The sequence below is a fragment of the Purpureocillium lilacinum genome (assembly GCF_023168085.1).
Source record: "Purpureocillium lilacinum CBS 284.36 DNA, scaffold_3, whole genome shotgun sequence".
Taxonomy (NCBI): Eukaryota; Fungi; Ascomycota; class Sordariomycetes; order Hypocreales; family Ophiocordycipitaceae; genus Purpureocillium; species Purpureocillium lilacinum.
The window spans coordinates 1,555,673-1,613,772 of NW_027072113.1; the positions used below are offsets into that span (position 1 = coordinate 1,555,673).

General features: G+C 52.5%; 6 protein-coding genes across 6 annotated transcripts; 4 read left to right on the forward strand and 2 right to left on the reverse strand.

Annotated features, from left to right (window-relative positions):
* Window positions 1–12,355: 12,355 nt before the first annotated feature.
* Window positions 12,356–13,859, forward strand: PLICBS_004137 (uncharacterized protein; the record flags this gene model as incomplete). The annotated part of the gene is made up of 3 exons (XM_065600438.1): window positions 12,356–12,472; window positions 12,527–13,678; window positions 13,824–13,859. 3 exons carry the CDS (start codon window positions 12,356–12,358, stop codon window positions 13,857–13,859), a joined length of 1,305 nt encoding a protein of 434 aa, XP_065456510.1.
* Window positions 13,860–36,918: 23,059 nt separating this feature from the next.
* PLICBS_004138 (uncharacterized protein) lies at window positions 36,919–37,490 on the reverse strand (the record flags this gene model as incomplete). The annotated part of the gene is made up of 2 exons (XM_065600439.1): window positions 36,919–36,936; window positions 36,996–37,490. 2 exons carry the CDS (start codon window positions 37,488–37,490, stop codon window positions 36,919–36,921), a joined length of 513 nt encoding a protein of 170 aa, XP_065456511.1.
* Window positions 37,491–38,642: 1,152 nt separating this feature from the next.
* Window positions 38,643–39,026, reverse strand: PLICBS_004139 (uncharacterized protein; the record flags this gene model as incomplete). The annotated part of the gene is made up of 1 exon (XM_018328232.2): window positions 38,643–39,026. One exon carries the CDS (start codon window positions 39,024–39,026, stop codon window positions 38,643–38,645), a length of 384 nt encoding a protein of 127 aa, XP_018173171.2.
* Window positions 39,027–41,340: 2,314 nt separating this feature from the next.
* On the forward strand, window positions 41,341–41,568 carry PLICBS_004140 (uncharacterized protein; the record flags this gene model as incomplete). Its single annotated transcript, XM_065600440.1, has 1 exon — window positions 41,341–41,568. One exon carries the CDS (start codon window positions 41,341–41,343, stop codon window positions 41,566–41,568), a length of 228 nt encoding a protein of 75 aa, XP_065456512.1.
* Window positions 41,569–42,500: 932 nt separating this feature from the next.
* Window positions 42,501–42,953, forward strand: PLICBS_004141 (uncharacterized protein; the record flags this gene model as incomplete). Its single annotated transcript, XM_018328459.2, has 2 exons — window positions 42,501–42,764; window positions 42,813–42,953. 2 exons carry the CDS (start codon window positions 42,501–42,503, stop codon window positions 42,951–42,953), a joined length of 405 nt encoding a protein of 134 aa, XP_018172949.2.
* Window positions 42,954–51,567: 8,614 nt separating this feature from the next.
* PLICBS_004142 (uncharacterized protein) lies at window positions 51,568–52,624 on the forward strand (the record flags this gene model as incomplete). The annotated part of the gene is made up of 3 exons (XM_065600441.1): window positions 51,568–51,898; window positions 51,949–52,269; window positions 52,319–52,624. Coding segments are annotated over 3 exons (958 nt in total), but the record flags the coding sequence as incomplete, so codon positions are not given.
* Between the last annotated feature and the right edge of the window lie 5,476 nt (window positions 52,625–58,100).

Genomic DNA, 58,100 nt, shown 5'->3' on the forward strand with positions numbered 1-58,100 from the left:
TCTGTGCGGCTGACGTTTCGTCCGTTGCGAGCCGCCTTCATTCGGTGTCCCCAGTCCTCCAGCAGTTTCGCCAGAACCTGAACGTGGGGATCCCCGTCACAAATTTGCCAGACGGAGGACAAGCAAGAGAGCATCACAAAAGGGCTCGTAATGTGGGTATGAGCTAGAAAAAACGGCGAGGCATATAGCCAGAATTGAAGCTCTGCAACGCCGTTTAGTACAATCTACAGTCACCCGCACATCATACAAAAATGGCACTTCCTGCAGTCCTGTGCCGACGCTGTTCATCTTGCTCTGAAATAAACCGCACAGCAGCACCATGGCCGGTCGACAGTATAGCGTGCCGCCGTGGTTGCAGACAGGCAGTGGGAGATTTTCGGGTTTCACGCGAAGTCTGACAAGCCGGCCTCCACTCCCACCTCTTGACACCCATGCCACGCCGATGCCCTCAGTAATAACATCAAAGACTAACAACTTATTGGACTGGGCGGAAGATATGAAGAATTTCCGTATTCTTCGCGACAAGAGACCGCGGGTTTTCTTCCAGCAGTGTTGGATCAAAGAGTTTCCGGCCTTGAACACTCGATTTATCAGGAGAAAACTCCTGCATGATGAATACTCCCAGGGCGGCCCGCGTTATCTCGAAATGCTGCAAGAGACTCTAGACAACTATGGCACTGCAGCTCTTTCACTTACAATATATGACTCCTTAGAAACCTGTCGAAAGGAAGGCTTAATTTGGCTTCAAGACAATAAGCCTGATGTTTGGCGGGACGTGATGCAGAATATGGCAACGCTTTCAAAAAGGCGAAACACAGACGACCCTGAGGGGATGTTCCCGGCCGTGGCTACACCGGAGTTTCTAGCAAGCATCGACTCCGATGATCAACTGTGTCACTATTGCAAGGCGAGCTTTGACGAAGGTACGACTATGTATCGTAACTATTGCTCTCGTCATTTCACTTGCTCAAGCTGCCTGAGTAAATATCCAACCCAAGCAGGGCTTTGTAACAGCTGCAGCCCGTTTGCAGGGTACAATAGCTACGGTCGTTATGAATCTTTTGAAGATGTCTGGTATGGTAGAGTCTGTAATTGAGATGGTGACTCTGCAATGTTGAGTTCAAGAGTTGTATCCAGAAAGCGTTTCACGATGTGCTTGGTACAGTGTTCAAATTCTTGGATAGTGGCAGGAGTTCAGATTGTAGCGTGTACTGTATTATAATTAGTGATTGTAATCGCAACCACAGACCTTGTAACATGTCGAATGATAATTACTGTTCATTCTGCCAGGTCGAATTCCACCGAGGTCGCGACCTGCACAACTGCATTGGTACGGTGCGGGGTGGGATCGTAAAAGTGCACGCCAGGCGAATACCGGAAGAGGAGCAGCACTTTTGGACGCTTCCGGTTTCCGCATGCCCTTCGGCCTCGATCCGGCCACCGATGGCTGGTTCCAGAGATAATAGTCCCAAATTCGCTGCACCAACACCCAACTCCTTTTTATAAGTCTACCCGTACAGTATAGTCAGATTTACTGCTGCTTCCTCGGGTACAATCTGTGCCGGCAAGCTAACGCTACAAGGATGCATGCCGTGTTCTCATTCACTGGGTTGGTACATGTACTGCTCTGCTTATGCGGTATGTCAAGTGTTGCAAGAGCGAGCAGTGCGGATCCAATTCATTACAGCTTGGGGAGCCAAAGCAGTGGTACCGCCATTTATTACACTCCATTAGTCAATCAATCAAAGACTTTAGAAGAAATCTGCGATCAGACCGCAGCAAGATATTACATATTGCTGCGTATGGGAGAAGACAAGACGCAACTTCCAGCTATGTCTAGGAATATAACCAGGTGCCAAGAGATGGGCAAGAAGGTCCTGCTAGAGATTTTTGCAACAGGACAACCGTCAGACGAGGAAGCGACGCAAGCAGCGCAGGGGATGTGGTCTGCATTTGGACCCCCCGGTACACTCAGCTACTCTCAGCGACCGTACGGTAATGCGACAATTGATGGCTTTCACATCGGACGGCTACCCATCAAGGACCCCTTTGACCCCCCGGTGAGCTATTACCGCAGTCTTCGCAAGTTAATGCAGAAGGATACCTCGAAAAGCTATTCAATAACGCAGTTGTGGTACTGCGACAAGCCCGTATCCGATGACGTTTTGAGTGAGGTGGATAAAGTTTTTGTGAGCGTGCCTCACGTTGGATCAGAAACGTCTTACGAATGCCTACGGAAACTATCGTCCAAGTTAGGCAGCGGCAAGAGACTTTATGTCAATATGAGTTGGGTGCCTAGTACTTCTATTACCAGGGTCGTGTGCGGCCTCAGATCGTTGGCTTTACCGAATTTCGGCGGTGCCTGGTTTAGGTGGGGGGCCGGAAATACATCTCTGCCCGCATTCCAGGACCGAGTTCGACGTATCGGATCGGAACTAGCCACAGCATAGCGAATGGTAATGCTCTTAGCTTCGCGAGCATGGACTGCCACAAATCATGGGGTTGGCAGCGCCATTCAAGAACGTAGAGAACCAAGCATGACGCCATCTGCTTCATTGACAGACATCCGCTAAACTAGCCAAGTCGAAGCATGGTATTCAGCTACTGCTATCGCTGTGCGAATGGAATGTTCTAGCGATTCGCGTGCCAGTTGAGAAATATTGAACTTTGAACTTTGAACTTTGAACTTTGATCGCAGCATTGGATGGCCCCTGTCCGCCCATTGTACTGTATTGTATCTGTCTTAAAGTCCAAGCACAGCATGTGCAGTAATGCGATGCTACAGTAGATCCCTGTATTCCTGCCGCGACGTTTGGTAACACAAAAGGAAGCGACCTTCGTAATCTTTTGCAGCCAATGCTCATTGCCCCATGATAGCATCTCTCAGACTCTGAGGCTAAGTGCGGGTCCTTGCGCTGCTCTTAGCCTTTAACCCAGCATTGCGAAACATGGGATGGGGAACGAAACACGATAATTTCGTCATGCATCAGCCCAATGTTGAACTGGTAGCAGATCGTATTCTGTCACATCTCGCCACCATGCTAGCTACATCGGAGGATTTGAATGCTGTGTTGGCTTGTCCGCGGCATACCAAGCATTGATGGTTGGTGGATGAATGCGATTTTAAATAGACTGCGGAGGGTTTCCGTGCGTATGTCTATCTCTCATTAGATTCACTTCCGTGTACATGACAAACTCCGTCACCAAAGTACGTAGCTGTCAAGTTTTGTTGGGAGACAAAGTGTCCAACGTCTGGCAAACTGCCCGAGTTCAAGTTTGCATGTAGCATGCTTGTATACAGTAGTAGACTCGACTTTCAACTGGATCGAGATGCGCCTTGCTCAGTACCACATAGTTTTGAAAGGGAAGATCGGCTCAGCTTCAGTCACTCTCCCAGAAAGTCACATAAGCCATTCTACTTATTGTACAGTAGTTTACCCAGGGTCCGCATTTTGCCCGTCACCACTGCTAAGATTATCCACTTTTGGAGGATATATTGCAGCTCGTCCTATGGTGCCAAATAATGGCGTAGTGTAATGTAAAGGTTGATACGCCAGACACCAACGTACGATCTCCTCCTGCCGTATTCTTGCGTCGGAAAAACCGCAAAGATAGTGTGCTGTACATTAAAGCCTCAATACTTATATCTGCTGCAGGGCACCCTGTATACAGATATCAAGCCTTTACGAGCAAGCTGTATCTACGGCTGATCCAGCATTGGTAAATGATGCGACACGCAGTATTGAGCAGTCTTTTGGCAGGCGCTTTCGCCATGCCAAATGCATTTACCCCTGGTGACCCTCCTCCGAGCGTGCCACTTGCCCCATTTCAGTGGGACCTTGGCGCGCAGGAAGCCAGCATTATTTGCAGTACACCAGGGAATACGAACATTTCAGTTTTTGGTTCAGTCACCGCATATGGACTTGAGCAGGCAGAGAAATATCTAGAAAACCTCGGAAGCCAGCCACGAATGAATGCTGGGCCAGCGTCTTGCAGCCGCGTGAGCTGCTCTCACTGGACTGCTGTGTTCTTATGCAACGATGTGAGTCTCGAATTCTGTTTCGTTCTGCCTGCTTTGGGCTGATTCAGATATTAGGCCAAGTCTTCCAAGACATTAGAGTCGTGGGCTGTGGTAGCCAATGCATTGAAAGCTATCCGTGACAGATGTGGCATCTTTCCTCTCACGGATTGGCCCTTGGGTGGACAGATTTTCTACAAGGCGGGGTGGAACGTGATTCTACGTGAGTCTGACTGCTGAACTAGATAGCTGTATGTTGCTGTGCCATCATCAGCACTTGCGACCCAGGCTGCCTGAGCACAGATTTCGGAGTTGTAGGTAGCTGTTACTCTGCCAGCACAGCATGTAGCGACGAACAGGATAGCAAATGAATAAGAATAACCTGCTTCCAAGTAGAACCGTGCGTGAAGGCGTGCGGGCGTTTAGCCGAGGTCTTTTTGATCATTCCGGATTCGTCAGGGCTCTCTCCAGTGGCTCCAGCCGACGAATTAAGTCGTTTCCTGGTACAACTTTGGCGGCCAGTTACAGTGATCCATAGAGAGGATCCAGCCACGTCGGTCTGAAAAATCAGCCCAAGCACAAATCATATCAAGTGCTGCTCGTGAATGCCCCTTTACAATACAGTACAGTACGCATCGGCGAGGAAGAGATTATCAGAAGGGCCAAATATCAGTGGCCGCAGCGCCCCACTACTATTCTTGACTCTCGCAAATAGCTCTGGAATCCAACATCACAATCCAGGACGCCGCTGACTCCATTGCACACCCAAGCGATAGGTTCCCCTAGAGGAATCTGTCGTTTGCCAAATATAAATCTTAGTCCTTTTTTCTCTGCCAGCGTCGCCTCTGCGAGTACCGAGCCCCAGGTTGGCTGCTCGGGGACTTTGTGTTCTCTTTCCATGTTCGTCTTCCCAGGCTCTCGAAAACAATCTTGACGAGACAGCCGCCGTGGGGTAACCGGTGGCTTGTTTGTGTTTTCCTCTAGGCTCTGGCTAAGGGAACTTGTCATAGACGGTAGTTGATGATGCATTTTTTCTTCCTCGCAACTGGAGTTAGTAGTCGCAGTGTTCATGATTGCATCGCGCCGCAAGCTGCCTCGCTGTATTCGCGCGTCAGGTAAAGCTGCAGAGCGCAGTGTTATGGTAATAGCAATGTAATAGCTATTAGAAAGCAGGAGTACGAACCAAAGTGCCATTTCCTCGGCCCAAGCGGGATGCTTGTTGGTCGCCGGAGAAGTTGTCCATCTCCGAGAGACTGCAATCGCCAGCTACTACAGTACGCATTTGGTAGGACGATCGCTAAAGTGATTAAAGCCACTGTAGGTGCTGGTGTTTTCAATGAAGGCTTGTTCGCGTTCATCCGCGTGCATGCTCCGGTGGATGGAGGTCCTTCGTCGATTGATTTCTTGACTTTTGTCGCTGTCCCACAACAACGCTGTGGTACTTACAGCCAGATTCTGATGTTTCAGAGCCCGCAGCCACGTCATTGAACCTCACCCATTGTCAATGTTGACGGAATTGGCTGCGTAGCTAGAAGGAGCCTTTCGGCCGGTTTTACCAGGGTAGTGGCCAATCTTGCCGCCTCACAGAGCATGCTACTCCATATCGCCTCCTGCCTTCGGTCATGCAGTACCGGCGCCAGAATTGCGACCACTGGACATGCACAGAAGGAGCAGACACAAGAAGATGCGCACAGCACACAAGTACGCCCGATGCAGGCTCCGAGACTGAAACTCAACGACTTTGAGTGAAGAATTCCCAGGACAGCTCACGATGGAGGCACGTCCATGTATGTGATGTAGAAGCGTGGAGTGAGCAGCTGCGTATACTGTACAGCATAGTGGCGAGTGGGGGCAAATGCAGGCCATTTTCATGTTGAGCTACCCTTTACAAGAACATCGTCCTGCACAGGTCCCGTAGCTGCCATTCTTATACTTCCACATCCAGCATTTAGAGTCTGATGACTTAGTGTACCATCCTACAGTAGCTAAATACATGATCTGCCAATTGGGCGCAATATTTGGTCAACATGAAGTTGGTGACTTGCAATTGAGTTAAGCTAGTTAAGCTAAGCCGGACCACAATCTCTGCGAGGCGACAACCTGCGTCAAGTCTACTTTGAGTAAAGATCAGAGACGCCGAGCTCAAATCTTTTACCCATTCGAATTTTGAATGCGACAAGTCGCAGATAGATGCCATACATGCGACCACACTCTCGCGCACAGCTCTGCAGCTCGCAGCGGAAAAGGATGGAGCGACAATCATGGAGTGGGTCGATACCCGACTCAAAGCCGAACATCCGAGGCAAAGCTGGTCATATGTGGGAGGACATACCCCAGTACCTGACGAGATTCTACAAATAGCAGAGCTGGCGAAGACATTGCTACGTTTCTACCATCTGCCAGGGTAAGAACCAGGAGGCGCTGTCTAAGCGACGGAGCACCAGTGCAGGCAAAACGGCGTATGCAGTAACGCTATGTGGTCCAGTGCATTGGTGTATTGAGTTGCAATCCGAGTGATACTTGAATGATAGTCAAGTAATCTCCACGACGACTCTAGTAGTCTCCAGCAGCTTTCCTTGCTGTTGTTGATCCAATTTTACGTGAGTGTGACAGCCCTTGGAGTCTAATATTGTCCCTTCTCCATTCTCCAAAACCACATTTGACACACCATCGCCGCACGAGGCTTCAATTGAAAGGCTTCCAAGACAGGCTTTCAGACATTTCGCCGGCCAGACTTCTCTGCCGGGCGGACCACCCCGCCATCGTCTCTCGTCGGAGTCCCATGTCAGTGAAGGGTTTTGTCCAGACCTGAGGTTGACAGTAATGCTCAGGGCGGTGAGATTGACGGTTCTTGGGATATTATCCCCGCCCACTGCCGGAGCCGATGGTGCCCGTGGTCGCCCTTGCGTGCCTCGTGCCGTGAGAGGATACCTGCTGGGCTGTGAGCCACTGGAAGAAGCTGCCTGGCCGCCGCTCCACTCAGAAGCTCTCAGGATTCCTGGCTTTGCAGAGAAACTTATGTGGCGCTGGGGCAAGGCTGGGACCTGCCCATCTCTCGTTTCAGTTGGATTCGAAGCTTTTGTGGAAGGTTCAGGTGTGCAGTGGTCACTGCTATCCCCCCAGTCCAAGCTAGAAACTGAGGAATCGTCCTTATCCATTCTTCTTCAATGCTGTTTGGTTGATGCCCTATGACATGGACACGACCACGCGCGGTCTATATATCTGTAACACAGTACATAGTTGGCACCTAGGTCCTTCTTTAAGAGACTGAATCAGCACAGAAACGTAAATAGACGCCACAAAGCGACATCCAGCCATACAGGACCACAATCCGGCTCGGCGTAGAGAGCCCGTGAAAGACGTAACGGCATCTAGGTTCCTGGTGCACTTGCCCAATTAGGGCTCTTAGTTCAATTCTAATAGACCAAAGATGCCGCGGAGCCAAAGTGCTCTCAACAAAACGAGGTGACACCCGCCCATTTAAACATCTATTAAACTAGACGCGCCTATTCTTTTGCCCTGTTTACAACTCTGTGGCGCCTGATTCTGCAACCAACTCAGCTGTAGACATGATATACTCCTGGAAGAAAACAAAGCAGCAAATTGAACATTATGCCTTGTATTTGACTATTGCAGTTTCTCTGGTGTCGATCTCTGCAAGTACAGCGTTTCACTTCCTGGCGCGGGAGTCGTTGCAGGAATTCGTGGCGGCTATTGTTGCTGTGATATGTACCTCATCACTGACTCGATTTGGAACACGGGGCATCGTTACCCGAATGCAAGAAAACGATTATGAATTCGCAGCCGGGCTATTCAGCGGCGTTTTCGGGTACAGTTGATTATTTCCCCCCATAGATCCAGTACTGAAGTGTTGCTAGAAATATTGCAGAGATTTGCTTCGTGATCACAGCTGTGGTAGATGGTAAACATCTGATTGCTAAAACGGCATTGACTGGTTCTATCGTGTCCAGCTGCCTTATGACATTTGGCACCTGTCTAGTGTGCGGGGGAATTTTTCATAAGCAACAGTTTTACCCACTCGTCATAGCCCGACTGAATGCGCAGCTGCTCGTTGTGAGCTTGGTGAGCGTGACTCTCCCGACCGCGTTTCAGCTATTTTCCAAAGGTAGCTCTCTCTGGAGCCAGTACAACAGGACACAATTCTAACGACACGTAGAAAGTAGTACGGGGTTGATTGCGGTGTCGCGTGGCTCGGCAGTGGTCCTCTTAGTTGAGTTCTTTTGCTACCTCTGGTTTTTCTATCACACCCACGTGGACATTGCCTCAGATACGCCGAGCATACAGTCGGCTCTGGTAGCGTCCGGATTGTCAGCAACGCATGCTGTCCCGGAGCTGACGAACTTACTCAACGAATCCAAAGGAGCATGCTCACTACGGGCTCTTCGTGAGGGAGCCCTCGAATTCCACCCGGGCATAGGCAACACCCGCCGTCCTTGGTATATGGATGCTCTAGTTCTAATATGTGCGGTTGTTGGCATGGTGTTCGCGTCAATCTTCTTGCTAGAGGGTGTTCATGCTCCTACACACACGCTGCATCTCTCTGAGAGTTTCGTCGGACTCATAGTAATGCCCTTAGTGTTGGCGTCAGTTGAGTATCTTTCGCATGCACTGCGGTGTCGCCGGGAGGGTATAGCCTGGATAGTCGATGCGGCGTTCGGTTCCAGTATTCGGATATCACTCTTCGTGTTCCCCGTCGCTATTATAGTTGGTTGGGCTACTGGTGAGGTTATGGACATGATCTTCGATGGCTTCCAGGTGACTATCATTGGACTAGCCATATTTATGGTCAACCACGTGATTCACAATGAATTCGCGCATTGGTGGGTTAAGACCTTGCTTTTATTGCGCTTGTCAGCTGACCGGAATAACAGGCTCGAAGGAAGCATGTTCGTTGCGTCGTTCCTGTTGTTCGCCATTGCTTCAGCGTACTACCCAAATGAAGCATAGCTCGATGTGCCCATATCATGGCACCTTGAGTTTGAGTTGCCAAATGATCTTGTAGTAGCCGCTATCTCATGGAGTTGTATGCTAAGAGCCTCAGAGCCGTGTTTCTCCGGGTACAGCACCAGGGAGGGTGATGAAGACAGGTTCTGCTATTGTAGCATATTTTGAATGATCAATTAGAGTGGGAATAGAGCGGGTAATAATCGACCTCAGGAATAGCCCCAAAAATGTCTGGTCTGCACCATACTAAAACGTACAATAATGGGGCTCTCTATATCGCAGAAATTCCTCATGCTTGTCGTTCCCATTCCTCCAGTTAAGATGAAGCAGACTCGGCGGCGGCGTGCTTCAACCGCTTCGATTCCAAACAGCATTTGCGCATGCAGGTACTGTTGCTACTTCATGTTTGGCAACATGGCAGTTAATTTTCCTGCTGCATTTGGCTTAGCGAACTCAATGTCCCCTGGTCGGGGCAGCCGCCCCAGTTCGCTTCCTCTCATTGTAGCTTTATGCCGTTTTAGGACCTTGTGTGCGGCGCCACTGGCCTTAACCGTTGTGAAGACCCGTCTCCAGTAGCGTGGCTCGAACGTTGAAGCTTATAATCCACCTTGAGCACATTGTTTCGCGCTGATAGAAGGCACTGAAGCGCATCTGTGCTTTTTTTCGTCATTCACAAGAGGACGTCACAAATTATGCCTCCCCTGGTCGTACAGCATTACGACGTCGCGCTGCACGCGGGCGAGGCCAAGTTTGAGCTGCCTTTTAGGCTGGCGACGGCACAACCAGTCGGTGGACCGATTGAGGCTGTTATGATGGGATTGCTCATGGATCTTGTGCTCCTTGTCGCAGTATTCATTGTCATTGTGGCATATGTGGTCAGCTAGAAATGCTCTCCGCTACCGTACAACGTGCTGGCCAACAAGCTGTGTTACATCGCTGACTAGAGCGACTTGCAATACTAGCCAGAGCACTCACTTGATGAGGCGTTCAGTGATGTTAGAATCTTCATGAATGAGAATCGTTGTGGTGCTCGTGCTGTGAGGAACTTCAGGCCCAACGCCTATTACAGTGCACAAGCCAATGTGACAGGACGCGTCGAGACCTTCCACGCCAAGAGACCTTCATGGCAGCCACATGGCCGACGTGAAAGCTACGTGGACACTGCAGCTGTTGCCGGCAAAAGGTAATCCAGAAGCGGGCCCGTGGAAAAACCACATCGTGGACTTGCCACCGAGGTAGGCTCTATTTACCGTGAATCCCATCCTTGACACGATCGCAAAACTCGAGTCCAATCCTGATGCGATACGATGATGAGGTAGGCGCACGAGAGTAAGAAGCAAGGAGCTTCTCAAAAAGGGCTGCCGCGTGATGCGCCGATGGCAACATGAGAGCTAGATCACTCCGCATCGCTTCTTCTGCTTCCCGTATCCGCTCCAGTGCTTCCCTTGCGTCCGATAACCGAACACCTGCCCGACCCCAAGTGTTCGGATCCACTATTATTGGATTGAGCAGGCGCTGAATGTCGAGACGAACTCGAGCGGCGCCGCTAGCTTCCTCGAGAGAGTCTGTGTGCAAGACAGAGTGCAGAAGATGTCGATAAAAGGACATGTCGACTGTTGGTGGGATGTCGCTCTGTCCGACGAGGCAAAGAGCAATGTAGAGAAGCAGAACCTCAGATTCTCCCTTGTTTTGCTGGAACACGGGAGAGGAGCGGTAGAACCTTCCAGCGGTTCGAATGTGATCAAGACCAGCGGTAGAATCGCAGGAGCCCTTTGGATCGTAAAGAATGACGGGGTATCCATGTTGAACCCGCCCAAGAATCCAATGGTCGTTGCTGACTTTCACGGGCACCAGTCTCGTGACATTTTCGCCCAAGGATTCATACGTAATCGTGGAGCCGGGCTGTGCAGCCTCAAAGCCTGCCGCGAAGTCGCAGATGCATTCGAGAGCCTGAAATACGAAATCGGGGCCTAATAGGTGCCCAAGCACTAGGCTCTCCAACCATGACTCGAGCGCCTCGTCCACATCATCGGTGAAAGGTCTCGCGCGCCTTGGTCGTTTGGCGTATGGCTGCGGCGGAAGGCTTGACGAATGGCTTTCTTGATTGCTCATACTCTCCTCAGAAGTGGGTGAGCCTGGCATCATGATCACTGACGGACATGGGGAAGCTGATGCCACGCGCCGTTTCCTCTGGTGGCCCGGATCGTGATGTTGGGTGACGATGCTTACCCGCTGGCGGAGGCATTTAGCAATGGATGCAACTTGAGTTCTCTTGCGGCGTCTTACGCTGTGTTGACGGGTGGGTGACGCTCTACTGGCTGACTCTGGGGGCATGGAAACGGATTTGGCGCCATACTCCGCATGACCGGTGGATGTTGGGTTGGTAGGTGCGGATGATGCCTGCAGGAAGTCACGGGGCACGGAACGCGTTGCTGGCTTCCCAGGACTGGTCCGTGAAGACGTGCCGGCTGTTTCACCCTTCGCCATGTCAGCCATAAGGCCCGCCGGGAGTGCCGAGTCCTACCTGGAGGTCCTTCAATGCCGCTACGAAGTCGACAGGCGTCAGCCTGCCTTTGGCAGAGCCTCGGCTGTAACCAGACACCCGTCGGATGTGCGCGTTTTGCAAGGCTTCCTGGACTGCTGACCAGGGGAAGAGTTGGAGCGCTCGCATTGCCGGCCGCTTCTTGGTATGGTCCGCAACTTTGCCCTTATCGAAGTAGTCCTTGACGTGCCTTGTCTCAAGGTCCCAAAGAGGAGTACTCGGGGAGCAGCAGTCCCAGGTGCATATTCCCGCACTCTCCTCCAACATTTGCTTGAAGACATCCTGCCGTAGTTCGCCACTGTCAAACAAACGCGTCACCACCGTGTTGAAGTCCATTTGCTTCTCCTTCGCGAGTCGGGATCGCACATGGTCGACGTAGTCCAGAATACTATCCCGAGGGCCAGCAAAGGTTCGACATCGCGGGAGGCCATCGCTCGTCAAGTTAAGCGTTTCGCATATGTCTGGCGCGGAACGGCTCATTGGTACGGATTGTCGAAGGCGAATGATGCCGAAGTTTGGCTGAGAGCTGTCGTCGCGAAACCCGAACTTGCCAGGGTGGTGAGATTACGAGGGGACCAAGCTCGACCCTGATTGGTCCGCGACATAAACAAAGGCTGGATCACAGAGGGGAAGAACGAAATGCGCGCAGCACCCTAAGTCAGCACTTCTGCCATGTTTGCTCGTCTCTATCAGGCCTTGCAGCGAAAGAGCACCGAAACGCAGCGTGCCACACATCGGCGGAACCACGCGCACAGTGACTTGTGCGATCCAGTGACGGTTTGTTCCGCGACTCTTGTTCGCTGCGATGGCCCTACTGACAGCTCTAGACCATGGCGCACACAACGTGCACGATCGGCGTGGATCTCGGCACCACATACTCCTGCGTTTTTGCGAACGGCAAGCCGGTTCCGATAGAATATGGCGATGTACAACGATCTGCTGTGCGAGTATCGCGGACCAACTGGACGTTAGTGTCAGCTTCTGACATTGCTGACGCCAAGAGGCCACATTTGACCCTCTGGAAGAGAATCCTCGGACGCGGCAGCGAGGACGGTCGGCTGGCACGAGACATCGAGTCTATCCCCGCCGCAGAATTGAGCGAACACGGCGCACGTTATAAGGTTCATGACCAGTACGTCGAGGCGGAAGAGGTTGCAGCGTTCATACTTGGTCGAATCAAGGCTGCAGTATGCAACATGTATCGCGGCCAGCCGCTGGAACGAGTGGTTATTGCTGTACCCGCGCATTTCACGCAACGCCAACGGCAGGCGACACTGGATTCCGCTGAAGTTGGTGGATTCGACCCGGCCATCGTCCAGCTCGTTGAAGAACCAATTGCCGGTGCGGTCGACTTTGTCGAACTCGACATGCAAGAACACCAGAAGATTCGCAGACTTGTGGTTCTCGACATTGGTGGTGGTACCACTGATGCCAGCCTGCTGTCCTTTGAGGCCTTGGGCGAGAAACACGCGTACGGCGTCCTAGCAACGTCGGGAGACAATCAGTTGGGCGGCAGTGATTTCGACAAGGCGCTAGTGGACTTGGTGCTTTCCAAAGCGGGAGTCAACCCGGAGAAGGTCGATCTCCGGAGATTGATGCTCGAATGTGAGAGCAAGAAACGAGCCTTGTCAAATGCGGATCGTGTTGTGGTCGAGCTCCCATCTCTGCAGGACACTGACGATCTTGATCCCGTGGAGATCACTCGGTCCATGTTCGAAGAGTCATCGAAGCCACTTCATGACTCCATACGACGTATACTGGAGGATTTGGTTGATCAACGCCAGGATGCGAAGAATCCTGACGTCATTCTTCTCATCGGAGGGGCCTGCGCAATGCCTTCAGTACGAGATATATGCAAGAGTATTTTTGGAGATGCCTCCATCAGGACCAACGAGCCCGAGAGGAGCATTGCCAGAGGTGCCGGTCGCATTGCCTCCGATCCGAATATTCAGATCAACCCCGTCCTTCCGAGATCTGTCGGCGTTGAAGTGTACAATACGGATGGAAGACTTGTCATGGAGCGCATAGTCCAACGCAACTCCCCCCTTCCGATCCGCTGTGCACATTCGCTGAGCACTTTTGAAGAGAACCAAGCTGGTGTCAAGTTCAAGCTCATGGAAGGAGAGATGGATGACGGCAGTTTAAATATAGAGGTCGGATGCTTCGAGATAACTGGTATACGTGCTTGTCCACGAGGGACGCCGATCGAGGTTCAGATGGAGATCATGGCCCCTGGAAGCATCACCATGACGGCCAAGATACGACGGAAGAAGGGAAAGCTAACTGTTAAGCCAACAGCGCGGGTCGAGCGCCATCATCTCGACGAGTGGATAAGACGTACGCGACAGCGGCTCGGGCTGGCACCTAAGGAAGCAGCAACCGACCGACAGGAAAACGGCCACGCAAACACACGTGCCACAGAATCTGTGCAGGCATCAACATTCGACACAGACAGGCGGGCCGAAGATACCCTGTCGGAACCGGACTTATCATCACCACATCATAGTGCTGCGATGTCGCAAGGCGGCGAAATTGGCAGTGTGGTACAGAACCCAACGGAAGATGGTGCGGCCGTTGAGGAGGCTACAAGCGAGACTCGCGCCGCTGCAGCGAACACGGAAGTGGTCGGTGGCAAAGGATCAGAAGGTGAAGATCCGGAGACTGATCATACAACGAAAGATGGTGACAACACCCGAGACAACAAAGGCCATGAGAATGTTGAACCAGTCGACAGAGGTGAAGTTGCTGAAATTGGCGAGACAGCTCTGGAAGGAGAGGCAGTAAGACAAGTGGCTACGAGCGACGAAGGGCCTGGAGTAGGCAAAAGGGTCACGACTCAGGATGGGGTACAAGATGGCGAACTGGCTGAAGAGACCGAGCCTGCAGCCGAGGAAGATTCCCAAGCTGCTCAGAGTGCGGCAAGTGGTGGTCCTGGGGGTGCGACTCGCCGAAAAGCTGCAGGGGACGAGCGAGCCGAAAGTGGCGAGTCGACGGGTGGTCAATTAGGTCCAAGTGGAAGCAAACATGGCAAAAGGCCGTTGGCAAGGAGCCCAGGGGATGAGCGGATACGCAAGAAGTTTAAGCTCCCGGTTGGAACGCCCGCGACTGGTAAGAAGCGGCGATAGCTTCAGACAGTAGCAACAATGTCAGGTAACCTGTGACCTGCACACCTATCGATCAAAGGCGCATCGCACTGAGGTGTCTTGTCCAACCTTACAGATGCATTTCGGAACGTGTGCATGGAGCGAGACTATTCCTTACACGTAACAGAGACACTGCACTCGCGATCCTCGCCATGTCCTCAAATTATTGACCTTTGATAAGATTTGTGACGAAACCTCAGTCCGAAATACTGTGCTGCATGCAATCGAATTTGCCAGAACGGAATGAAAGGTCCTACACATAGAGAACTGCGCACTGAGTAATGTCATCAGTCGGAGTTTGCAACCCACCAACCGTTACTACTATGAACCTCGCCGATTCGCGAAATTTGCGCTGAACATTTGCAAGCCGTGCCTCGACATTTCGCACCTCCGTGACACCCCGAAGCAATAAATTTTCGCTGCACACTTTGTCTTATTAAGAAACGTCGACCGAAGGGAACTTTGCTCCAAGGGAACTTTGATCCCAGAACTTTGATCTGAGCGAACTTTGATCCAAGTTAGGAGAGCTACGGGTCACACGGGGTAATTTCCAATGCACCTCATGGCACAACGATGCCAGCTGGAGACCTTCAAGGAAGCATGCTTGTGACGATCTCTCTGAAATTACTACTGTAACTGGCGGCACTAAGTGAATATCGAATTGCAATAATGAATGTGCTGTGCATCTGGAAACTAGGACCAGGGGTGCGCCAATTTGCCGCAAAGGCCACCACTATGCGCACGAGTAATTCGTAAATCTTGCCGCCTTGGTCTAGATATTTGCCTTGCATGGTCTTGGCGCTTGCGTAGCAATAATTTAAGGTTGCCCAGGACTGTGTATATGCCTGGATCGTTATCCCCCATTGTTTTGCTCCAGAGATCCAGGGCTTTTCGATACAGGCTCTCTGCCTCATCATGCTTTCCTCGGGTTTCCAACACGACTGCAAGGTTATTCATGCTCTGCAGTGTTTCTGGGTCTTCCTCACCAAATGCGGCAGTCCTGCGTCGCAACGTCTCCACGTGCACTTCTTCGGCGTCGTCGACCTTCCCTTGGGCATTGAGTAAGCAACCGAGATTATTTCTCACAGTTAATGTCCGACGATCATTTTCCCCAGCCATCCTTTCCACCATCTCGAGTGCATTCCGGTAGATGACTTCGGCGTCGGTATATTGCCCTTTGTTGTCAAGCACACAGCCAAGATTGTTCAGACTGATCAACGTCGGCCCAGTCATGCCGAAAATTTTCTGACGTCGGCTCAGGGTGGTTCGGTGCATGATCTCAGCCCTATTCAAGTGGCCCAGGTTATCCAGAGTGCAGGCATAGTTGTTCATGACATCCAGCGTCTCAGGGTCTTCCTTGCCCATAAGCTTCTCCATGCCTAGAAGGACGGCCTCATACACCTGCGCTGCCTCCTGCTGCTTCCCGCTGCTGTCCAACAAATATGCAAGGCTGTGCAAAATGGTAAGCGTAAGATGGGCATCTGCGCCGACAATCCTGGTTGCTAATTCGGCAGCCTCTCGGTAAACTTGTTCTGCCGCAGACCATAGCTTTTCGCGGTCCAACGAAATTGCGTATTTGTATAACTCGCTTACCGCCTCCGGTTGTTGCTTCCTTATCGCGTCGTCTCTGAGTGAGACAAAGTCTTGCACCCAACTTCCCGCATGGGACCGAGACTTAGAGTCACTCATTGGGGGCGCACGTGGAACCGCTCCCTGAATGTGAGCGGTGTAGTACAATGAGCGATAGGGAGTGGCCCTGGATCACAAGAATGATGTATTTTATAGTGTACTGCACAGTACCTGTGTGAACGCTATGCCACAGGATGGAACTGTAGAGCACAATGCAGAAAAGTGCCGTCGGGCGGGCTCGGAGCCAAGACGGTACTGAAGCCGTCTGCAAGACTTATCGACTGACCTTGTGTGGATGAGCCTGATACATGAAGTCAGAATTTGGCTTTCAGCATAGTACGTGTTCAGTCAAAGGTGGCGCTGCAGTACTGCGCTATATAAAAGGGTACCAGCCAATCTCCAGCCAATCTGAACATTGCCCGCGAAGTCCCTTGGACGACTCAAAATGAGTAGATTTGGGAAAACCGAAGTTGTAGCCGTGCTTCATGTCATTCTGGCTGTTGTCATCCTTGTTATATCATCCAAAATGCTTGCCAAATCTCAAACCAGGGAAGGAATATTCAAGCTTTCGGTATGATCGCCGCCACGCCCCTAACTTGTCAGCGACTTACAGAGCATGTCAAAAGCTCGACACGAAACAGATTCCACGGGATATACCCGATCCCATAAAAAGCGTCGGAGCACAAGTGACGAAGGCCGGCGCCACGCTAGCGGCGGAAGCGAGCGGTGTCAAATCTGCTGGAGCAGATCTGGCAAGTTCTGCTGTCGCCGCCGGTGCTACCTTGATCAGCAAACTAGGCCCGAAAGGCGCCGCAGCTGGTACGAAAGAGGCGTGCGGGAACTTCAGCGGTACCTGGGAGTGCATATCCTTTCCAATGATGATGGCGGTCATCCCATTCACTATGGTTTTCGCCACACTGTCGGCTGGATTTTGCATTCTGTCTGTAAAGGTGGCTGCAGTTCCCTTCGTTGTTCCTCTGTTCAGTGTTGTGTCCTGGATGGCGTCTGCAATTTGTATGTCTATTGCCTTGGCTATTTTCATTGTTGCCTGGAGACTGCAAGATCGACTCCAAGAACATCTGCCCACGACCTTTAGCACTGGTTTCGCGCTGAAAGGAGCCATCACAAACTTCGTAGTCGCCACTTGTCAATTTCTAATCTCTTGCGTTGGTCCTTGAAGAAATGGTCTAGATAGTTTACAAAGTAATATGCCGAGATCAAAACTGCCTTGTCCTCGCTTGAGCGTTTGTGGAGCCAAAAAGTGTGTCAAGGCAAAGGTTGCTGTTCACTGCTGTCGATAGCCGACGATGTGCCATTCGACACGACGCGCCGCAATTCCACCACATCCACGTAGGCTTATCGTAGATCTTCTTTCCGTCCGTTCTCTCGCAATCTGGGATCAAAAGACTGCGTTCAGATAAAACCTAATAAGACGGATGCGATTCTATTGCACAGTCATCAAACACCTGGGGAGTGAATAATGGATAATTGCTGCACAGTTGCCGCAAGAACCTGGGACCCTGATCACGATCGGTGGGGACTGTAAATACTGAAGACCTAGGTCACGGTTTTCCTGGGTGACACTTCCACTAATACTACAGAAATGGTTATGCTTCGCTCCCGAAGACTTGGTACAGACATCCTGGGTGCAGTGGTAACCACCAGCGTGTCCAATCCTGGGTGTCTCGCTTTCCCGACTACATACGAGGTCCTGGGCTCCAGCCACAACACCTAGGCTTCGTCAAAGCATGTTGACACTGGAGCCAGTCATTGACCCAGGTCCACGACACCTAGGTTTCGACAGAGCATGAATTGACACATGTGCCCAGGACAATGCATATGCCCAGGATCTTTGACCCAGGTCCACCACACCTAGGTTTCGGGAGAGCATGAAGTTGATTCCGGAGCCCAGGACAATGCATATGCCCAGCATTCTTGACCCAGGTTCACCACACCTAGGTTTCGGCAGAGCATGAATTGACACATGTGCCCAGGATCTTTCACCCAGGTCCACCACACCTAGGTTTCGGAGCCCAGGACAATGCATATCCGAGGACCTTTGACCCAGGTCCACCACACCTAGGTTTCGGCAGAGCATGAACTTGACACTGGACCCCAGGACAATGCATGTGCCCAGGATTCTTGACCCAGGTCCACCACACCTAGGTTTCGGCAGAGCATGAACTTAACACTGGACCCCAGGACAATGCATGTGCCCAGGATTCTTGACCCAGGTTCACCACACCTAGGTTTCGGCAGAGCATGAAGTTGACACTGGAGCCAAGGACAAAGCATTTGCCCAGGATCGTTGAACCCAGGTCCACAACACTGGAGCGCAGGACTATTGCGGAAATCCAGGATCGGGGCCCCCAGGGTCTGGCAAAGCGCAGACTGCCAGTTGAGCCCAGGACCGTCGCGGGCACCCAGGATCATGGGCACTGGGCTCCAGTAACTTCACGCTATGCCGAATTAAGTACCGCAGTCCTGGGCTCGACCGACAGCTTGTGGGCGTCATGATCCTGGGTATTAGTTGGTGTTCTGGAATCAGTGACAGCTTTGCTGCTTTTTGCCCAGGTACACGATTCTGGGTGTATGGTCCGTTACTTTGTCGGTGAAGGGCCCCGCCGGTACCCAGGACCTAAAAGCACTACCAATTCGGTGCTGACAAGGCTGAGTTTTAGACGGCCAAAGCCCAGGACCAGCATTAGCCAGCGACTAGAAAGGAGGCTGGACTACATATTGTACTGTGTACTGTACTGTACTGTACTGTACTGTAACGCAAGGCGAGACAAGTCTACACAATGCCCCGCTGTAGCATCACTTTACATCTGTGTAACGTGCATATATGTCCTGGTTTTGAGATGCTTCCTCCAGTAGGCTCCTGGATATTTTGTATTAATCTGTAATTACTTCCCCACTACATTGGCGGCGTTCAACAACCGTAGATGCCATGGCACCGTATCCTGTCCATTTCGCGCATCGGCCGCAATAGAAGAGGTTATGGCCTATTTGTACATACCCAGGCCAGGATATATCGTCCGTTGACATCAGCTTGGCCCAGGCGCCGCATCGTAAACACCTAATCCACCTCAAGATCGCCATGCCTTTCATTTGGTTTACCGATGAGAGTCTGTCGCAATGAACTGATCTTCTGAGGATCTATGCCGGGTTGATCTTGCCAGAGGTGCACTTAGAAGGTGTGGTACGGTGGAACCTGTGTGCAGAAAATGTCAGCTTGCAAAGATACGGTACGGTACGGTGTCATCTGCCGCCACGGATCGTCGGATACTTCCACATCCAACAGGAAAAGCCAAAAGTTGACTATTAGCTGAAGTCTGCAGTCCACCCTGGCCAGGCGACGCATCGATGCAGCCTGACAACGATGGTGGCATCGATAGCTTAAGAAAACACTGTAAAACTCGCTACATGACGAGTTCGCGTTTGGCATTTTGCATACCGACGATACTATCTGCATTCGGCATTCTGTACAGTCCTCAAAGTATACGGCGGTGCATATTTACTCAACACCAGCTTCAACATCTTGCATCTGTGCCATGGAGCGAAAGAAGCCCTGGAAGAATGGCCTCTTGGAATGTGCTTCTTGCAGCATCTGCCTTTTGGGATGCTGTGGTCCCTGCGTCCGTATGCTGTGCTATGATCTCATCGATCGTGTAGTTGCTAATAATGGCCTTGTTCTAGTGCATGGGAAGACAATAGGTCTTATGGAAGCTTCCAGCACACGCACAGGTTTTGCTTGGTGCGAGTGTATGATGTTCCTTGGGGCGCAATGCCTCGGTGCAGCATGGCTGTATGTCAGTTCTTCAGACCTAATACGGACGACTCGCTAAGTTTCAAGGTACAACACGCTCAAGCGCCGTACGATCCGGAAGGAATATCGTATCGAAGGTGGCGCGTGCGGTGACTGCTGTGCGAGCTTCTGGTGTCCATGCTGCGCACTCATTCAGCAGCACCGAGAAGTCTTGAGCCACAATATCGTTATGGAGGAGTACCATGCACCAACTCCGATGGGCATGGAGACTCAGGCAGCAAAGCCGTAGCATGGTCGTACTGGTATGCCTGCCGCACAAGCGTACACTACCTTGGACACGGCAAAAGTGGTCTACACCGACTTCTGTACCTATGGTGACGGACCTCGTTCGCCTTTACCCAGGTGTCGTACCGTTCTGTCTCCGTTTCTCCTACAGAGGCGGCTTGTGGCAGTAGATATCTGTCCTAAGACCTACACCATGTCCTGTAGTGCCAAAATTTCGAGTGACAGCAATCCAATAGCACCGCGTGATAGGCGAATATTAGTTTCGACAGCCGTCGACGATCACTACGATCCAACACGTTCAGATGAGGGGAGAACATTTGACGACCATTGCCGAAAGCCTTGACAGGCGCAGTCCTGGTGTTACCAATTTCACTAGAAGAGTGCACAATGATGTAGTTCGCGGTATGGCTCATGTGGACCACTCGTTCGCCCTACGTCGGCTGCGCGGTACCCATAACGAACGACATTGTAGATTTCGACGAGCGAGCGTGGCTAGCTGAAGAGCGAGCCCAGGTCCCTTTGCGCTTGTCATAGCGTGCGAGATACTTCGATATTGCGGGACGCGCGAGGCTGGAGCACCACGTGATTCTCGTCAGTCTTACAGTACCGTATCCCCTACGTGTGTCCAGCCGACCGGCCAGGCTGGCAGGGAAGTGGATTTAGCTGCGCACTTTGCGCGTCGAAAGTGGCCAAAGGCACAATGGAGTCGTGCGTTCAGGGAAGAGGGTGTGCTGGTTCGTAGAAGTGGGTGTGGCCATGGCACGAGAGGGTGGTGCCGAAAAATGGATGTGAACAAGGGTCGATGAGGTGGTGTTGTCATGAGAGGGTGCCGTCTTGAGAGGGTGCCGCCAGGGGTGGAAAGAGGGTGTCGTCTTGAGAGGGTGTTAACAAGGGGGGAAAGAGGGTGTCGTCGTGACAGGAGTGTTAACAGGGATGAAAAGATGGTGTCGTCTTGGAAGGGTGTCAACAGGGACGAAAAGAGGGTGCCATCTTGAGAAGGTGCTAACAGGGATGAGAAGAGGGTGCCGTCTTGAGAGGGTGCCGCCAGGGAATGAAAAGAGGGTGCCGTCTTGGGAGGGTGGACTCCGTCTTGAGAAGGTGTTGACAGGGATAAAAAGAGGGTGTCATCGTGACGGGGTGCTGCCAGGGGGTCAGAAGCGGGTGCCGCCTTGAGAGGGTGTCAGCAGGGGTGAGGGCCTTCCCAGGGGATGGGAAGGGTGCCTGGCGGCAGGTGCGACAAAACGGCGCAGCAGAAGGTGGTGTCGTCAGAAACGTGCATCGCAAGAGGGCAGAGGGTGTCGCCAGACTGGAGGTTGTCCCCGAAAAGATGGTGTCCTACAGAATAGGAGGAGACCTCGATCCCTGACAGGACAATCCGGAAAGGGCTCCAAGTCTCCGACACTTGCTACCCCAGTTCCCCCCGACCGTCTGAAGGGTTTAATCATTCAGACCCAAATCACAGGCTACTGACAGAAGCCATGAGATGACGACATCCCAGCGCAAGTGAATCCTGCATCAACTAAAGAACGTTTTTCACCCGGGCCGACTACCAACTGCTGATGCCAACAATCCATACGTTAACGGCTTCACTACATCTGCGGCCACGTACGATGGCAATTGTGGAAATCTAAATCCAATACATTACATTCTGAGTCCCTGTTTCAAGTAGGTGAGGCATCAGGTGAAAACAAAGCATTCCCGCTCATTTTAAGTCTACTCGGCCTGACTCTAGAAACGCGGATAACTTGAACGCGACCTGCCTGCCTCGGTCATTTCCATTACCTACTTGTCGCTGGGACTCTCCTCAAATCCCGTGCTCACTGCCCCCGGTCCTCCGTTCACGTACGTCTCCATGTCCTCGAACGCTTTAGCGTCCAGAATGTAGTCAAAGAACTCCTCCATCTGCTTGTCGAAACCGTCATCGAGACCTTGACCTAGGTCAGTTTCGACTGAGAGAACAGCTGGTTCGTAGCTTTGTGGCCTTACAAGAATGGGCATCTACTCTTGCGTCGGCTTCGTTCAACTCACCCGTAGTACTCTTGTCAGTGTCGTGCGTCATAATGGCTCTGTTCGATGACCTCAAAGTTGCCGTGCCCCGCGGGTGACGATACATGTACACAAGTCTAGGTGCTGGTGCGGACAAGATTGACGGAGGGGTTGCGTTATATACGCAGCACATAAATGCCGCTGTACCCATTTCCAGACCACGACTTAATTCGGCCTCAGAAGCTGTTTCCAGGGACAAGCCTCCGACAAACTTCGATGCCTATCTTTCCGCCCCACTTTTCGTCCTCTAGCTGGAGAAACTGGGAACAATTCCCATCACGAACACCCCAACAAAGAAGGAGATTGTCCTAGGGCATCCGGCGGCATACGACAAATGTCCAAAATCAACAACTCGCAGGAAGCCGTACCTTTCGGTGATAGAACTTGTTCCGCAAGACGCGCCCACTACCACACAAGACCGAATTTGTCGGTCGTGACGCTATATGTGACGGAATGAAAGCCTCGCATGCGCAACTCCTCCAAGGTCCGATGTAAACTGACGGATCTGGAGTATTCTCGGCGTGTTTTTCGTCCTGCAAAGGGAGCAAAGCGTATTTCTATCGCAAGATGTCGGTCACAGAGCCAGCTGTTGGGGGCAGTTCATGTCCTACCAGACGTTCCAGAGCATACCAGATGCCAACATCCTTGGCCTTGCGCTTCGCAAAGGTCTTCGGATATGGCACACAGCCACGGGTTAGTGCATCCAGACGTTTGAGGGCCATGACGACTCGGTCATGTCGGTGGCGAGGAATTCGTGCAAAGGCGTTGGTTGATGGAGGGGGACGTTTCCGTTGACACACGGGAGGTAGCACACGCTGACGCGACCACCGTGGTTCAGATCGGCCATGACAGTGTACGTTACCGCCCAGTCGTCCGGCAGTCGTCCGGCGCTTGTTGCAGAGCAAATTGCGGCCGGGGGTTTAAAGTGTTTGTAGGGGTCGTGGACCAGAGATGAGATGAGCGCAGGCCGCAGCAACGAGTCTTGTCCGCCAGGATACTGAAGTTGAACTTCAAAGGTCAAATCCGGTGCTATTCCATCGGTTGCGCGAAGCTAGCAAGTTTGAGCGTTTCGTCCGAGTCCAAGGAGCTAGCATACGATTCTTTATGGGGGCATCGGCGTGCGCAGCATACAGCACGTCGACGTGGAGGTGTAGTTGATTCGCGAGTTGAAGGCAAGGTTGCGGCAACCCCTCTCTGGGTAGCCTTTGAAAGCCATCGTTACTCGGTGGCTCAATTGTGACCGATTGCGGATGGTGCTCTCCCTCGCTAGGTATGAATCGTCAGTAGGCTTCAAGTAAATGCTATACATTGAAAGACATGGCGAGTGGCAAGCTTAACACTTCAATCGCAGCTTGGCCGGCATTCTATGTGCAATGCTGCGCCGGGGTTTCAAGAATCGATGAACGGCCCAATTGACGGCGCTTTGTTCAGAATGTGGCGGTATCGGACCAGATCGCGGTACCTTGATGCAGGACGATGCGAACAGCGAATGTTGGTGGTAGATGCTGTCGTGGCTGGCCAATTACTTATTGTTGAACGTTGCTTCTTCGCAGACTGAGGTGAAGTACAGTGCAGGTGCGCAACGGGAGAGGTAAGAGAACAACTGGACACAGAGGGTCTGGGGCGTCGGTCCTAGACCCTTCGCGGCCGTTTCTACCTAATTCTCATGTGACGCGAGTTTCGGCTCCTCGACACACTGCAGCGCCTTCCACGATGGAGGATGGACGGCCAAGTTGCGGATTGACTCTCCCGCCGACTCCAGGACCTCCCCCAGAATGAGCCATTGTCGGCGCTCAGACGAGGCTGTCAGCGTTGCAGGCAAGCGTGGACAGGGGTGTCTAGTACGATGGTGTGGAGAAAAGGGGGGTGAATGTTGATGGTGTGAAGCAAAGAAGCTGGTGGTGAGCTGAATGACAGGGGACATAGACCCTTGTCGACACCCCTGTACTACCCTGGTCTTACCCCTTGTCCTGGGCGTGCGACAAGTCACCGTTGCGGCGATCCAGAAACGGCTGCAATCTGCCCCCATTCGCGTCCCGTGCTTCACACCACACGTCCTGTGAGCTTCACACCACACGCCCTGCAAGCGTTCATGCTTCACACCACTCGTCCTGGAAGCCGATTTTACTTCACACCACGCTTCCTGCAAGCCGACTTTGCTTCACACCACACGTCCAGCGAGCTTCACACCACACATCCTCGAAGCCGATTTTGCTTTACCACCACTGTCCTGCAAGCCGATTTTGCTTCACACCACTCGTCCTGCGGGCCTTCATGCTTCACACCACTCGTCCTGGAAGCCGATTTTGCTTCACACCACGCTTCCTGCAAGCCGACTTTGCTTCACACCACACGTCCAGCGAGCTTCACACCACACATCCTCGAAGCCGATTTTGCTTTACCACCACTGTCCTGCAAGCCGATTTTGCTTCACACCACTCGTCCTGCGGGCCTACATGCTTGACACTACACGTCCTGGGAGCTTCACACCACTTGTCCTGCAAGCTTGCATGCTTCACACCACTGGTCCTGCGAGCTTCACACCACACGTCCCGCAAGCCTGCGCAGGGGATGAGAAGAGGGTGTCGTTCAAACCGATACCTCGATACATGCGAGAGTGATCCGTGAATGGCTCCAGTGCTCCGTAGCTGCTGCCTAATTCCCTGATACGTCTCGAAGCGTTTCGTTGCTCCAGCTTCGGATCACACGCAGGCCTCTACGAGCCTTCGGCCCATCAGGTTCGTTCTACCATGCAGGAGGCTTTTCGTAGCCGTGACATTCCTTCCACCGATAGGGGTGAGATCTGGTATGAATGAAGCAATTGTCACGTCACTGGGTACAAATTGAAGTGCCCAGGTGAGTGGTAGCCAGGATTGTATGAAGCTATCGCGACTGCCTTGCGGAGGACATAAGTGAACTTCACGAGTGTTGTGATGATCTCGAATAGTGTGGACCCCTTCACCACCACCTTTTTTGCTCACGTCGCCCTGGCTCAGTCATTTCCCCATGCGGTTCACCAAGTGCTCTCACTTCATTGACCAGCTTTGTAACGGTCTCAACTGAGTGTGTTGACAACTAGCTGAGCGACTGCAACGAGTATCCTAAAGCTAAGGAAAAAGGAAAGAAAGAAAGAAGAGAAGAGAAAGTTGCAGAAAGGAACACGAGCTTTTGAGCGGAGCTCCGGAGCTGGTGTGGATCCCGGTCGAGAGCGGAGCCGAGACCCACACGGGCCCAGCCCGTTACAATACCCCCCTCCTCCTCCCGTTTTGAGGGGGTTGCCTCGATCCAACTTTCCCATGAACCGCTTCATACTGAGCCAAGGCTGTCGTGTCTGCGACAAACTTCACCGGTTCCCACGTTGGTTCTACCCAACCAACCCATTTGACAAGCACCTTCCACTGCCGTCCCACCTTCTTCCGTCCACGAACCTCCTCTACCTCCCACAACTCGCCGTCATCCGTGAGGATCGCCGGTGGTCGATAGTCGTCCGATGTCTGCGACGGAAGCGGATCGTCCGCTGCTAATCGTAAGAGAGACACGTGGAAAACGTTGTGGACTCCAGGCGGCGTGTCAAGTCGACATGCGTGCGACCCAACTGTCTCCAGGACTGTATACTTGCCCGAAAGCCAATCCAGCTTCTTGGATGGTCGATTGGACCGAATATTGCGCAGTCGAAGCCATACTTTGTCTCCTGGCTTGAACTGGTCTGAAGGTTGCCGTCGGGTGTTGGTATTCTCCTCTTGTCGTTCCTGTGCCGAAGCCATGGCAGCTTGCGCCCATTCCGTTGCCTCTTGGAGCTGTTGCACGATGCCTTCTGCTCTGGCCACGGGCGACTTGCCGTCCATCCGCAGCTTCTCTTTAACTTGGATGGGCTCGATGTGGTAGCCGTGCGTGAGAAAGAACGGGCTCTGTCCCGTGGAGGTTGCCGTGCGATTGTTGATGGCCATGGCGGCCGCCGGTAACAGCTCGTCCCAATCGTCCTGCGCATACGTCGCGAAGATGCGAATGTATCGTTCGACCTCTTGATTAGCCCTCTCCGTGGCGCCATCTGTCTCGGGATGCCAGGCCGTCGACAGTCTCTGCTTGATGTGCAATAGCTCACATAGTCTCTTCCACATCCTGCTGGTGAACTGCGTTCCTCGGTCGGTGACAACTGCCCCAGGGATACCATGGTGCTGAACCACGTTTCGCACCAAAGCTTTGGCCGTCGTCTCTGCCGTAATATCTTTGAGCGACTCGAAAATAACGCTCTTGGACAAGCGATCTGTGACGACCATCAAGTTGGTGGACCCGTTTGACCTCGTCGGCGGCAGGCCTGTCACAAAGTCGATTGACAACTCCGACCAGATCCGCTCAGGGATGGGCAGCGGCTTCAGAAGTCCGCGCCGCTTTTCCCTCCAGATGTTACTCCGCCCGCACACGTCGCAGTTCCTCACAAATCGGCGGGCATCTGCATCTAAGCCTGGCCAGTAGAACCGTCTACTCAACAGGGACTTGAGCATGTCCCGTCCCGGATGTCCCGCGAGTGCCGAATCGTGCGTTTCCTGCATCAGTCGGGTGCGTAAGGGCTCATAATTAGGCACCCAAATCCGTTCTCGCCAACAAAGTCGCTGGCCGTCGTCGATGGAGCACTCTGACAGCATAACAGGCAGACCCCACTGCGATGGTAGTCGTCTCTCGCCCTGCTGTACCGCCTTCCGGATGAGCCAATACCGGTTGTGCTGCCTCAGGCCATCATTCCATAATCTTTGCAGCTCCTCGTCTATGAAAGGGTTCTCGACTGACTCATCTTGCTCGGCCGGCGCGTCACCAGGCTGGTCAGTGTCTCCCTTGGTGACATAACCGCTTTTGACTCTCGTCACCAGACCACCTCCCTTGATTGGCTCGAGCAATTGTACGCGCCGTCCTCGGAGGCGCTCATCTTCGGCGCTCTGTGGCATGTCCTGTTCCCGTCGCGATAGTGCATCCGGCACCACGGCTTCCTTACCCGGTCGGTGCTTGATCGTCAAGTTGTATCGCGATAGTGTCTCAGCCCACCGTGCTTGCCGCTCACTCAGCGGTTGCTTCTTCGTGAAATATTGTAGGTTGAGATGGTCCGTCATGATGGTGAACGACGCGACGCTCCTTAGCTCGGCGTCCCAATGCTCCAGGCAGCGAATGATCGCCAACAGTTCTTTGTCGTGGATTGGGTAATTGCATTCCGCCGGCGCGTTCTTCTTCGAAAAGAAGGCGACGGGTCGCATGATGCCGTCATCACCCCGTTGCGAGAGTGCGCCTCCGGTGACATAACCAGACGAATCTGTCTCGACAACTGTTTCCCTGTCCGGATCCCATTGCGCAAGGACCGGTGCGCTGATGAAGCGCAATTTTAGCTCCTCAAATGCTGTCTGACACTCCTGGGACCAGGCAAACGTAGCATCCTTCTTCGTAAGCGCCGTCAACGGTGACGCGATATTTGAGAATTTCGGGATGAACTGCCGGTAGTAATTTGCAAAGCCCAGAAAGCTTCTGACTCCCTTCACGGAGCGTGGCGGCTGCCACTGTTGGATTGCTTGCACCTTCTCCGGATCCACGCGGATGCCCTTTCCGGCTTCTACAATGAAGCCCAAATACTTCACGCTCGTCGCTTCAAACTCGCATTTGTCGATGTCGATCTGCAGTCCCGCATCCTTGAGTCGCGCAAGGACTAGTTTGACTTTCTTCCGATGATCAGCGAGTGAGCCGCTCGAGTAGATCAGGATGTCATCAATGTAGGCCGAGCAGAACTCATCGAGAAACTCCCGTAGCGTGTGGTTGATGTAGCGCTGAAAAGTCGCGGGTGCCCCAGTCAGCCCAAATGGCGTGACCAGCCATTCGTAAAGCCCGTATCGCGTGCGGAAAGCTGTCTTCCACTCGTCTCCCTTCTCGATGCGTACTTTGTGGAACGCAGCAATGACGTCCAGCTTCGTCAGCCATTTCGCCTTCGACAGCGACCGCAAGGTCTCCTCAATCAACGGTAGCGGGTAACGATCTTTCTTGGTGATTGCGTTCAACCCGCGGTAGTCCACGCAAAAACGCAACCCTCCGCCCGGCTTGCGCACAAAGAGCACGGGCGCGGATGCCGGCGAACTGCTCGCGCGAATGAATCCCTTGTCGAGTAACTCGGTGAGCGTCCTGCGTAGGACAATCAGCTCTTCTCGTGACATGCCGTATAACGGTCCCCATGGCGGCTCTTTCTCTTTGCCGTTTGCATCCCTCTCTAAAATAATCTTATGATCTGAGCCGGGTCGATGCGGTGGCAAGCGGTCTGCCTGACCTCGGTCAAACACCGACAAATAGTCGTGATAGTGCGTCGGCAGCTTCTCTCTGGCGTCGGTCTTCTTCTTCGGCGCCAGTGCCTTCTCAATGTCCGCTAAACTTGCCGAGAAAACGCGCAGCCCGCGCTGGTCCTGTTTCTCCTTCCTCGCTCGTCGGACAAGCCCTGCGAAGGTCGCTGCTGGCTGTCCGGACAGTTCGTATCGCTCGTAGCGGTTGGGGTCTCTTTCTTTGACCCAATGATCCTGTGAGCCGATGTGCAGTAAGCCCTTCGAGGGGTAAAGGGCAACGTCCTCCTTGTTCATCCAGGTTCGCCCAAGCATGACTTCATCAGTCTGGTCGGGGATAATGTAGAAGAAAAATCGCTTCTTGCGGTATCCATCGATGTCGATGTCGGCGTAGGTCACGCCCCGGATAACGCCAGGCAACGACGTGCTTACCTCGTCCAGCGTTCGTGGCGTGATGGGAATACGCGGCAGGCGCGCCTTGCGGACTAGAGCTTCGTTGACCGTCCCGTAGCACAGACAGCCGGAATCGACGTGGGCGGTCGAATAATATTCTCGGTTGATCCCTATGTTGACATAGAAGGGCGGGCTGTCCATTTCGCGCTCCAACTGTTTCCACTCTGCCCGGGCCTGCTGGTGCTCCTGGCGGCGATTTTGGCCAGGAGCTATTCGTTTCCCAAATCGTCGTCCGAGGCAGTCTCATACTGACTGCTTCGCTCGTCCTCTTGCTCCTGGTGGTCTCTCGTCTTAAGTTCGACCCTGGCAACCTTTGTTTTGGGCTGTGGACGCTCCGGCTTCCCCGCTGGCTCTGGCTTCCCAGCCGGGCGCTCCCGCGGTCTCTGAGTGCAGTATGCGGCTATATGGCCGATTTCGTCGCACCGGAAGCACCTCCTCTCGTCTCGCGACCAACGCCTACTGTCCTTACGTTCGTCTTGTCGAGCACCAGTTCGTCCTATCTTGGTAGACTCCCAATCCATTTGTTCCGGGCTCTCCGTCCTCGATGATAATGCCAGCTTGGGTTGGTGGTAATGATTCGTATGTCCCCAATTCGGGTTCGCTTTCCCGGGATTTCCAACCTTCTCCTTCCTGTTCAAGCCGTCGAGCCTAGAAGATACTTTCTGTAAGGTCTGGACCCAGGCTGAGTACACTCTCCGATCTAAATCCGTATAGACTGTTGCGAGACGTAGCTGCTGGTTGAGTGCCCCTTCGAGGTAACTTATCTTGACATCCTCCGGCCAGGCCGCACCGCCCGAATCGGCCAATTCTCTCTCGAACCTCGGCAGGAAAGTAGCGAACGACTCGTTCTCTCGCTGCCTGAGGGTCCGCAGCCTTTCCATCGCCCGCGCTTTTGCATTGGGGTCCCCATAACACTCTTCCAAATATTGGAGGTAATGATCCGGATCCGACATTCCGTCGTTCCCTCCTGCTTCCACATACGCTATGGTCATCCGCTGCGGTGCGCCACCGAGCCTTGCATAGATGTAGGCGAATTGATCGGCCCTGCCACCTATGGCTCCTCCATCCACTCGAAGCTTGTTCTTCATTTCGCTGAGCCAGGCACGAAATTCCAGCCGGTTTCCTTCGAACCGCGGGGGATCCGGCAGAGTCGGTTTCCTCTTGGCTGGCGCGACTTCAGTCAAGTTCGCTCGACTGCCTTCCGACTGTGCTGTATCGACGGATGGTGGCGCGCAGGGCGTCTCCGTTGGCGTGGCGACAGCTGACTGGAGAGCGCGGATTTGTGTTCTAACCTCTTCACGGTCTGCTTCGCGTTCTGCACGCAACGCTTGCAGTTGTTCCGACATTTGGCTCATCATTTGCATGAGCATTTGGGAGGTTCGCTCCTGCGAGCCTCCATCGTGGTTGTTAGCCTCCATCGGGGAAGCTGTTCGTCCGGTCGTTCGTATCGAAATCTTTCGATTCAGGTCGGGTGTTTCGATCAGGCGAGATGTTTTCGATTCGGCTCGACTTCCTATCCCTTCCTGGGATCTTCTGCTACTCGTGGTGCACACGAGGCCTCTGCAGGTAAGCTGTGCTCCGTTGCCCCTAGGCAAGAGCCTTCCGCTACTCGCTATCCGAACGAGGTCCTAGCGGGAATCCGATACCGCACTGCTCGCAAGCAGTCTTCTGCTACTCGTGTGCTGCACGATGTCCTAGCACGCATCCAAAGCTCGGTCGCCCACAGGCGAGAGCCTTCTGCTGCTCGTCGCTTGACGAGGTTTTCGCAGGAACCAGTACTCAATTGCTACTTGCGCAAGAGTCTTCCGCCAATCGTCGTAGATGGCGGGCACGTGGGCTAGCCGCGGCTGCCCTACCTCTGCTGCTCCGTACGGGACGAAGTTACCAGCCTTCTGCTCTACCGGCTTGAACACTCGGCAAGCCGAGCAGGAACCCAACCAAATGACTCCGGTCAAATGGTTCTCGCCTCTCCAGGCACTCTCCTGCGCCGCCGGTCACGCACACTGAAGCGGTGCCGGCGCTGCTATTCCCGCTTGACGCGTACGTCGCGCGGCGAACTCCGCAGCGTATTGCCAATGATCGAGATCAATGGTGCGCTCGTGGAAAGGAGCTTTAGGATAATGTAACGGTCTCAACTGAGTGTGTTGACAACTAGCTGAGCGACTGCAACGAGTATCCTAAAGCTAAGGAAAAAGGAAAGAAAGAAAGAAGAGAAGAGAAAGTTGCAGAAAGGAACACGAGCTTTTGAGCGGAGCTCCGGAGCTGGTGTGGATCCCGGTCGAGAGCGGAGCCGAGACCCACACGGGCCCAGCCCGTTACAAGCTTACAGTATTGTCCTGTCATTTGTAGATCCTGTTGGCGACGCCATTATGTGGATGCTGCCCCCCTGTAGGTATCAGTGCCGAGTCAGTAGTCATGTTCTGAAAGTGTCTCCTTTGTAAACGTTAGCGGAGCGCCGTGCCACTGTGTCTAACTGGCTGGTTACCCCCTGTGATCATCAACTTCCGTGTGGCAGTATGGTAAGCATAGGGGCCATACAGGAGCTTACAAGGAGCTATCCAAGACACATACATTTCTAAGTTGTGCCTCATGAGCCGAGCTTTGGCCACAGATGTTTGGAGGCATAGCATGTGGAGAGCTATCGAGTGCGAGTGCAGAGGAGACTCTTCTGGCTTTGTATATAAGTCTTCATGACTATCCATCATAGTAAAGGACGCACGTCAGCAGTTGAACCTTGCGACTACAGACACAACTGCTCTCAGCTGGCACAATATGATGATTATAGCCTCCGTTCTTGCATTACTCATCGCCAGTGCTTACGCAGTTAGTAAAGCTCGTGTGCACAACAACTGCAGCTTTCCTATTTTCTTATCACCCGTCCAAGTAGAAGCCAATCTTCCCATTACAACTCTGCAACCTGGGAAAACCTACCAAGAAAATTATCGCCTGAAGATGGCCATGGCCGGCCGGCCTCCGACGGGCGTATCTATCAAGGTTTCGTCTGATCCTAGAATGGGCGATCGAAAGGACGGGAATGACCTCAGTGGCATTCCGTTGACGCAGCTGGAATATACATACGACCCTGCTATGTGGCCGGATTTGTTCTATGATATTTCGGATATCAACGATCACGAACCTCGGCAATTTTGTCATTCCGGGCTTAGACTTATTCCTGACAGAAAGACCTGTCAGACAATTACGTGTCATCCCGGGTGTGGCTCATTCTGTAGTCAGGCATACAATAAGCCAGACGATCTGGGAACGAAGGCTTGCAGCAGTGACACAGGAATAACTTTGCTACTGTGTAGTGGCCCTGGCTGATCGTGGAACCCTCTATGGACAAGTCGGATTGAGTAGGCACAGGACAGCAGATAAGTGAACAGCCTACTGGGATTCAGGCAGCCTCGGCATGGATGAGACTACGCGTCGTTTTCTTGCAGACCAAAATTCGATTAACGCTCTTTCGGCATAATTGAACTTGGCTGCGTATCGTGCTTGCTAGGAGTACTGTATGGAGAAGCTTTGACAACTAGTGGTGCTTGGCACAGGCCGCTGAAAGACGCGGATCGTTAATGTATGTAAAATCTGCTCACTTGGTCTTTGCTGTAATGCCATTTTACTAGCCGATAGGCCTTCACTCACACGCAGGTAGCGTGCTGTATTACATTTAGCGGCTGCAGACCGACATTCGGCGCGTCTGTCCAGGAGTGGGGCGGATTGCTCCCCTTGCACGTGACAGTGACAATGTCATCCTCCACGGACACGTAAGACACGAAGGCTGGTTTTCTTCGGAGTTAGAAACCCTCTCCTCTTCATTTTTTGGTCGACAAAGATGAAGCCATCGCACCAGCACCGCCGGCGAAGTTGTTCTTATCCCACTCACGCGACATAGAGGCACCATTCACCGAAAGGCAAACAGTCTTTTCTCGGAAATACCAAGTCTACAACTCTCACGTGGATGCCTGTGAGTACCCCAATACGAGGTTAGCCAGCGACGAAAGGACCAACGACCAAAACACGACAGTGTGTTTGCGTTCCTGGGACATGCTGATAGCATTGTGCTGACTCGAGCAGAGTTCAAACGGAGTGCACGATATGGGATTGAAACGAAAGGTTTCTTTTGTCGACCCCCCTACTCCAGGAGAGTCAGCCACAGCAGCATGCAGAGGTAGTTCGTGCTGCACGCACCCTGCTTGCTTTCCCTTGAAGGAACATGCTCTTTGCCAGAGATGGTTCTTCCTACGCTGGGTCCCTGTGACAGCGCTCATGGGCTCAGAGGTGCTGCAGGAATTGCGACAGCGGATGGGGAAACGCAAGTTCCGTTATTGTGGTGCTGTGACACCCATGGGAGTCTACGAGGTGCTGGTGAGCGTAGAACCCAGTGAGTTGCCGCTGTGGGCCGGTAACTTGGTTCCCGACACACTCTCCACGCTTTTTGACGCCGGCAATTGTGCAGCGTGGCAGTTGCAATGCTGCTGGGATGCACTCGAAGTGGACGTCGAGATTTGGCAGAAGTCATTGCGTGACGGAGATGGCCAGATCAACTTTGGTGATCTGGGCTTGGTCCATGATTTAGCCGCCGATGTAACAGCAGCCGGTTTACCAGATGGAGAGATATGAGAGACGAAAGGATAAACGACAACAATTCCTGTCGCTGGTGCTCCATTTTTCCACTTTGGATGATCTCGATCCTCTCCCCTGACACTTCTGCCCACACAATGATCTTGTCATCCACCAGCACCTAAGCCGCTATTCCTAGGCTTACGCTCCTCCTGATCGCCCCCGAGGGCCGTTTCAAAGTTATAGTCGAGGCGACACTGTGGGTATGCGGATCCAAGATAGAGGCAAATCGCCTTAACAGAGCCTCTACATGATAGACTTTATGTCGCACATAGAGCAAGCTTCATATTGCATAACATCTGCACTGAGAATATTTGCCCGCGGAAGCCGATGCTATAATCCGTGTGTTAAGGTCGAGCGCCTGCACGCGTTGTGCTTTGACTTCGGTTGAGGTCAAAGCTCAAACACTGGTTGCATATATTTGCACACCAGCTTCAATTACAGGGACTTTGCACCACAAAGCAAATATTTCCTTTGTGTATAAAGAGCAGCGCACTGTCGTGCGCTTGCAGATAGCACTTCAAGATAATTCTCATCAATTACACGATGCCAACTGTGATCCCTGTGGAGCCAATTGTCTGACACTTTACTGTAGTAGAAAATCGCGTTCTACACGAGAGGGCCACCACGTGTAGATTTGAGCTAAGAGCGAAGCGGGAATTCAAGTGGTCGCTGGCGGGGTTTGCACAAATGAAGTGGGGCGACTGGACTTCAATTCGACCGCGTCGGCTGCCCGCCAGACCCCGCACCCCGCATGGCTGCGGTTACAGTAAATTAGCCGCCCGAGCAGGAATACAGTTCAGTTCCGGTCAGCTCAGCCCTTGGTGACTACAAGTCACCCGTCAGCGTAGCATGGCCATGTTGGGATATTGGACCTTTTTCTCTATTTTGTCCCCTGGACCCAAGAACCAGCCATCACTGGTGACACTAAGGGGCGTGATTGGAGCGGCAGCGACTGTTCGTGATCGGTCATAGCCTCAATCGAACAAAGTGAGGCTGGTGGTGTTCAAGCACCCGATGGAGCGAGTGGCGGAATGGATGGAGCCCTTGCAAGCGCCCAGCGAGTGACACGAGCGAATGAGCATGAAGAGCGTACGCGCGTCGGATGCAGCTTGTCCCTTACTGCCATCTGGTTGGACTGTGGAACCTGCACGGCCAACTGTGGAGACACAGAACTGGGATGGTACAAAGACACGCCATCGCCCACGTTGCTCTTTGTCTTTATGCAATGGCAATCTCACACTCCTTCCTCTCTTGCGGACAAAACGTTGCTTGTTGCACACTTCAATCTCGCACGAACGTTGGACGATGGTAGCTGACTCCGCACTGGGGCGCATCCAGACGTTTGTCCTCTTGACACACCGCGATCGGCTTTGACAACATTGATGAACTGAGTGCGAGGCCATTTCCCTTTTGCCGGGACTTCCCTCCACTCCGGCCTACCATTTGGCAAAAGTCAGGTCGATGGAAACCACCGAGGCAGGGACGCCGATGGTTGTGGAATCTTCCGCATCCACCAATCCTACTTCTGCGGGCGACTCGGACGACGAGTTTTGTTGTTGCAACCACACTGGGTGTCGTACGTTTTGTCACAACCATTGGTGTGGCAGGCTTTTGACTCTGGAGGGGTCCACGACCTCGCCTGTTGACGTTACAGCTCTTGAGGCCGTGCTCAACGAGTTTTTGCCCGAGAGACATTTTCTCTACCTGGTGTCACAGCGACAGCGCGACAGCGTTCATCTTCACACCGTTTTGCTTTGCGTCGAGCCGGGCGAGTTGGCTCTGAATGGCGCAGAAAGATCTCAGCTGCAGGCGCGACTGAGTGCGGTATGTGCGGAAGCAACCTCTGCCGTTGATACAGCTCATGATATGTTTTCGAATTCCTTGTGGAGCTGTTGTGGTACAAAGGCCACGGAGACCTTGGATCTGTGGGCCGAGAGACTTGCGGACAGTCGTGTAGCCGGACGGCGCGATCTTTTCCTTCAACTTGTTCATGAGCTGTGTGCTTCAGGCTTCTCTATGAGCGAGAAGATACTCTGCACGGAGCGAGCCTTACGGGAGCCGGTGCCCTTGAAAGTGTCTCGCATTCCTTGGCGCCGTTCAGGCAGATTGGTCCGAAGGATCCGTGGAAAACGACGTTGGATAGAGGCTCTGCCGTAGAGAATGAAACCTCTGAAGCTGGCGCTTATCATTGTACTGCAATGGCGGGCACATGACCTGTTAGTAGAACCAGAAGTGGACCGGAGTACAGTACTGCTGTAGTTCACGGAAGCGGCAGTTGGGCGCGATAGTAGTTGGTAACAGCGTCCACCCATTCTATCGACAGTTTATTTGGTGCGTCAATGCCTAGAGATTCGTCGTAGCGGTAAGCTTGTCAAGACGCCCTCAGCGCGCCGAGAGATTGCCAATTTGCCAGTGATTGTAGTATTAATCTTTGGCGACTAGCGAGGAGCCTACCGTCCGCCTCTACCAACTAAAAAGCAATGGCTCGAGCTACAAATCCAAGACCACTCTCTGTGGGATACAGTCTATGAGATGCGCGATTTGATGGACATCCCATTTCAAACCCTCCTACGAGAAGCCGTATCTACTCCGAGGGACGGTCTATCGCCCTGGGAGCACCGTAGAACCAGCCGGAGGGGGGATTGTTCCCAGGCAAAGCATTCATGACGCCACTAATGGTTTCTATGACCGGGCTCTGGATCGTACACGTGTTATCGTGATTAATCCCGTAGGTTAAGCCGGAACACTTGTCCATACCGCTGGTACCCGCATCACATGTGTCTATGATGTGCTGTAGCAGCTTCTCGTCCCACCCTGACAGGAAATCACCGTGCAGACTGTAGCCTGTCGCATCGCCGTTCGAGAGGACGAAAGGTTGCCTGCCCCTACCAGGCTCCCACCGGTCCCTGAATGGCGGTGTGTTCCAGTAAACCTCGAAAAGTAGGTGTGGCAGATGGATCCAACCATCTGGACAGTCCAGCTTCCCATTCCCGGCGCTAGATGGATATACCATATTATTCCTGAAGTCGGTCAAGCCCGCGTGGGGGTTATAACAAGAGGGGAAATGGATGTCGGCGCGCAATGGAGAAGCATATTCGTCACAATTCGCATCAGGGAACCCCACCCCTTCAGCTTTGTTGTTCTTATTGGGCATTCCTCCGCTGGTACCATCAGAGTCGGCCTGCCACGATGGGGGAACGTAGCTTTTGCGTGGACAAACCCACTTGACTGTGTTGAGAGGCCCCCTGGACGGGTCGAGATTACCGGTAGCGCCGCCGGCAGGGGGTGAGCGTGTATTCGCGTCGCCAACGACCATGTTAAGTCCGAGCGGAAACGCCTTGATGTCATCATTGGTGGGCTCGAAAAAGTAGTATACCTGGGCGTAGTAAATCTCTACATCCTCATACTTGCCAGACTTGGGGTCCCTAAAGAAGAGCGAGGGAAACCAGTAGTTGCTGTTGTCTCCCTTGATATTTGCCGTGGAGCACTTGGACCTTGCGAGATCTGTGCCTGTGACGTTGGAGTTGAACGCGCTGCCGCCCAACACATGGTGCAGATGGGGTGAGGGCCGGCCCGGAGTGACGATGGGATCGGCACGACCAATGGTGAGCTGTTTGTTGGTGAAGCGGAGGACGGCAAAAGTACGCGTATCCTTCGCGACAGCAGCGGTATTGCTTGCGAGGGACGCAATCAAGGCGGCAAATCCGAGTCTCATGGCATGAGGAGAAGACAAGTCCCGGTCTTGCAAGGGCAGGCCTGGATTCACGGACAACTTTTGCAGGGGAGAAATACATAACGTCCAAGACTGCGGCAGAGAGGACACGCAGCGCATGCCGGCGACATCGCGCAGTGCCCTCCGAGCTTGCTCTAGGTGGGAAATGTACTGTAGTGGCTCCTCTAAGAGAGTGCTTCAACATGAACGTCGTGGTCCAAAACGTGATGCAATACAATACAGCGTCGCAATAGAGGGGGAGTTTGCCCCCCTCGCCCGGGGGGGTGGGGGAGGGGGTGTTGCATGAGGAAGGTGGGTGTGCTCAAACCGTGGCGTTTTAGGAATGCGGTGTCCTCAGTAAGTGGCGATCGAAGAAGGTGGTGCTGCCAGATTATGGCGTGTAGAAGGTGGTGTTCTGACAGAAGGTGGTCTGCTCGGAAAGGGTGTGCTCAGAAAGTCGCGCTCGCCCAGGGGTGGTGTGCTCAGGGATAATGGCGACAGGGCTATTGCGCGTCCTGCATCACCCCTGTCAGAGTCTTTCATCTCGCATGGGAGGATCAAATCTGCTCTCACTCGCCCACACCAACCGGCCTGAGGTCATGCACAGTTATTCGACTCTCAGTTGTCCTGACAGACCACAGAGGAGCCTAACAACACAGACAATACAGCTTTCGAGGTGTCAGATATTGCTGTAGGTAGAGACCCTGGTTGCTACGGTAGCGATTGCTGTTGGTGGGCTCGCAGTCTCGCAGCCAAGTCCAGTCACCGCCACTAAAGAAAGACGTTTACATTTGGGTACGGAGGGTACTACACAGTCACAGAGCGACCATTTGGCGACCGCCGTAGCTGTGAAGTCGGTGCCAGTCAATCAGCGGAAGACTCCGTGTCAGCAAACGGCCAGGGCTGCGTGGTCCATGATATAGCTTCTGCGGATTTACATCTTTAAATGTCCCTTGCGTGGACTCGGTGCGGCTGGGTACGCATCGGCTAACCGATGTGCACTGATTCTGTTTATCCCTGCATCTGTGTGCGCTTTGCAATCAACGCACTTCTATTTCCCTCTTGGCGTTCTCATAGCAACCTGCCAGTAGTTTTCAAACACGCCAGCCAAATCCGTGCCCATTCACACCGGCTTTGCTCGCAAGACTGCAGGTCTCAAGTGCCGCCAATGGGCCGCTCGGTCCCTACTTCGGCATCCCATTGAGCATTGGCCTCGCCAATCCGGTCGTTTGCGAGGCGTATTGCCGAGTTGAGCTCGTCGACGTGGTATTGGATGACAGGCAGCAATGGTTGGAGCGCATCTGCTAACCCGCGAAAAAAGGCAATCTCCTGACGCATGGACCCGTTCTCCCGGGTCAGCTCAATAATGCGCTCTTCCATAGAAATGGGGCCTTTCTTCGCTTGTGTTTCTTCTGGTGTCAAGTCGCACGCGGTTGAGAACCCCCGCAAGGCTTGAATCTGGATGTCCATCGACCCAGGCGAAGGGGGATGGCCATCGGAGGAGCGCTTCTTACGAAGCTTCTGCCAGGCCCAGTCCATGTACGAGCGGGCAGGAGGGAATTGCTGGTGAGTCCGGCGAACTGACAATCGCATCGCCACACGAGCATCCAACGTTGGGACTGATAATTATAATGTATTTGTGCTAGCCAACAACCAGCGTAGTCTAGGGTAAAAGCTAAAAGAGGGCAATCGGCGAGGTGAGAGTGGCGAGTCCGGGCGTGTATTTATGCTCCGCCTGCTACGACTCCCCGCTGTCCTCCCATCCGCTGCCCTCCGCCGCTGGCTTGACAGGCTCTAAGCCTAACTCGCTGTAAGACTGCTCAACGGCGGGTGCATAGTTGCTCTCCGTCTGCGTCGATGTTGATGTTTGTGTAGGTGTGTCACTCCTCGCCTCAGCTAGGTCATGCTCGAGACTAGCTACGAGCTGTCGCTGTGCGTCGATAATCTGCTGCTGGGTACGATTCCACGCAGATGATTGCTGTGCATCTCGTTCGTAGTCAAAGATCCTGCTGCGTAGCTGCTGGATATCATTGTGCAATTGTGAGATTGTTCCCCGCAATGCTTGATTCTCCAGCCGCAGCTGATCGTTTCCTCGCGCCTGCGAGTCCAAGTACGACCTTAACTGGCCAATCTGGGCACTGTACTGACCGATGACAGCGGCGCAGACTTGAATGATGTGGGGATTCTGGGGGAACGTAAGTGGTGGGCTCGCCATCGTCAACGTTCATGTCCAAGCAAGCCAGCGGCACTTTTGATTCGAGGACTACGCGGACTATTTATCCCCCCCTGGAGACCCCTCCACAATGCATCGAAAGCAGCTTTCGGCGCCTACCTACACCCCTTGCCAGGCCCCCGTGGGAGTGTGGTGCCCTGGGGTAGCATTTCTTGACTGGTCCCGTTCAAGCGAGCAGGGCGCCAGACGGACGCAGAGAAGGGAGAAATCTCTTGCAGGGTATTTATGGGCGCCGGATCGCGACACCGCAGCCAACTTAGCCGTGCCTCGCCCGCAGTTCTCACAATGGCTGGCGCCCATGCGTTCCAGGGACCACAGACTAGCTTCATTGCCGGGTACACGAATGGCAGCAGCTCTTCGTCACAGCAGCCCCAGCCGCAGCTATATCATCATTCCCATCCGAACGCTCAGCTACAGCAGCACGCCCTGAATCACGCTGCACAGCAGGGACCGGGCTCGACGTCCCACCAACCACATCCTGGAGGCATCTCGCAACCACAACAGCCGAACCAATTGTTGCAACAATACTCTGGTCCCTCGCAGCGGCAATCGCACACGGCGCAGCAACCCACCACAGATCCTTATCAGCATCCCCATTTCGGCCCACAACAGCCTCGCACTATCACGCAGCCATCCACTGCTGGACAAGAACAGCGGCCTGCCTTTGCTCTGCAGCAGCAATTGAACCTCTCTGAGCAGTCAGGCCTTAGGCAAGGACAAACTTCCTATCCCCAGCAGCGCACGGGCTTCGCACCACAGCAGCAACATCCCAACATTGCGGACCACCAAGGTGACAACTTCGTCTCACATCAGCACGGGGCTGCTCTTCAACAATCATCCGGCCTCATCTCCCAGCAACATCCCGCCTCTGGTTTTGCCGCACAGCCATCCCATGGCACAACGCAGCAACTCACTGACACCACCATCCAGCAACAACCCTATATCGGACAGCTGCAGCAGGATGCACCTCAGTCACAGTCCTTCGGCCTGCAGCCGAATCGCCAGCCTGAGGCTCAGTTGTCGAGCTTCGCACCGTCTCTTGTGACAGTGCCACAGTAGGTCATAGGCATCCCGATACCCAATGAGGATGCTAAATGGTCTACGCAGAGGCCAAGTTTCAGATCCGTCCGGCCGGCCACAGCCTATGTACCAGTCCGATCTTATGTTACGGGCGCAGGGAGAACTTCAACGTGGGCAAGAGGTACATCCTACCCTCGGGAGCAATGAGCACGCAGTGGGGGCTCAACGCTCTTACGATGCCGAGGCGAACCCATCGGGAGGCCAGAGCATAGGCAACCACCAACAACATGCGCCACCCAGTCATGCCGCTGCCGCGCAAGGAGGCCAACAGACTAATGTCTTGGGCCAGCGAGAGCGTGCTGATGCTTTGAGTGCGGAATTCCAATCACTAGACCGCAACGAGCCGATAGACCACCTCCTCGCGAATCTACAAGGAGACAACCGCCCTCGGAAGCGCCAACAGCCTGCGTACGGGCAGGAGCCTGACAACGGACAATCCACACAGTAAGATGGCGAAACTGTCATCCGGTCGGATGCGAGCTAACTATTCGGAGCGAGCTGATAGCGAGCGTGAAGGAGTTGTGCAATCGCTTCACTGCCATGGAGCAGAACCTCGAGAGCCGTCTCAAGTTGCTTGAGGAAGCGAGCCAAAAGAATTGTGACAGCAACGAACGGCTTGAGAAGAAACAGGACGACTTGGCCAATCATGTCCAGGAGATGTTCAATGACATGGCCAGTCGAGTTCAGGAAAAAATCAACGACACAGTTCATACGGTTTTGGAGAAGCTTTCCGGGCTCCAGAACTTCTGCGACCTGGCTAAGGACTAGTGAGAGAGTTAGTTCCAATCATGTTACATGAACGCTGCTAACCTGCTTTACAGTACAAATAGCGGTTTCAGGATGTAAGTCTTCCGCAATGGCGTAAAGTACCGAGGACATGAGCGACTAATCGCCGCTTCAGTATGGAAGATATGAGAAGCACGTGCGTTTGTCAGCCCAGGCGAGCGAGTTTCCACTAAACGTAAACGAGCAGGCTCCGCAACCTTTTCCATCTGAACGAACCAAATCAGGCGGCAGACGAATCGTTACAGTCGGTCGATCAGACTCTGGACACCGGAGGCAGCCTGGATCCGAGTCTGCTTAATTTGCAACAACAGTGAAAGTTTTCCCAGCGCATCACCGCTGGTCTATTGTATTGTAGAGGAGCATCAGTCATGAACGTTCGGCTTTCCGACCCGTCTCAGTCAACAACGCAGGCCAATACAATGGTGCATGCTTTAATGATGGACGCAAGACTATTCGGCAAGATTTGTGCGATGGTGCGTATGCATATGCGTAGCTAAACCATACGCCCTGTGGCTGCCAGGCACCCAAGGGGAGCAGAGCAGGATCCCTGCAATGCGCTAGGTGTGAGGAGTTGCGGGATGGGGCGTTCGGTCGGGGTTGGCCGGGGTATCCAGGGCGAAAACAAAGGGCGACAAGGGCGTTCGTAACTTTAAATAGACATGGCTCCCCATTAAGTTGGTACCGTGTACTACTGCTATTACCCTCTGGTTATGTTGCATTGAGCCTGGCCCACTCTACCAGCAGTAGGCGAGAGCGACTTCAAACCGAGAAAGCGGCGACCAACTTTACACGGCAGCATGTTTCTCAGGCGGAAAAACGCATTTCGAACCACTCAGGTCGAACTAACCACAGAGTCCCAACTTGTGTGCTACTTGGACCGAGATCCTGACAGTGACTATATGGAACTTGCCACTATGCACACGACGCAGCAAAACGCGGCGTGGGTTGGACAGCACCGCAAGTACAACAGCCGTCAGCTGGCTGTCATACAACCTGTGACCAATGAAGAGTTTACAGACTTCAAGGTTCTGGCGGGCCTCGCTCATCCCAATATTGCACGGCTCCGAGCGCTGTACCACAAGGGCGGTGTTGTTCATGTCGTTTATGAGTATGTCGAGCTTGACATCTTCGATATATGCCCGTTGTCAGAGCCCGAGATCGCCGAGGCTATGTCTCAGGTGAGTGCATTGTCCTCATGCACGGACGGAATGCTTGACCATGGTTAGATTATCTCGGCCGTTCGCAAACTTTTTGCGATGTCCATCAGCTTCGCCATTGCTTGCATCCGCGTGACCTCTGCAGGGACAATCAAGATTGGTGAGGGTTCTGGACCCAGCAACATGGGACAAAACGGATCAACGGCCTAACTTGGTTCTCGAGTGGTCGATTGGACCTACGAGTCTGTCCGTGAACCTAGCATCCAGGAAGCGCTCCGCAGTCATATCGCGATTTGGCTTCACGAGACTATGCAAAGTTTGGGCTGCGGTCGCCAGCATTGGACATCAGACGCCCTGGCAGTCTTCGAACAGCTCAACGCTGGGCACTTACCGATGATAACCGTAGGTTCCAAAACCTGCCACGACGGGTATATCACTGAACTGGACACAGGATCCATTTTTCGCCAATGTTCGACCTTTGCGAGAAGCAACCCAGTATGCCATCCGAAGACGCCTGGCAATATCATGAGCATGCTGGTGCCATCGTCACGCGGTCTGAAGGACCAGTCCACTCGAAGTTGCCGCAATGAAGGCGTTCGTCATCCTGAGTCTTATTGCAACCGCTTTGTGTGCCCAAGAGGGTACATATACCTGTCATTACACAGTTACTCTTGCCAAATCACGCACAGCGACCACTTCCGATGCGTGTGACGAGCCCAGCGTCGTAACATGTGTCACCACCCGCACTACCACGAGAACAGTCGAAAATGCTGCTACGCATACTGGGTCAACGGCGAGCGCATAAAGCCTGACCAACTTGCCCTACTTGGAGACACCTTTTGTGGTGGCCTTCTCATACCCGGCGTGGATTGGCATTAGCGCCGAGCACAGAGTGCTCGAAAAACATGGATGGGTCACTGGCACAACTGATAATTCCGTTCTCTTTGTGTTCTGTCGATTAGCCTGGGTGGATATTTAGTTGTTCTTTCCCTCAATATCAAGTGTTTTCTCTTGCGAATCGCGATCCCTACCGAGAGGCCAATTTCACAATTGTCCAACATCAGACGCAACATGCCAAGTAGTGGCACTTGAGAGTGATATCAAAATAGTATACAGCTAGGTTCGGGAGTCGATCGCCGTATTCCTGCGCTGTTCAATGTGATTTGTATTCTCTACCGGGCGTTGATGAGACCTCGCCTTGGACTTACAAGTTCTTGCCGGGCACGTTGTACCCCAAGCAGACTTACTATTCTACCTAAATCTGGCATTTACAACTTATGCCATATTACTAAAAACTCATTAGTATATGTAGCAGCGAGAAAAGAAGACACAGTCTAGCTAATGCTTGGCTTTGAATGGCATCTGCGGCCACAATCATTGTTGTAGGCGACGGGCTTTGCCACCTATGTGTAGGCGACGGGCTATGCCATCTATGTGAAGCATTTTGACTGGGGATTGTAGAAGAGACACTTGGTCTCCAAACATCTGTGGCCATCCATGGCAGAGAGGTCCCGTATGAGGCCCTCGACTGCGCCATGGACGAGTTTAATGTTATAAAAGTGGTGCTCTTCGTGGCGCTAGTATGATTTACAATCTGTGAATACAGCTGAGAATGAGAGACAGCCGTAGTATTTGCCCAAGGCTGCGACGGTCTCGTCAACGTGCACATACTTGTGGCTTTCCATTGCGAGTCGGATCTAAGAGGAAGTGAAGTGCTCTCTACAACGCTTTAAATACAGGCTGCAGCAGTCAATAGTTGCTTACGGCCAATTCCGTCTCCTCGTCGTTGAACTTGAACTTCGGAGTGCTGAATACTGTACAGTAGTTTGGTACTGGTACGTGGACACTTTTGAGCTGATAGCGTCTCAAACGCGGCGCTACAGGAACATGCTGATGCGGCCATGTTGTTGTCCAACAATATCGCTCAAGGATCTGGCCTTTGTGCTGTTACAATTGTCACTCTCTTCTCACGCAGAGTCTCTCTTTGCCTCACTCGTTTACCTGTATGAAATGCCTGCTTTGACCGACGGACCGCTTAGCAAAAGAATCTTGTTACAAACGCCCTGGTCGCCCAGCGTGGCCGTTCAGGAGATTTTGTGTTCAGTACAGACGGAGCATGGACAATTCCTCGGTGTTAAGATCGACTTGCCCATGGGTGATTCTTGGCCGGGTAACGCCGATGCATTGCACTGGTTGTACCGTGACAAAAATGGCCTTCGGCTATGGCAGGAAATCCAGCAGCGACCACGTGCTGCGGATGTCAGCCCCGCAGAAATAGAACGCGTTCTCGCGCATTACGAAACGCAACACAATAGAGTTTATTACGCTATCAAGTGGTGTCACTACGCCTGCCCGACGTGGGAGTTGGAGGAGGACCTAGCCAGCAACAGCAACCTCATAACGCAATACTGCCTCGATCTGGTCCGCAATGTCGTCCAATAGCTGATACAGTCGGGATTGGCCCACATAATACAGCGAATGACTTCAAAAGGTAGCGATCTACTGTCTAAGTCTCTCAAATAAAAGCCTCGAGATGTCAACTACTGCAGCCCTGCCTGCGGCTATGCTGCTGACCTGAGGAACCGCATCAGCAGGCTCCTCATCTATCTGGTAGTCCAAGTGCTTGAGTGTTATTCGCTTGGCAGACTTGGAGACGGCATGCTTCAGCTTGTCCCGAACCCACGGTGTTGCAGAAACCAAGACAAGAAGGCTTTCCCGGTCACTTTCTCCGTCCTCCTCAAAGTCAAAGTGGCATTGTGTCGGATCCTCGAAGATACGTTCGTCGTTCAGAACTTGCACCATGTCAAGCTGTTTAGTGCTCGTAGTCACTCTACCCGTGTATGTGGTTCCCTCTTCCGATTCCGCCTTTGCCGGGTCTCTCCGCTCGTTGTCATTTTCCCTGTTGCGGATGTGCGCATCCTTGTAAATCAAGATTCTTATGCGCTATTTAATGAATTAATGGCAGTATTTTGCAGTCGGCGCGTTGTGGACTAACCCTTTCTGTGCTGTCTTTTACCAGTGCTTTGTTGATTTGAGCGAGGAGCAGTTCCGATTCTAGAAGCATTAGCTCGAATACAAGAAGCTAAGCATAAAACTAACCAAGGCCGTGTTGAACCCAAACTAAGCGTATTCTACGAGTGCAACTAAGCGGGTTACGTCTCGTCAAGCCATTGAGATAGGTAAGAATAGGCACGATTCCAAAGCCAGAGGCGACCAGAAACACTGTGCTGTAGCCGCGACAATCTACAGTCTGGCCATGTGGGCCCGTAATCATAGCCCAATGTGTGCACTCAGTGTCACTGTTCTTCGAGCGAACCCAAACACTGCGACCCGGCTTTGCCTCCACGCCGTCTGTATCAAGTTTCCGCCATAGCCGGCGCGTAAAGCCCTTTCGAGGCTCTATGAGGAACTCCAGCGTGTCCGCTTGAATGGCCATAGTGGAACTTAACACCGCAAAAGGGTGACTCGACAGCAGTTGCACTCTTGGTATCCAGAGGTGCACATACTGGCCTGGATTGACACACAACGGTCTAGACAGGCGAACAATGGCATGGACTGAGCGCCCATCTCGCCGAAACGTTGCAGTTGTCCAGTGGCATCCGTAAGCTTTATTCCTGTAGACGACCATGCTACTGTAGACCAAATTGAGGAAGCCAGAAAGACCACCATAGGCGTAAAGATATCTCGGGTCGAGCCCTGGAAGAGGGAGCAGGTACCTCAAAGTACTGTACCCAACCACCATAGCGAGAAGTTGATGGACTCGAATATAGAGCTCGTACACACTCGAATCAAGGACCCACTCGACAAAAAGCCTCGCGGCTGGCAGAACGATAATTGCTAGGTGAGATGTTACCGCCTGCGTGAGTTAGCGATATGCAACAAAAGAAACAGTGGCGGGCGAGCTACCAGTAGCGTTTTAAGGTCTAACGGTAGCTCCTTCTTTGCCAATGTCTCTTCCCACACCTGTGTCGCAACATGAAAAAGAAAAAGCACGGAGCACAAGACGCCACAAGCGCGGTGCAGCGCACGAAAATCCGACAAACTCAGACCAAACAAGTCGGCCAGATACGAAATATTTGGAGATAAGTACAGCGGTATGGCGTTCACCAATGCCAGGTAGGCCGCTCTGACGGAGGCTTCTCGAGTTGACGCCAGCGAAACACGATGCGCAGCATCCTTTTCTATGGAGATTGTGAGGCAGATGCAGCAAACGTTGGCAGCAATGTAGAGCAAGGAACACAATGTCGCAGCTATTCCCCACGGACCAAGCATGGAGTGACGTTGAAGGATAACCCCATACACAAGCCTGTTCCAAAGAAGTGATGATGCCGCACGCATGCGCCTACCAGAAGGGCGGTGGGCGATGCAAAACAAGGCCACAAGCACCGACGGAAAGACTATGGCAAATAACTTGACAATTTCCATAGCCAGCAATGACCGCAAGCATGTTATCTGGATAGTGCAGTCTCTAAGTGTTGAGAATTAGTTCATATCGTCGCTGAGTGCTCACATGAGCTTTTTCGACAAGGTCCAGAATCGACTCTTGCCAGAGCTCGTCTTGTTTGGGCTCCGTGAATATCGCATGCTAAGAAAGTCAACATGGGAAGACCCAAAGTAGCAATGTCTCGTACCTTCCGTAGCGTTTCTGGTGTGAGCTTTGAGTTTTTGGCTTGCACCTCAGAGGCAGTGAGCTCCACGAAACCGATGACTTTCGCGCAGTTGACCCATCGGTCGCCCTCTAACCCCGGGCCCGTATTCTTTTGCAGTAGCAAAAAAAGTAGATCTTTGAACGAACATATGTCTTGTCTCAAACGATCTGAGTCCAAAGCAGTGTAACTTCTGCACAGAGCTTCCCGTTGCGTAAGCATCAGAAGTTTGAGATTAGGATTATCTCACCTAGCTTAACGACCCCTCGTCGGTTCACCCAGACAGTGCGTGGGAGCAAATTGCCGTGAACAAGCTGATGGCTGTTCAAAAACATCAATCCTTCCAGGAGCTAATGACATTAGTACAGTCCAATAGTGCAGAGAGAGGCATGTTCCAGAAGTAGCCATACTTGACCGAGAAGAGATGCTAGCTGAAGCTCGCTCGGGAATTCAAAGCAATTGATGATATGTTCCCACGTAAGGTCCATATGTTCGAACACTGTATAGGTCTTGTTTGAGTCTGTAAATTTCTTAATTATGGTACAGACATTTTTGTGTTCGAGCTGTTTGCGGATGGTACTTTCAACCTCTTGGTTCGTGAAAGCCTGGATAATAACCACTGTCCGTGGAACGCGTTTCCGTATTGCCACAGATGCTTTCCCTTCCAAATCATTCAGTTTGTATAACTCGGCATATTCATTCCAGGGTTTTCCTGTTTCGGTCGGTTCAGTGGTTGTCGAGCGAGCAGAATCGATGCCAGGAAGTAGTCCACGTGATGATTTGCCTTTGTCCTTGAACCCTGTCGCCTTTTCTACGATCGCCTTTGGCTTGGGGAGAACGTGCGAAGCAGCACTGATCTCGTTGACGGATATTGGCGTTGTGGGTGGTGACTGTTGTGTTGTGCCGTGGGTGAATAGCTGCGTTATTCGATTTGACGGCATCCCTGACAAGTTTGCGCGGTGAGGTAAACTCCGGCAACGGGAATCTGTACAGTACGTTACAGACTGCGGTCTCTCAAAGCGAGATTCGGCCCATTTATGCGGTCGAAACCGGCTTTCTCTAAAAAGCGTTGAATCATTTCGGTGTTTTACTCCGGATATTGCCGTGCTTGCAAGCACATGCTCGATTGAGCGGCGAACGGAATGGAAGCCGCCTCATTTGGCGCTCCAGCCGATCGGAGCCCAAGTTTCAGAGACAGAGGACAATACAACTTACCCAACGCTCAAAATCAATACGTCTAGATTCAAAAATTTCACGTCTAGGATGCCATCAAGACGATCAGACCAAAATCGCCAAGTGCGTGCAAAGGACACAGAGACTTACTGTAGGATTCGAGAGCGATACATATCTATTGGCCATGACGCAGAGTTATGGCTCAACAGCTTTTCCTCAAATCCTCTGTTTCAAAATCTATCGTCGAACCATGCCCGGAAGTGTGTGATACTGTTGCTGAGGCATGAGGAATACGCCAGCCACCTTGACCGCCTTCTTGCGAACGAAGGGCTCCGTTCCGGTTTCCTTCTTAAAGTGATGCATAAAGTTCTGTATCAGCAATGCAAAGAGGTGTGTAACCAATCCAACCACCAGAATTGTTATTCTAAGAGTCCTGTAGGAAGTCTTGAACTACTGGAGGTACATGGAGAAATTTTGGCTGCAATTCATAGCACAGGGAAACCCAGAGATCGTCCAGCAAATAACGGAAGAGGTGGTGCTGCAGCTCGAGATGCGATGCCCACGATATGATTCAGGTGACAGGGATCATATCGACCACCTATTATATGCAGGAAGGATATTTCCTTTGCAAGACAAGGCTTGGCGGGAGCAGTTGTTTAATCGGCTTTGCAAGCTACCCTACTTCATTCCCTCATTTTTCACCTTTTTCGCTGATATAAATGTATTGGCCGAGTACAGCCGGTGCATATTACGCCTGGTCGGTCGTCCTAAAATATCGGTAGCGGAGGCATTGAGAGAGGCGTTCAAGGGGAGCGATTCGTTCGACGCTGCCAAGTTGAGATTGTGGATCTTTGCCAGGGCTCATTTCCAACAAATGCCAGTCCCACCCCAAAAGCCTGACGCACAACTGCTGGCTAAAATTCGTCCAAACGGAAGCAACCAAAGCGCATGGTACGAGTTCGCATCGTACGCGAAGCAACTCAAGTTCGAATCCGACCGAATAAACAGCTTGGTGCGTGCTGGTCGGCCGGAGACGTGTTCCTCGTGTTTGTTGGGCGAGCCTCCTTCTTCCAAGTCCGTACTGCGGCACCGCTGTGGCTTCCCAGACGAGGCGTCATTCAAGCATGACAAGATCTTTCTCACCTTGGAATGGTTGTGTGCGGCGCCTAGTACCTCGGGCTCGTTAGAATCATTCCTTGCCGTTTGGTCCCCCATGCGTATTTTCCATATTGGTGAGACTGAAGCTTTGTGGGCCGGCGCAGAGGAAGTCATATTGCAGCAGGCCAACGACCACGCAAACCAGACGGAGCTAGTGCGCACCACGGATGAGATGATGGCGGACGCAGAGCCCTGCACCCAAACTGCGACGACACCAATACCTGGGAGTGCAACAGCCGCCGGACTCCGCAAACGCAGAAGAGAGGATGACAGCTTGGAAAGCTCGAAAAAGCTGCAATCAGGAAACATTCTGTTCAAAAGGCTCGATGAAACTGGCTGGATGATCGAGCGCGAGGCCAAGGAAGAGGACGTAGATAAAACGGCCCGGCTCTTGGTGGAGGAAAAATGGTACCTTTTTGGCCCCAAGCTGAACGCAGGCGTTGTGCATTTATTGCCAATTGGAGCAGCAATGAATTGTTACGAAATCGCCAAATACTCAGATATCAACACCATTGTTGTCACGAGAGTACCAGAAGTGTCGAACGCTTTCGTGCAAGACTGCAAGGCTCTCTACACGGGCGAGGAAGTGGAACTTTGAACGGCATATTTGTTCCGAGCAATTTAATGCAGTGTTGGGCGAGTCAAATGGTGGCAGTTGAGGCACCGCTATAGGGGCAACTATAGCGCCAATGCACAATTCTACGGCTTTGGCAAAACAGAATATTGGCGTCAGGGTACTCAACATCATGTTGTGCTGGTAGGTCACGGTCCTGTTGCCTGTCCTGACATAATTCCGTGGCGTTCGTAGCTGGCCGGGTGCCGGTGGGTAAGACACGACAGGGAGGTTGAAGAGGGCAACCGCAGTGACCGTGCTGCTCGAACCCACCCCAGTGACTTTTTAGCGGACATGGTCGGCTAAGAAATGATCTGTATGCTCGAAGAGAGGAAGAGAACTTTGGAACGGGACTTGGTCGTCCACAATTATGCGGTACGTGAGGAGAAGAGAATCCAATTGTGCAAATCTGCCAGCCCATTTGCAAGGTCCATGGGCAGTTCCCCAGTCATTGATGAGCCGAGCGGTGGCGATGAAACTTCAGCCGGTCATAACGTTTGTTGGGCCATGAAACATATTGTTGGCTGGTTATGTATTGGTTAGCAGCCGTTGTTTTGGCACAATCACACACGCTCCGTCAAGAAGCTTTGAAGTGTCCTCGTCAGGTGAATGAATGCTCAAATGCCGTCCGGAAGACCTGACCGTCTACCCTTGGGTGTTGACTCCATTACACGTCCTAAGTACATATCTTCTGATTGGGTGCCTCCATGCTTACCCACTACTGCTGCTGGTATGTACTGTAACTTGCCACATGATCATCTTTTGAGAGCCTCATTGTACTCTACGAGCCATTTCCACGCATGAGACATCCTCATGCCGGCTTACCCGTTGACTGTTCGGTGGCCTGCAACATCAGCAACAGGTGGGAAAGGACTGGGATTGGGAGGGAGAAAGACCGCTGCAACTTGAGCCACTTTCGTAAGCAAATGCATATTTTACTGTACAAAAGAGTCAAGTGCTGTCTGCAGGGTTGTTTCTGGGGTTTCTTGAAAGACCGGCGGAGCTGATCAGAAATGGGCTGTGATCGTTGGACATACTGCAGTGTAGTGTACAGTACAGTGCTGTACAGTACATACATACGCTACAAGAGGTGATGTGCGCGGTTCCTGGTGCCTATAGTGGCTTTCGGCGTGTGGTATGAGAGCCTTGCTACGAAGAACATATTGACTATATAAGGCGCGTCTGGTGTGTCGCTCATCATTCTTCTTTCTTACCTTCACATCTTAACTACATCATGTCTACCAATCCGCACGGCATTCTTACCCCGGCTAACAGTGAAGAGCCGGACCTTCTCAGAAACGAGGCTGCGAAGAAAGCTGCCGAGCAGGAACGAGTAGCCAATCTAGCGCAGAGACGAAAGGATGCTACTTCTGAGATTGAACGAATCCTCAAATGCCCAGATAATCAGCCCCGTGAGGCGCTACAAGTTAGCAGCGAAGCGGGTGATGATGAGGCTCTCAAAGCCTTGAGGAAAATAGGATGCCTGATCCTTCCAAAATTGCTTGAGTATTCGGATACGCCAGACGACTTAAAGGCAAAGAAGACGGCGGAGGAGGCCTTTTCAAGTGAGTTTCATAGCTTGTATGATGTACGCGGCTCTGACATCATGTCACAGAGCTTGCCAAGGCCGCACATAAAGCAAACGTTGCAAGCCACTTCATCGATGACGTGAGGGACTGGGATGGACATGAAGACCTGGACCAAAAGGCAGAACCAGTCAAGCAGGCGCGACAAGCGGCTATGCCTGAGATCCAACGTATTAACGCTTGCTCGGCGGACGAACAGACGCAAATGCTCAAGATCAGCCAGAGTCCTAGCGACGACGAGAGCCTGGAGGCGTGGCGGAAGATTGGGTGCTTGATAGCACCTAAACCGCTGAACTACGACGAGGAGGTAGAGAAGAAAGAAAAGGAGGCGGCTGACAACGCTTTCTCAAGTACATACCCTGTTTGAAACACAACATCAAGCTGCTAACGTGGGTACAGAGTTGAAGAAGGCCGCAGAGGACCTGGGCGTGGAAGAACGCTTCCTCAGCCAAGTTGAGCTTTGGGACGGGACGGAAGATCTCCTCGCGGAAGATGATGATAGTGACAGCGAGAGTGAGCAGCGTATGGAAGAGGATGTTCATCCAGAACCGCCCCCAGTGATTAAGCAAATCTATGACCAGGCCACCGAGGCCATCAAGCAACTGCAGATTGACCCAGGTAACTCAGAGGCCATAAAAGCTTGTGCTGAGAAGAACAGGGATATCGCCAACAAAACGAATGAGCTTCCAGTGTCAGAGACAACTGGTACGGTCACAGACTCAACATGGACTATCAATGTTTCTTGGTTGCGAGAGCAATATAAAGAGGCCAGTGTTACAAACCAAGGACGGCCGCAAGGCAGGCCGCCCAACGAATGGACCAAAGGGAAGCCAGCAGGACCCCTGTCATGCATACGACAGGCAGAATCCCAGGAAAGGACAAGAGGGGTCACGTGATCGAGCACGTGCACCCAAGGATCACGAAGAGCACGGTGATCCAGGCGAGCCAGGCTCACGAGGATCACGGTGATCCAGGCGAGCCAGGCTCACGAGGATCACGGTGATCCAAGTGATCAGGTAAAGATCAATGAAGAGCTGGATGGATATATATACTACAGTCTTTACCCGAGAGTAGGTAGCCAGATCTTCAGTGATCAATCTAAGCATTCATCTGAATGAGAAGTCTTCAAAGCTTCTTAACGGACTCTTGTTGAATCGTTTACTGCTCGTCAAGCCTAGCTTACCTCCTAAGCAACAGCAAACCTTAGGACCCTACCCAGGCTCCGTTACATTTTGATCACTCCTGTTCGGTAAGTTACCTTTGACAACTAACGAGCAGTATGTCTACCCAAAGCGGTGCGACCCAGAACCCTGGGCAGATGCTTGCCCGAATGCAAGCCGAGGTTCAGCAACTGCGAGAGCAGATACGCCAGCAGGCCGGCGCGGGAGCCCCCAAGTTCCCAAAGCCCGAGTCGTTTGACGGTCAGAAAGGAAGCGTTCGCTCCTTCCTGACCCAAGCCAAAGCCTACCTCCGCGTCAACACTTCTATCGGAGGAGCTGTTCCGCAAATCCTCTGTATCGGCAACCTCCTCACGGGGAAAGCCTTTGAATGGTGGGAACCCACCCTCAGGGACTACCTCGACCACGAAGGAGAAGCCGACAGGGACGAAGGAACCAATACCATCTTCCAGAGCTACGACAATTTCGAAAACGCCCTGGAAACCGCTTTCGGAGACCCAGACGAAGCCAGAACTGCCACAAGACAACTGAAGAATCTCCGGCAGACCGGATCGGCCATGCATTACAACCGAGAGTTCAGACGACTCTCCTCAAAGCTCGATCTCGGAGACAACGCCCTCATGGAATACTTCTATGACGGACTTCGAGAAGATGTAAAGGACGAGCTCAGCAAAGTCGACAAGCCCGACGAATTCAACGAATATGTGGAAATGGCAATCAAGATCGACAACCGCAACTACCAACGCCGACTGGAGCGAGGCAACAAAGGTGGACGAAATGTCAAAGTTCAAAGTTCACGAGCCAATCAGGGGAAGCCCTACCGACACCGCTCCACGGCCTATGGACATCACAGCGGACCCATGGATCTTGACGTCGCAACACGCGACGACAAAAACAAAAAGAAGACCTGCTACAACTGTGGGAAACCAGGACACTTCGCAAACAAATGCACCCAGAAGAAGAAGTCAAACTGGAAACCAATCCCCGACAGACGAGCTCAAGTAGCCACACGGGAGGAACCCGTCCGACACGAGCTACTACACTTCTCGGGATGTTACGATGATTCGTGCCAGATCCACCTGTCTGACAAGCAGGGATCGGGCTGGTACCCTCAGAAGCCCCGAGAACGAAATGTTTCGGTGATGCAACGGGCTCGCGACAGAGTCCTTGACGGGACTTACCGACGACCAACGTTGCAACAGATCCCCGAAGACATTGCCGCCGCACGAACACTAGTGCGGGTGGCCCAAACCCCCAGGGTCGGAGGACTTCGCCGAACCTTTCAAAGCATGCGAAGTCCCAGTCCTACGACCCCGAGGATAACACAAAGCCCACACAACGATGACCAGGGAGAAGACTGGGAACACCCAACTCAACCATATGAACATCCGGAATACTACGGGATCCCACCACCACAGTACGAAGTGTTCGGTGGCGACAGTGACGAAGAGACCTCAGACTCTTCGGAAAGTTCGGATGGAGAAGTGACACCCCTACCCGTCATGGGATATGGGCAAGACATCACCACTCCTGAACTTCTAATCTCGATCCTTCGCGCCGAATGGAACCCCGAACGCCGCGTCTTGCCAACGGTAGGGGATGCCCCCGGGGCACACCCTGACGACCCAACTCACCGACATGTGCTTTGGCTCCATTGCATCTATCCCACGTGCCCTGTGCACCTTTGGGACAAGCTGGAATACAAATGGATGCCAACCCGACCTTACGGAGTACGACCAAATCCGTACACATGCCGCACAGGTGACTATTTAGAACACCAGTTGTTGGTCAAAAAGGACGACGGCACGGCAACGCTGCACTATCAGCCGTCAGCAACAACCAGTGTACTCATGCCCATGGACACGAGAGACACATTCAATCAACAGTATCGCAGACATTTCAACGAGGGACAATCGCGAGGCATCAGTACCGCGCTACGACTCGTAAACGGTCACATGACGCCCGGATTACCAGCTACATCCACGCTCGAAGCAGCGACCTCTGCGACTACACCCCTCACTTGGAGGATCAACACTGCTCCATATCTGCACGGACCTCCCTCCGAGCAGCCAAAAAACGAAACGGCCAGGCAGTAAGGGGACTACTACCTGCGGCCAACCAAAGGTTCCTCATGAGCATGATTACCCAGAATCACGAACACATGCTCCTACCCATGACACTTGGGGGACGAAACATCAAGGCAATGCTAGACAGCGGAGCACAAGGAAACTTTATCTCGCCGAATCTCGTCAACAGACTACGATTGCCTTGGAAAACCAAAGACGAGCCCTACCGACTCAGAGGCGTCGAAGGCCAGATTGTTAGCTATGCGCAAGGATGGGTTGATATGGAGACTGCGCACCTCCCAACCTGGATATGCGGGAAGCGGCACGACCTAATACTCGACGTCATGGACATCCAGGAGGATGTCATACTAGGGATACCCTGGTTGCGGGCGAGCAATCCCAGAGTCAACTGGAGAACAGGCCATCTCCAATGGGATACACCAGGAAGCGTTTCAGTCACTGAGAAGCGGGTCAACTCCAAAACACGAGACACCCCCTCAAACGAATCGAAGAAGGCCCTTAGGATATACGTGATTGCCAAGGAGCCCAAGCCAGTACGATCTGAACGGATTCCCGAGGAATACCGACGGTACGGCAAACTGTTCAGCGACGAGCTAGAAACAGGACTTCCAGAACACAGCCGATGGGACCATGAAATACCCCTGAAGCCTGGAAACGAACCCCGTTTTCACAAGATATACCCACTCAACGAAGAAAAAACAAAAGCCCTCGACGAATATCTTGCGGAAAACGAAAGAAAAGGATACATTCGACCATCAACCTCATCTGCAGGATTTCCAATCCTGTTCGTACCAAAGAAAAACGGAAAACTCAGACTATGTGTGGACTACCGACAACTCAACAACATCACAATCAAGAACCGGTATCCACTACCCTTGATTACGGAGCTACAGGACAAGCTTCACAGCGCCAAATGGTTCACCACTTTGGACCTCAAAGGAGCCTACAACCTGATCCGTATCAAGGAAGGCGAAGAATGGAAAACAGCCTTCCGAACGAAACGAGGACTCTACGAGTACCTGGTCATGCCATTCGGCCTGACCAACGCACCCGCCAGCTTCCAGACAATGATCAACGACGTGCTACGAGAACACCTCGACATCTTTGTCGTAGTATATCTTGATGACATCCTCATCTTCTCGAAGACCCTCGAAGAACACCGGGGACACGTCCACAAGATCTTGCAGAAACTTGAGAAAGCGAACCTCCTCGTCGAAGCGGAAAAATGTGAATTCCACAAACAGAAAGTTAAGTTCCTAGGATACGAGATCATGCCCGGATTCATCGGCATGGACCCAGACAAAATCAAGGCAGTCAAAGACTGGCCACCTCCAACAAACGTCAAGGAAGTACGAGCCTTCCTCGGCTTCGTGAACTTCTACCGACGATACATCAAAAACTTTGGAGGTATCGGCATCCCTCTGACCAACCTGACAAAGAAAGACCAACCCTTTGTCTGGGGCAACAAGGAACAAGAAGCATTTGACACCATCAAGAACAAGATGTTGGAAGAACCTATTCACGCCTTACCAGACCCATCGAAACCATTCGAAGTCGAGACCGATGCCTCAGACTGGGCACTCGGCGGACAATTGGCACAACGAGATGAACAAGGACGACTGCATCCCGTCGCCTTCTACTCAAAGAAACTCAGTGGACCGGCACTCAATTACCCGATCCACGATAAAGAACTCATGGCCATCATTGAAGCGTTCAAAGAATGGAAACACTACCTGAGTGGTACAACTGAGACGGTCAAAGTTTACACTGACCACAAGAACCTGACCAGCTTCACGACAACAAAGGAGCTAAACAAACGACAAGTCAGATGGTACGAATTCCTGTCGGAATTCAACTTTGAGATCATCTATCGAAAGGGTAGCGAGAACGGACGAGCTGATGCTCTCAGCCGCCGAGAAGACCTCAAACCACCGACAGAAGTGCAAAGGGCCGCAATTCTGCGAGAAACCGGCCAGGGAACTTTGCAACTAGGCAGCCGACAAGTCAATGCGACATGGAAGGTCGAACCCGACCAAGAGTGGATCCAGCGCATCAGACGAGCCTACGAGAACGACGAACTCGCCAGCAATTGGGAAACGAACCCAGCATGTTCAAAAGAACAGGACACGATCCTGTTTAACAGCTGCTATTATGTTCCCAAGGCACTGCAGGACGAACTCGTCAAAGAATTCCATGAACATCCGTTGCATGGACACCAAGGGATCCACAAGACCCTTACGAGGTTACGACGAACCTGGGACTTCCCCGAGTCAAGGAAGACGACTCAAAGAATCGTCAAAGAATGTGACATCTGCAACAAAGCAAAGGCGAATCGACACGCACCTTATGGACAGCTTCAGCCGATCTCACCACCAGATAAGGCATGGCACACAGTCGCAATGGACTTCATCGTCAAATTACCTCCGTCCAAGGAACCAATGACCGATGCCGTCTTCGACAGCATTCTGGTCATCACGGAGAAACTCACAAAGTACGCCTACTTCGTGCCATACAAGGAGTCAAGCACGGCAGAAGACATCGCCTTCACATTCTCAAAGATTGTGATCAGCCAACATGGGCTACCAAAGAGGATCATCACAGACAGAGACAAACTATTCACGTCAAAGTTCTGGACAAGTTTGATGCAGCAACTAGGGATCAAGCATTCCCTGTCAACTGCATTCCACCCACAGACGGATGGGCAGACGGAACGACTCAACCAGACACTCGAACAGTATCTACGATCCTACGTCAACTACGACCAAGACAATTGGGTAGAACTACTACCTACAGCACAATGGGCTTACAACAGCTCGGACAATGAGGCAATCAGAATGACGCCATTCGAAGCGAACTATGGGTACAACCCCACGATCACAGTTCAACAGCCAGAAGTCGATACACCACGAGCAACGA